Source organism: Ambystoma mexicanum, chromosome 11, assembly GCF_040938575.1.
Source record: "Ambystoma mexicanum isolate Mex_15411 chromosome 11, UKY_AmexF1_1, whole genome shotgun sequence".
NCBI lineage: Eukaryota > Metazoa > Chordata > Amphibia > Caudata > Ambystomatidae > Ambystoma > Ambystoma mexicanum.
This window is the reverse complement of record NC_090934.1, coordinates 1,238,502,433-1,238,574,521: the sequence shown is the minus strand read 5'-3', so window position 1 is coordinate 1,238,574,521 and position 72,089 is coordinate 1,238,502,433.

Below are 72,089 nucleotides of genomic sequence, written 5' to 3'. Positions count from 1 at the left end.
CTGAAATTCCGGTCTGAAAACAGACTTGGGGTTACTTGTGTTTTAATCTTTCCCCTTGGCGGCCAAGTATGTACACCCACACATGTGAGGTACCGTTTTCATCGGGACACCTGTGGGAACGTGGGACGGTAGTCCATGTGTTGCTGGGGGCGTGTTTCGATGGGTGAGCCGAGCAAAATGTGCGGAAAATGCATTTCTTTCCCACATTTCGGAATTTGCGGGGGTATCTGGGTAATATATTCTGGGGCGATTTGGGCAAATCATACCTCTGTGGATTCCCACGGGTTTCCTCTTTTCGGAAATGCATGGGGTTCCCTGTTTTCCTTGGTGGTTTGGACACCCGAGGCCCATATCTGTATGTTGTACCGGTCGGCAGAGCGTCTGAAATTCCGGTCTGAAAACAGACTTGGGGTTACTTGTGTTTTAGGCTTTCCCCTTGGTGCCCAGGTAGATGCACCCACACATGTGAGGTACCGTTTTCATCGGGACTCCTGTGGGAACGCGGGACGGTAGGCCATGTGTTGTTTGGGGGCTGTTTGCAATGGGTGAGCCAAGCGAAATGTGCGGAAAATGCATTTTTTTCCCACATTTTGGAATTTGCGGGGGTTTCTGGGTAATAAATTCTGGGGCGATTTGGGCAAATCATACCTCTGTGGATTCCCACATGTGTCCTCTTTTCGGAAATGCATGGGGTTCCCTGTTTTCCTTGGTGGCTTGGACACCGGAGGCCCATATCTGTATGTTGTGCCGGTCGGCAGAGCGTCTTGAAATTCCGGTCTGAATACAGACTTGGGGTTACTTGTGTTTTAGGCTTTCCCCTTGGCGGCCAGGTAGGTGCACCCACACATGTGAGGTACTGATTTCATCGGGACACCTGTGGTTACGCGGGACGGTTGGCCATGTGTTGTTGGGGCGTATTTCGATGGGTGAGCCAAGCGAAATTTGCGGAAAATGCATTTATTTCCCACTTTTCGGAATTTGCGGGGGTGTCTGGGTAAGAAATTCTGGGGCGATTTGGGCAAATCATACCTCTGCGGATTCCCACGGGTGTCCTCTTTTCGGAAATGCATGGGGTTCCCTGTTTTCGTTGGTGGCTTGGACACGCGGGGCCCATATCTGTATGTTGTGCCGGTCGGCAGAGCGTCTTGAAATTCCGGTCTGAAAACAGACTTGGGGTTACTTGTGTTTTAGGCTTTACCCTTGACGCCCAGGTAGGTGCACCCACACATGTGAGGTACCGTTTTCATCGGGACACCTGTGGGAACGTGGGTCAGTAGGCCATGTGTTGTTGGGGGCGTGTTTCGATGGGTGAGCCGGGGGAAATGTGCGGAAAATGCATTTTTTTCCCACATTTCGGACTTTGCGGGGGTGTCTGGTTAACACATTCTGGGGCGATTTGCCCAAATCGTACCTCTGCAGATTCCCACAGGTGTCCTCTTTTCGGAAATGCATGGGTTTCCTTGTTTTCCTTGGTGGCTTGGACACCCGAGGCCCATATCTGTATGTTGTGCCGGTCGGCAGAGCGTCTTGAAATTCCGGGCTGCAAACAGACTTGGGGTTACTTGTGTTTTAGGCTTTCCCCTTGGTGCCCAGGTAGATGCACCCACACATGTGAGGTACCATTTTCATCGGGATACCTGTGGGAACGCGGGACGGTAGGCCATGCGTTGTTTGGGGGGTGTTTCTATGGGTGAGCCAAGCGAAATGTGCGGAAAAAGCATTTTTTTCCCACATTTTCGACTTTGCAGGGGTGTCTGGGTAATACATTCTGGGGCGATTTGGGCAAATCATACCTCTGCGGATTTCTACGGTTGTCCTCTTTTCGGAAATGCATGGGGTTCCCTGTTTTCCTTGGTGGCTTGGACACCCAAGGGCCATATCTTTATGTTGTGCCGGTCGGCAGAGCGTCTGAAATTCCGGTCTGAAAACAGACTTGGGGTTACTTGTGTTTTAGTCTTTCCCCTTGGCGGCCAGGTAGGTGCACCCACACATGTGAAGTACCGTTTTCATCGGGACACCTGTGGGAACGTGGGCTGTAGGCCATGTGTTGTTGGGGGCGTGTTTCGATGGGTGAGCCGAGGGAAATGTGCGGAAAATGCGTTTTTTTCCCACATTTTGGACTTTGTGGGGGAGTCTGGTTAACACATTCTAGGGCGATTTGCCCAAATCGTACCTCTGCAGATTCCCACGGGTGTCCTCTTTTCGGAAATGCATGGGTTTCCCTGTTTTCCTTGGTGGCTTGGACACCCGAGGCCCATATCTGTATGTTGTGCCGGTTGGCAGAGCGTCTTGAAATTCCGGTCTGAAAACAGACTTGGGGTTACTAGTGTTTTAGGCTTTCCCCTTGGTGCCCAGGTAGATGCACCCACACATGTGAGGTACAATTTTCATCGGGACACCTGTCGGAACGCGGGACGTTAGGCCATGTGTTGTTTGGGAGGTGTTACGATGGGTGAGCCAAGCGAAATGTGTGGAAAATGCATTTTTTTCCCACATTTCGGACTTTGCGAGGGTGTCTGGGTAATACATTCTGGGGCGATTTGGGCAAATCATACCTCTGCAGATTCCCACGGGTTCCTCTTTTCGGAAATGCATGGGGTTCCCTGTTTTCCTTGGTGGCTTGGACACCCAAGACCCATATCTTTATGTTGTGCCGGTCGGCAGAGCGTCTGAAATTCCGGTCTGAAAACAGACTTGGGGTTACTTGTGTTTTAATCTTTCCCCTTGGCGGCCAGGTAGGTGCACCCACACATGTGAGGTACCGTTTTCATCGGGACACCTGTCGGAACGTGGGACGGTAGTCCATGTGTTGCTGGGGGCGTGTTTCGATGGGTGAGCCGAGCAAAATGTGCGGAAAATGCATTTTTTTCCCACATTTTGGAATTTGCGGGGGTATCTCAGTAATAAATTCTGGGGCGATTTAGGCAACTCATACCTCTGTGGATTCCCACGGGTTTCCTCTTTTCGGAAATGCATGGGGTTCCTTGTTTTCCTTGGTGGTTTGGACACCCGAGGCCCATATCTGTATGTTGTGCCGGTCGGCAGAGCGTCTGTAATTCCGGTCTCAAAACAGACTTGGGGTTACTTGTGTTTTAGGCTTTCCCCTTGGCAGCCAGGTAGGTGCACCCACACATGTGAGGTACCGTTTTCATCGGGACACCTGTGGGAACACGGGACGGTAGGCCAGGTGTTGTTAGGGGTGTGTTTCTATGGGTGAGCCGAGCGAAATGTGCGGAAAATGCATTTCTTTCCCACATTTCGGAATTTGCGGGGGTATCTGGGTAATAAATTCAGGGGCGATTTGGGCAAATCATAACTCTGTGGATTCCCAAGGGTTTCCTCTTTTCGGAAATGCATGGGGTTCCCTGTTTTCCTTGGTGGTTTGGACACCCGAGGCCCATATCTGTATGTTGTGCCGGTCGGCAGAGCGTCTGTAATTCCGGTCTGAAAACAGACTTGGGGTTACTTGTGTTTTAGGCTTTCCCCTTGGCAGCCAGGTAGGTGCACCCACACATGTGAGGTACCGTTTTCATCGGGACACCTGTGGGAACGTGGGACGGTAGGCCATGTGTTGTTAGGGGTGTGTTTCTATGGGTGAGCCGAGCGAAATGTGCGGAAAATGCATTTTTTTCCCACAAATTTCGGAATTTGCGAGGTGTCTGGGTAATAAATTCTTGGGCGATTTGCGCAAATCATACCTCTGTGGATTCCCACGGGTATCCTCTTTTCGGAAATGCATGGGGTTCCCTGTTTTCCTTAGTGGCTTGGACACCCAAGGCCCATATCTGTATGTTGTGCCGGTCGGCAGAGCGTCTTGAAATTCCGGTCTGAAAACAGACTTGGGGTTACTTGTGTTTTAGGCTTTCGCCTTGGTGCCCAGGTAGGTGCACCCACACATGTGAGGTACCGTTTTCATCGGGACACCATGGGAATGTGGGACGGTAGGCCATGTGTTGTTTGGGGGTTGTTTTCGATGGGTGAGCCAAGCGAAATGTGCGGAAAATGCATTTTTTTCCCACATTTCGGAATTTGCGGGGGTGTCTGGGTAATAAATTCTGGGGCGATTTGGGCAAATCATACCTCTGCGGATTCCCACGGGTGTCCTCTTTTTGGAAATGCATGGGGTTCCCTGTTTTCCTTGGTGGCTTGGACACCGGAGTCCCATATCTGTATGTTGTGTCGGTCGGCAGAGCGTCTGAAATTCCGGTCTGAAAACAGACTTGGGGTTACTTGTGTTTTAGGCTTTCCCCTTGGCAGCCAGGTAGGTGCACCCACACATGTGAGGTACCATTTTCATCGGGACACCTGTGGGAACGCGAGACGGTAGGCCATGTGTTGTTAGGGGTGTGTTTCTATGGGTGAGCTGAGCAAAATGTTCGGAAAATGCGTTTTTTTCCCACATTTCAGATTTTGCGGGGGTGTCTCGGTAACACATTCTGGGGAGATTTGCCCAAATCGTACCTCTGCAGATTCCCACAGGTGTCCTCTTTTCGGAAATGCATGGGGTTCCCTGTTTTTCTTGGTGGCTTGGACACCTGAGGCCCATATCTGTATGTTGTGCCGGTCGGCAGAGCGTCTTGAAATTCCGGTCTGAATACAGACTTGGGGTTACTTGTGTTTTAGGCTTTCCCCGGGACGCCCAGGTAGTTGCACCCACACATGTGAGGTACCGTTTTCATCGGGACACCTGTGGGAACGTGGACCGGTAGGCCATGTGTTGTTGGGGGCGTGTTTCGATGGGTGAGCCGAGCGAAATGTGCGGAAAATGCATTTTTTTCCCAACATTTCGGACTTTGCGGGGGTGTGTGGGTAATAAATTCTGGGGCGATTTGCCCAAATCGTACCTCTGCTGATTCCCACAGGTGTCCTCTTTTCGGAAATGCATGGGGTTCCCTGTTTTCCTTGGTGGCTTGGACACCCGAGGCCCATATCTGTATGTTGTGCCGATCGGCAGAGCGTCTTGAAATTCCGGTCTGAAAACAGACTTGGGGTTATTTGTGTTTTAGGCTTTCCCCTTGGCGCCCAGGTAGGTGCACCCACACATGTGAGGTACCATTTTCATCGGGACACCTGTCGGAACGCGGGACGATAGGCCATGTGTTGTTGGGGGCGTGTTTCGATGGGTGAGCCGAGCGAAATATGCGGAAAATGCATTTTTTTCCCCACATTTCGGACTTTGCGGGGGTGTCTGGGTAATACATTCTGGGGCGATTTGGGCAAATCATACCGCTGCGGATTCCCACGGGTGTCCCCTTTTTGGAAATGCATGGGGTTCCCTGTTTTCCTTGGTGGCTTGGACACCCAAGGCCCATATCTGTATGTTGTGCCGGTCAGCAGAGCGTCTGAAATTCCGGTCTGAAAACAGACTTGGGGTTACTTGTGTTTTAGGCTTTCCCCTTGGCGCCCAGGTAGGTGCACCCACACATGTGAGGTACCGTTTTCATCGGGACTCCTCTGGGAACGCGGGACGGTAGGCCATGTGTTGTTGGGGCGTGTTTCGATGGGTGAGCCGAGCGAAATGTGTGGAAAATGTGTTTTTTTCCCCACATTTCGGACTTTGCGGGGGTGTCTGGGTAATACATTCTGGGGCGATTTGGGCAAATCATACCTCTGCGGATTCCCACGGGTGTCCTCTTTTCGGAAATGCATGGGGTTCCCTTTTTTCCTTGGTGGCTTGGACACCCGAGGCCCATATCTGTATGTTGTGCCGGTCGGCAGAGCGTCTGAAATTCCGGTCTGAAAACAGACTTGGGGTTACTTGTGTTTTAGGCTTTCCTCTTGGCAGCCAGGTAGGTGCACCCACACATGTGAGGTACCGTTTTCATCGGGACACTTGTGTGAAAGCGGGACGGTAGTCCATGTGTTGTTGGGGGCGTGTTTTGATGGGTGAGCCGAACAAAATGTGCAGAAAATCCGTTTTTTTCCCCACATTTCGGACTTTGCGGGGGTGTCTGGCTAATAAATTCTGGGGCGATTTGGGCAAATTATATCTCTGCAGATTCCCACGGGTGTCCTCTTTTCGGAAATGCATGGGGTTTCCTTTTTTCCTTGGTGGCTTGGACACCCAAGGCCCATATCTGTATGTTGTGCCGGTCGGCAGAGCGTCTGAAATTCCGGTCTGAAAACAGACTTGGGGTTACTTGTGTTTTAGGCTTTCCTCTTGGCGGCCAGGTAGGTGCACTCACACATGTGAGGTACCGTTTTCATCGGGACACCTGTGGGAAGGCGAGACGGTAGGCCATGTTTTTTTGGGGGCGTGTTTCGATGGGTGAGCTGAGCCAAATATGCGGAAAATGCGTTTTTTTCCCCACATTTCAGACTTTGCGGGGGTGTCTGGGTAATACATTCTGGGGCGATTTGGGCAAATCATACCTCTGTGGATTCCCGCGGGTGTCCTCTTTTCGGAAATGCATGGGGTTCCCTTTTTTCCTTGGTGGCTTGGACACCCGAGGCCCATATCTGTATGTTGTGCCGGTCGGCAGAGCGTCTGAAATTCCGGTCTGAAAACAGACTTGGGGTTACTTGTGTTTTAGGCTTTCCTCTTGGCGGCCAGGTAGGTGCACCCACACATGTGAGGTACCGTTTTCATCGGGACACTTGTGTGAACGCGGGACGGTAGCCCATGTGTTGTTGGGGGCGTGTTTTGATGGGTGAGCCGAACGAAATGTGCAGAAAATCCGTTTTTTTCCCCACATTTCAGACTTTGCGGGGGTGTCTGGCTAATAAATTCTGGGGCGATTTGGGCAAATTATACCTCTGCGGATTCCCACGGGTGTCCTCTTTTCGGAAATGCATGGGGTTCCCTTTTTTCCTTGGTGGCTTGGACACCCGAGGCCCATATCTGTATGTTGTGCCGGTCGGCAGAGCGTCTGAAATTCCAGTCTGAAAACAGACTTGGGGTTACTTGTGTTTTAGGCTTTCCTCTTGGCGGCCAGGTAGGTGCACTCACACATGTGAGGTACCGTTTTCATCGGGACACCTGTGGGAACGCGAGACGGTAGGCCATGTTTTTTTGGGGGCGTGTTTCGATGGGTGAGCCGAGCAAAATGTGCGGAAAATGCATTTTTTTCCCCACCTTTCAGACTTTGCAGGGGTGTCTGGGTAATAAATTCTGGGGCGATTAGGGCAAATCATACCTCTGCGGATTGCCACGGGTGTCCTCTTTTCGGAAATGCATGGGGTTCCCTGTTTTCCTTGGTGGTTTGGACACCCGTGGCCCATATCTGTATGGTGTGCCGGTCGGCAGAGCGTCTGAAATTCCGGTCTGAAAACAGACTTGGGGTTACTTGTGTTTTAGGCTTCCCCTTGGCGCCCAGGTAGGTGTACCCACACATGTGAGGTACCCTTTTCATCGGGACACCTGTGGGAACGCGGGACGGTAGGCCATGTGTTATGTTTGTGTGGTTTTCATAACGTTTTGACCCATTTGCTGGTGCCCTTTGTCACACAACCCTTTCATTTCCCAAATGTGACCTACATTTAGTCGCTGCTTTAGGCACCATACACTTTTGTAACCTGCACAAAGTCACCTACCCTTGAAAAGGTCTGCCCGTGCTCTTTCAAAAAATGTATGCTTGCCGTTCCTCACCACAATGGTTTTCTCGATTTACACATGCTAAGTGCGTCTGTTCAGGCCATGAGCGTAAAACTCCTGTGTACCATGGCTCAGTGTTTGGCTTGTGGTATTGCTTGTTTTGTAAAACACTACAAAAAATGTGTGCTCTCCTAACTGCAAGAGTCGGGGGAATGTAGCGGAGCATTGCTTTTCTCAAAATTCGTAGAAGCCATTGCCGTACCAAGCCAACCATGTCCAACACATACCTTTTTTTCGGTCATTTTCCCGCTTTTCCACCAATCTATGGCAGTTTCCCCTACCTAGTTGTTGCCTGACCTATGCAAATCACCCCTTCCTAAACTTGGAATTTTGTCTACTTTTCAGAAATATATTCCTTTCCGTCCTCCAAATCGGCTTTCCTACCCTTTTCTTCCATTCCGTCCATGCATGTCCAATTGGCAAAAATTGCCAAAATCGCCTACCTCTCACAAAACGGTTGATAACTACATCAAAATAATTTTTTTCCGTTTCCACTCAACCTGTTCTTGAAAGCCAGGAAATTGGGGAATTCAGCACAGCAAACCATTTGTTCCTAGCTCTTACAAGGAAAAAAACACAGGCTGCTTTGTACATCAGTTTATTGGCATTTTTTGAAAAAAACCAAAATTTTCCCACTTTCTGGTTATTTTCTCTCACCCCCCTAGAGCAACCTAGTATTCCTAGGTGGCGTTACGACCGCCTACATGTGGGGAAAAAAAGGATCCAAATTTGGCCAACATATCTCATGTAAGAAAAAAGTTACAAGCCATTGAATGGCCACATACTGAAATCACCAAAAAAGGCCCTGGCACTGGGAAGAAATACCCATGGCACTTAAAGGATTAAGGGGTTCTCTTTATATGTACCATGGTGTCTGTTCCATTTCACTGTTTTCATCCATATTAAAACAAGTACAGTGTTACAGGGGATGCTGGTACTTTGACAACAATTATATCACCCTTTGGAGCTGGTCCAGAGTATGAAGTATGCGTACTGACAGTTCCCTTGAATGAAAGAAAGTAAATCCTACATAGGATACTATTAGACAGTGATATTCTTATAAACGTGCAGTGTTTCAAACCTTTATCATTTCAGTTCTAATGTTACAATTTCTCCCTAATGCAGAATACATTGCAAAATGTTTGAGGGTAACATTACAATCAGTATGCTTTGCTCGGTGATCTCTGATTGAGTACTCTTGCCATCAATCAGGTGAAATTCGAAATGTATATTTTTACTAAATGGCGTACACTGTTTACAAGGGTATGTATGTAAGCGATGTGTGCGATTAAAGATTTTAATTTCCAAAATGTTTGACTTTTTTTTTAATCAATGTTCTATTCAAGGAATGTATACAAGGTCGGGAATTACTTGGATCAGAAGTGGTGGACCAGCTTGCTCGTGCGGTCGTTACAGAGAAGACCATGGTTTCACAGAAAATCAAGAAAACAAGGGTAAATACATTTTTTTTTCGTTTTCTAGAAGTGTTTTGGGCTGGTGTTTTCTTCATAAATTGTTTTTTTATTTAAAGTGCTATCTACTGTATGTGTGATTTACATTGAATATGTTTTTACAACCCATCTCCTAGAGGCCCAGAAGGAAAAGAAGTATAAAGACACAGACAACAAATGAAACCAAAGATGCTGCTTGCCAAACATATTTCACCACGGAGCAACTACTATTTGAGGCGCAGCATGGTCCAGTCAATAAGCAGACTTGAGATGCTCATGTCCAATGGCCAGAAAATGAATTGAATGTGATTGGCGAAGCAGCAAAGTGTTGTTGGACCATTGCTACAATGTGAGAACTTGACAAGATGAAAATGGAACTGAATATAATGAAGATGCTTTTGAATTCCTCGCTGACTTTACACAATTTACACCTGCAAAAAAAGGTCCACCCAATAAACAATCAACTTTGATGGTGATGGTTTCTCCAATTTGTGTGCAAATAACACAAGCTGAACTAACAGAGACTGAAGCTTCTACGCAATTGACCGAGGAACTTGCCAAAGAGCTTGACTATAGTTTGTCAAGTTTGGGCGATTTGTCCGATTTGCACTTTTCCCCTCCCCTCTTCCATGCACTTGCGCGTTCTCAATGTCACTGGGCCTAGTAAGATCGCTGTTTTGTTCTCCCCTGTTCCCCTCCCTTGCCTTGTCGCGCTCTGAAACACTTGTGTACGAGCGCGATAGAAATAAAATATCAATCAATCAATCAATCAACACAGTTGAGTCACAAACCAACCACAATCATGCAGGACGATTGGCTAATAAAGGAGCAGAAATACATTTTATTCGACAGCTGCCTGGTAGAAATTATACTGATGCTGAAATGTGTCCATCCAGTGAGTGGGAAAATATGGGGGAGCCATTGGTGAACGTAACTCGTGTATTACAAGGCACTAACCTGAAAATCCAAGCCACCTGTGCCCACCTCCATGATACATTTTCATGGTCCACTCAACCGATGCTGGCAAAGTGCAAGCTGGAAATCTACTGTGTTCAACAGCTTTACTTTTCAGTGGCTCGACTTTTAGTAAGTTGTCCAGTTTCTTTCAATTTGTGAGACTTCAGTTCCTTGCTAAATCGCAGTACTACAAATATCAAAGAGAATGTTTGTTATCGGCTGTTAGTCAAGCCTGGAAAATTGAACAAATGTCAATTGAAAGGACATTCTCTGGCAAACGCTTCAGGCTAGCTGGCGATGGACAGTGTGACAGCCTGGGATTTTCAGCAAAGTACTGTACATACCACTTTCAGGACATGGAAACAAAATAAATTGTAAATTCGGAGGTTGTGCAGGTGTCCGAATGTAAATCCTCAGTGGCCTTAGAGAAGAACAAGATACTTACCAACTGTAATGTTCTTTCGACTGGATGTTCCTCCCACGTATTCCTTATCTTTGATAAATCCACATTTTTTCACAGTAGAGTCGGTGTCCCTCAAAGGCCTCCGTATCGGCGCCGACGTCACCATAGGTATAACTAGTCTTGCGCAGCGTCCGTTGCTCAGTTCCGTTTTCAGGTGCTGTTTTTGCCCTGTATGATATGGTTAATAACCTTGAAGGAGCGTAGGCTGCAACTACAAGGGAAGCTTTACTGTGGGGAAGGCTGGGAGGGGCGATAAGGAATACGTGGGAGGAACATCCAGTTGAAAGAACGTTATAGTTGGTAAGTAAATTGTTCTCCGAATGGATTATGTCCTCCCATGTATTCCTTATCTTTGATAGACTCCCAAAGCAGTAATGTGTAGAGGAGGCAGGGGTAAAATGAAATGTTTCCCTTTAAAGATGCACAGAGTGCAACACAGCTTTTCCAAATCTTGTCTCCTGGCTAGAGGAGGAATCAAGATTGTAGAATTTAGTGAAAGTATGTGCGGACGACCATGTGGCCGCCGCACATATGTCTTTAATTGGAACTCCTCTTTTGGAGAGCTGAAGAGGCTGCAATACCCCAGGTTGAATGAGCCCTGAGGTGTTGAGGGGGCTATTTTCATGCCAATTTATAGCACTCTATAATAGTTAATATAATTCATCTTGAGATGTTCTGTTTTGTAATAGGTAAACCTAACTTGTGCCCTGCATACCCCACAAACAATTGGTCTGCTTGCCTGATCCTCGCAAGTCTGCTAATGTAAAAACTCAAGGCACACCTTGGATCTAGCCTGTGCAATCTCTCTTCCTCTTTCCCTGGAAAGGGAGGAGGGTAAGACGAAGGTAAGGTTATTTTTTGTGTGATGTGGAATTCTGAGACCACCTTTGGGAGAAAATTCAGCTTCACTTGGAGAACTACTTTATCTTTGTGAAAGATTGTATGTGGAGGTTTGCAAGACAAAGCTTGTAATTCACTCACTCTTCTGGCAGAAGTTAAAGCTACTAGAAAGACTGTTTTAAGAGTGAGAAACCTTAATGAACAGGAATGAAGGGGTTTGAATGGAGTACCCATTAGAAATTTCAAGACTAGGTTTAGGTCCCACAGTGGAACTTGAAAAGGAGTTGGCGGAAACACATTAGTTAACCCTTTCAGAAATTGAATCACGATGGTTAATTTGAAGTATGAAGGCTCCTCCGCAGTGCGCTTGAAGATTGACAGCGCTGCGAGGTAACCCTTGATTATGCCAACTTGAAGACCTGAATTTTCCAAATATAGCAAAAAAGATAACACCATTGGTGTACTACATGAAAAGGGTTCAATATTCTTTTCTCTATCCCAGCTGCAAGATTTGTTCCAACGGCAGCGGTATAAAGATTTCATTGCTGGCCTTCTGGCTGAAAGCAACACCTCTATTACATCATCCGGGAGGTCCCAATCCTTGTATCTCAACCTTTCAGAAACCAGGCGTGAAGGTTGAGGGTCCTGATATACGGATGGAGAACCCGACCTCTCTTCTGCGAGAGAAGATCCTCTCTTTGTGGAAGACGAATCGGAGGACAGATGGACATGTCTAGAAGATCCGGGTACCATGTTCTCCTGGCCCAATCCGGGCAATTAGGATCATGGGTTTCCCGAATCTCCTCAACCTCCTAATCACTTGTGGAATGACGGGGACTGGAGGAAACACGTACAGAAGTAGAAACTCCCAGTCCACCACAAACGCGTCCCCTAGAGCTCCTCTCGGAGGAAATTTCCTTGAGCAATACTGATCGCACTTTCAGTTGATACTGGTGGTGAACAGATCCACTTTTGACGGGTTCCCCAAAGGGCAAAGATCTCTTGTAGGACTTCCTGAGCTAGTTCCCACTCATGGGAGAGACTGTGTTCTGCCTGCTCAGAGCATCCGCCATCGAGTTCTTCTCTCCCGCTAGGTGAACTGCTGATAGACAGATTCCTTCTTAATTTGCCAAGAACCAGAGCTGCATCGCCTCTCTGCACAGTGGCAGTGCCCCTATGCCTCCTCTTTTGTTGAGGTAATGCATGGCCATTGTGTTGTCCGTCATTATCAGGACATTCTTTCCTGTACTGATTGGCAGGAAAGCCTCCAGCGCTAGTCTGATCGCTCTCAGCTCTAATATGTTGATGTGTAGTCTGGACTCCGATGGAGACCAACGACCGCTGATGGTCAAGTGGTTGGCATGGGTTCCCCACCCCGTGAGTGAAGGGTCCATAACTACTCTTATCTCCGGCCATGGTTGCCAAAACTGTTCTCCTTTAAAGATGTTCTCCCGGCAGGCCCACCACTGAAGGTCTCAAGCCACTCTGTCCAGGATTAATAGGAGATCTGACATCTTTCCTGAGTATTGTGACCACTGGGTCCTTACAGCCCACTGGAGAGATCTCATTCTCGGGTGAGCCTAGGGCACTAGAAAAATGCAGGATGCCATGAGGCAGAGCAACCTCAAAAAATCAAAGGCTGGTAGACACTGGGCATTTTGAAACTTGATGACCATCTGTAGAATATCTTGAGCCCTCACCTCTGGTGGCAAAGCTTTTCCCAGGAATGTGTCCAGGACTGCTCCAATGGACTGGAGTCTCTATGATGGAATCATCTGTGACTTCTTTAAGTTGAGGGAGAAGCCCAGCTTGTGGAGGAAGTGGCAAACATAATCTACTTGGATCTGAGCTTGTTCCGGGGACGCTGCTCTGATCAACCAGTCATCCAGGTAGGGGTAGACATGAATCCCTTCCCTCCTTAGACTTGCAGCCACAACCGCCATTAGCTTGGTGAAGACTCTCGGGCGGAGGTCAGCCCAAATGGCAGAACTCAGAATTGATCATGGGAATTGCCAATGGCAAACCTCAGGTACTTCCTGTGCTTGTGGTGGATTGGCACATGAAAGTAAGCATCCTGAAGGTCTAGAGATACCAAACAGTCCTGAAGCTGGAGGGCCTGAAGGATCTGAGAAAGGGTTACCATCTTGAACTTGTCTTTCCTGCGGAATTTGTTTAATTCTCGCAAGTCCAAGATGGGTCTCAATCCTTTGTTCTTCTTCGGTATTAGAAAATAGGGGGAATACCAACCCTTGTTCCTCTCCACTACAGGTACCGGTTCTCTGGCACATTTCTCTAGCAGGTCTGAAATCTCCTGCACAAGGAGCAGGTCTGGAAGCTTCAAAAAGTTGTTCCCTGGTGGATGACTCTGAGGAGTGTGTAGGAAAGGCAGGCAGTAACCTTGGGCAACTGTTTCCAATGCCCAAGCATCTGACGTAATAGCCTGCCATTCTGTCAGATGTTGAGTTAACATGCCTCCTACTGGTGTTTTGTGTGGGGAGACCTCAGAGGGACTTGGAAGTGGCTGACACAGATGCTGAGGGTAAAGCAGCACCTACTGATGCGGGTTTGGTACCTTTGACCCATCCACCATGGGTGAATCGTCTCTGACCCCTTTGAGCTTGCTGCCCTCTGCCTTTTCTGAATGCGGAGTAAAAACGAAAGTGCTTCTCCCTGCAGCACGTACGTGTGGGGTGATTTGGAGTTTGACGGATTGCAGCCCAAGTGATTTTGCTGCCGACTTTGAGGTTTGCAATTTCTCCAGGCTGTCATTAGCTTTTTTGCCAAATAGAGAGGTGCCGTCAAAGGACATATTCAGAAGCCTGGCTTGCACATCAGGAGCAAAACCAGACTTCCGCAACCACGCAAACCTGTGGATTGTGGTACTCGCCGCCATGGCTCTGCTGATGCTGTCAGCAGAGTCGATACCTATTTGGAGAGACTCACACATCGCATCCTTCCCATCCTTGATGATGTTCAAGAATGCTGACTGTCTCTTCCCCTTCTGGGAGTCAGTCAGCCGCTGATGAAGCACACTCCCAAAGGAAGTGGCTGAATCTAGCTAGCGTTCAAGTGGCGTTAAGACTTAAGTGCCATACTGCATGCTGAAAAGACTTTTTTATATACATTGCATCAAATCTTTTGTCGTCTCTGTCTTGTGGTATAGTGGGGTATGCTGACTTACTATTTGATGAAGTCGCTGCCTGCACTACTAAACTCTCTGGAGTTGGGTGCTTACTTAAATATTTAGGGTCTGAGGCGGACACTCTGTACTTCGCAGAGAGCTTTAAATTTACTGCAGGGATAACTTCAGGTGTCTCCCAATTTGCAGCTATTTTTTCTCTGCAATGCAGCATGAAAAGGGAATATAGGGGCTTCTTGAGGCCCTTTATCTATGATGTCAGTAAGAACATCTGGCTGGAAAGAGTGTGCAGGTGGTGTCCACCCCATAAATTGCATAATTCTTGCCATAAGGGCTCTGTAAGGCATTTCTGCATGTTCTCCAGGTTCTGGTCTGGCAAATTCTGCCTCTGGAGAGGTATCTATGCCACTGGCATCTTGTAAAGATTCTTGTAGATCTCTCAATCTATTCTCCGCAGAAATGAGTTCCTCTGGAATGGGTACTCTTGTTGTTTGTAACCCAAAGGGTCTCTCATTGTCAGAATCCTTCCCTTCCTCATATATAGGGGATAAAGCTCTGAAATAGTCAGATGTTGGATAAGGGGTAAAACCCATTTCCAGAGAAGAAGGAGCCAAAATGGTGGATACTGCTTGGGAAAAAGTTGTGGTTGTCGATGCAGACGTTATAGGTCTCGACAAACCCGCAAATGGCGTTGAAAAACTCAAAAAGGGCCTTGATGTATTCAAAAGAACCGGAATCCTACTCGGTGTCATCAATATTGTCGACGCCACTTTCGACGCCTTGGGCGGGACCTTCGACACCTCTGGTGCCGGTGGCGCATTTGAGGTCTGAGGCTTCGAGGACCTATCCTTCATCGGGGTCGACGATGGCGTCGATGACAGCGTCGATGACACAGATTTGTGCGTCGAAGGTACCTTTGACGATGGCGTCGATGACGCAGCTTTATTCGATTAATTTTTGTCTTTACTCGAGGGTTCATGACGCTCTCAAGGGTTTTTGTTCACCGGGTTTGACGACTCATGGTGTTTTTTGTTTTTCAGGTTTTTTTACGGGTCTTTCACTCGGGGTATCACCTCTAGGCATCTCCGAGGGGGTCAAGGCTGTGTTCTTGAAGACCCTAAGCGATACGGAGGCCTTCCAGGGACACCGACTCGAGGGACGTCGACGCGCAGCTCCCTCTACTGTGATAAAATGTTCCGAGGCCAGCAAGCTGGAAGTGGATTTACCAAAGATAAGGAATACGTGGGAGGACACAATCCATTCGAAACATGGTTTCATAAAATCCCTCGAACATCTTCAATCGAGGGGAATGCAAATAGACCTCATAGCCACTGAAAGACATGTTTCAATAGCCAAGGCCATGCAAGAGCAGTTTCCAAACATTTGCCATCAATTTGATGTATGGCACATTGCCAAATCAATCAATAAAAAAAATCACAGCTGCAGGTAAAAAAAAGGGTTCAGAAAATATGTTACAGTGGTTCCAGTCTTTTAGCAACCATCTTTGGTGGAGCTCCAAAACTTGTGATGGGTCTGTGGAAATTCTACTTGAAAAATGGCACTCATTGATGCACCACTGTTCCAACGTTCACTCATGGACAGAAAGCCAACATTTTCACCAATGTGCACATGGACCTTTATTGGAGGAACAGGAACGCAAGAAGAAGTGATTGCTTCCATCTTCACCTCCACACAAAGCTCATGGTAAGATCATGTTTGATAAAACTCTTTCAAGAGTCCTGAAGGGACTCACGGAATTCTGTCACACCAGTGATTTGGAGGTGTTCCACAACATATGCCTAAAGTACAGGCCCAAGAGGTTGCATTTCGGCATAGACGGTATGCAATATCGAACATTATTAGCCGTATTAGCGCATAACAAGAATCTAAGCAGAGAACAATCGAGAACTGCAGCAAACTTTGGAATGCTTCGTTACACAATGGCCTTTGCAAAACGAAGCAGAAAAATGGGTTGGCAAGCCGATATACCAGGAAACGGAATTTGATTTTGTGAAAGATCTCATTTTGACTGTGTTGGCCATGCATACTCATGGAATTGATCTTGATTTTGTTCCTAGGACACATACATTGCCACAAAACATTGCAAACAAGCCCTATCCACCAAAAGAGAACCTCGTTCAACAGTTGATTTCCCGGTATAAATGATTAGCAGCGGTGTGTATGTTCCACAATGTTTGAACATTGTACATGACCAATGGAAATCTATTTAACTTGAATTTCATAGCTATTAAAATTATTAAGAAGTATTAAGCGTCCAAATTGTCTTTTCCAATGTAACCTCTTTATCAATTTTATTTTGCAAGAAGTGCCTGTTGGAGGATGACATACGTATGCCATACAGTGTAACTCTGTGTTTGCCCCCTTCCTGCTTCCGGCCAGCTCGTGTGAGTCCTTCACTGATCAGGGCATGGGAGGGTCAGATGGATATCAGCATGAAAGCAACTGCGGGGTCTGCAGTTGCCTTAGTATGCACGTGTCCAAATAGACAGAATAAATACGCGTCCCACTAAGGAATGAGACCTAAGCTAAATAACAAACTTGGCATTCAAGAACTAATGACCGTGAGCAAATCACTGCATGAAAGGGGGCTGTTGGTGTGAAATAGGTGCATTCTTACCTATATTTTTATGGGGGCATGTGTTAGGGGTCGTTCCTTTCGGATGCCTTATCGGAAGGGCTGATCTTTGATTTGCGGCCTTTGGAGTCTTACAATGTCAAACCCAGTGGGGATAGGTGTTAGTGTTACCAAAATATATGACCACTCTAAATTAAGTACATGGTAGGTGAATTGGAGGTAGTGCGGGGGTAGGGTCTGGTCACCAGATGCGTTCCAAGTGAATAGGGGGCATGGGTTCAGTGGACTGCGGCCTAGCAGGGAGAGGTTGGAGATGGCATGAGTCGGTCAGCACAGATGGATGGGGCACTAAGGTTGGAGCAGGCCTTAGTCTCACATTTTTGGATGAGCACATTTTGTCAGGGCTCGATACTCGCTACTTGCAAAAATGAATAGCTGCATTTCTGTGAGAACAGGAGACACGCTGAGCTGACAGAGGACAGAGGTGGTGGGGGTTGCCTGTGTGCGGCACTGGGAGAGGGAGAATGAACACTTCGCCAGAGGGGTAGAGGGCCTAGAAAAAGATGGCATTTAGAAGGACACACAATGAAGTTCAAAGTATACACATTAGCACAGCGTTAATACACGTATATGAAAGATGGGTGATGCAAATAGGTACAGGATGGGTGGAGATATCTCCCTCCTTAGCTTATATGTCATTTGCCCGGTACGAGAATGGTGCAGGGGGGAGGGATATACCGCCTCTCCTCCAACATTTGTTAGTGCACGGGAAGTTCAGTGGAGATGGAAGGGCACTTGGATTTATGACTTGTCAGTGTCTCACGTTATCCGCAGAGCACATTCCTCTGCGAAAACAGGGCGCACGCGGATGTGACAATGGGGAGGACTCTAACTGGAACTGCTGCCCTAAAATAACGAAATCACTATCAATATAGATGAGTAAAAAAGTATTCACGATAGCACAGCATTGGTGGATGCCAGCAAACAATTTGTTTATTTTTTTAACATATTTTGAATGCCGAGTTGGAAGGCCGGGCTAATCGCTCCTATGGACTGAAGGTCTGTGCGTTTGATGTTGCTTGTGTGCTGTTCACACCGACACATCCCGTACAGTATGTTTTTGATTTGTGGCTTTACTTCACGAAAAGGTAATTTAAAAGGTTCAATTGTTGCTCGTCCTTGGAAGAAAGGGAGGATTCGCTATGGATTGAATGGCAGGAGGTGTGTAATAACCGCAAAAATGATAAGGTTCACCATTTCAAAACTGGACAAAGGTACATGTAATTTCATTTTATGAAAACCGTTGATCTGAGCGGAAACTCTGCGTTACACCAAGAGAATGGAAATACCAAATATAATGTAAGCTTTACTGTAGACGAGTTTATAGACGAACAAGTCAAGATTTAATTTTCTGACCGGTATTGCTGGCTTACATTGTGATGGGTTGTTCATTGGGGCATATTGTAACGACACGCAAACACAACCTGTATGTATTTGTCTTTGTCCCGGGCACATGGGCAGTCCAGCACTGAAATGCATGGAGTCCACGTCTGGGTTCCCCCAGGTTCCACCAACGCCAAGTTCGTTGCTAAAATTCCGTCATAATGCCATCTATGTGTTTGAATTCTTCTATCAGCTTCGGCATCCGCATCCCATTGTGAGCTAAACATACTCCACAGCACTAACCTCTCAAGCACATCATAGACTCCAACTTTCCACAATGTTTTTTCTGTGTTTCCATTGTTTCTGGTTTGTGTTCATTATTAGGTTTCACCTGGTGCAGAATTAAAGGGTAAATGGATAAATTAGAATAAAGAACGGCTACTGAGATATATTTCTGTTATGTTTTCTACACAGCTACCGCCTTCCTTTCTGCGAATGTCATCGATTCCAGATACCCAGTGACGGGTTCCTCAGCAGGCAGTGGCAGATACAACTAAATGGCTGGCTTACAATTACGCTGATGTGGGACGAACGCCCTGGACCGATATGCCCTTTCACGGTACCAGCGACAAGGAGCAACCCGACATCTTTTAAGGTGGTCTAGCAAAACACTGATGCCGATGCCTTGCGATTCAAGGTGCGTCCAATGCCCTTCTTCTACCGAAAGGAACACTGTGTGCCTCATGATAAAGATTTGATGTTCAAAAACAAAGAAATTTAAAATGTTGTTGAATATGGAAATTGGCGAATGTTCTCAGAGATTTTATTGTGAAATAAAAGCACATTATAAATTGCAGAGTATTTATTTAATTATTCAGATTTGTAAAGTGCACAACAGCCCATGAGCATCATGGCGCTTGTTACATAGATAGCTTAGTTACAAATACATGAAAATGCATACGGTCACAGGTAATGTGATATTTTACAAATTTACATGTGATATTTTACATATTTACAGAGACGGTTGCATTTTACTGCGCAAAGAGTTGGGTCTTGAGTTTCCTACGAAATGCAGGGAGTGAGTTTTCTGCTCTGATGTAGGTAGTGCGTTCCAGAGTTTGGCAGCAATATATGGGAAGTCTAAACCACCGGCTTTGGCTCTGTTGATACGTGGGATGTGGAGTTGGTTAGTGTATTGTGTCCTGCTGGGACATGTGGAGGAGGATTTGGAGATAGTCTCAGATAGGTATGAGGGTGCAGATAGAGTGAGGCATTTATGTGTGAGGGTGAGGATTTTGAAAGTGATGCGTTTTGACTGGGAGCCAATGAGCTGATTGTCTAGCCTGGGAGATGTGTTCCCTTCTTGGGATGCTTAGGGCAGCACAGAGAGCATTGTTCTGCATGACTTGAAGCCTGTTTAGGTTTTTATCGGATGTGCCTGCCTGAAGGGCATTACAATAGTCTAGTTTTGCACCAATGGTTGCTCTGGCTATTGATAGGCAATTGGGTTTGGATATGTAAGGTTTTATGGCGTTTATTAGTTTGGTGTTGTGTGCATAGGAGGAGGTGATGGTGCTAACCTGTCTGGTCATGGTTAGTGAGGAGTCTAAGTATACTACCAGCGTCTTGACTGCTGTAGATACAGGGATAGTGGAGTTGTCAATGGTAAGGTTGGCATATAATTTGTCAAGCTTGGTTAGGGTATTCTTTTGGCCTAGTATCATGATTTTCGTCTTTTCCCCATTGAGGCAGAGGCCATTTACCGCCATCCAAGCCTGGATGGTGGAGTAGATCGTGTGGAGTGCCTTGGCATCTTTGTAGTATGATCCTGAGAGGGGTAGAGTACTTATGTATCATCAGCGTAATTCGTATATGCAATACCAAGTGAGTCAAGCTTGTCAAAGAGGGTCTTTGTGAATAAGTTATATAATGTGGGTGCCGTACAAGATCCCTGAGGGACTCCGCAGTGGATTGTGGTAGGTTTAGCATTTGCTATATCCGAGAAGACCTTCATGGCTCTTCCTTCGAGTAAGGAGGTGACCCAGAGAGCTGCTTCTTTGGAGAAGTTAGCTGAATGTGTGAGGTATGATGTGAGAGTCTTATGGTCAACCAGATCAAAAGCGGCTGAGAGATCTGGAAGCAGCAGCAAGGTTGGCTTGCCTTTGTCCATGATTTGGGTGATCTGATTCTTTAGATCCACCAGAGCTGTTTCAGTGCTGTGTCCTTTCCGGAAACCAGATTGTCTGGTCCCTAGGATGGAGTGGGTTTCCAGAAAGTGTTGGATTTGGCAATGGGCAGCTTTGTCCAGTAATTTCAGGAGGAATGGCACTGTGGTTATTGGTCTGTAGTTGTTAGGTTATAGAGGGTCGAGAGTCGGTTTTTAAAGGAGTGGGCGGACCCAGGCCTCTTTGAGACTGGCTGGGATGATGCCTGTTTTGAAAGACGCATTGATGAAGGTCATGAAGAGTGGAGCGAGGCGGTCTGCGCAAGCCTTGATGAGCTTAGGAGGGCATATGTCCCCTTTACAGGGAGAGGGTTTGAGGTTTTTGAGGTGGTCTAAAACTTCTTGTTCAGTGATTTCCCTGAATGAGAATACAGGTCTAGTGGAGTTTGTTGAGTCAGGAGCTGAGTTGGTTGATTTTGTCCCTATTTACGGTGGTAGGGCTTTGCAGTGGTCTTTAATTTTCTTTTGAAGGAGGTCTATTTTGTGTAACATGGCCAATTGGATGCTTGCACACCATGCTTCATCTTTGACTATTTCATCGGGTGTGTTGGCAGGGGAGATAAGCCCATTGAAGATGGAGAAGATCTCTCTACGGTATGATTTAGCATTGGCTGAGGTGATGGCTGCTTTGTATTGGTGGGAGATTAAATTGAACTCGTTTTTGGTGTTGACACTAGGATTGGTTTGCCAGTTTTTCAGTACCACTGTTTTGCATGTGCGCAGTGACTGAAATTCTTTAGTGAACCATGAATTTGTATGCAACGATTTCTCATCTTTTTTTTTGCTTTGAGAGATGCTATCTTGTTAATTGCTTTAGTGATAATATCCTTGTAGATGTTAGCTAGGGTATTGGGGTCTTTGGCGAAGGAGGGTGCTAGTTCAGGGATGTTGAGGTAAGGGCGCAGGTTGTCCTCAGTGAGCTTTTTGGAGCTTCTCACTTGCGCTGCGGTATCAGGGATGAGGGTTTTAGTGCTTTTGGTGATGGGTATAGTGAATTTGATACAGTTGTGATCGGTCCATGGCAGTGTGGTGTTAGCGGTGATGGTTGAGAGGCAGTTATGGTCCGCAATCCAGTCTAAGGTGCAGCTTTTTTTATTAGTGTTTCCTTTAAAAATAGTGTTTTCTATTCCGATTGAGACACGCTGTGCTGTGAGAGGATGTGAGTGTTGATATTCTGGGTTCTGCGTCAACTAACGTTAAGATATAGGTGATGACTGGGTGCGTTTGACTGCGCTGCCCACCAACGTCATGAAAATAGGTGAAGAATATTACTAGGAATAGTGATGACAGCTTCAGGAGTTGCCGTTATGATTTAGTGCTGCAAGGGCAGTTCAATTTAGGGCAATGCAGCAACGGATAAGATCAGCACAAGATGGCCATACCCCAATGCTTGATTTCACATGTGTAAAAGTGAGGAAAACTATGGTAAGGTGCATAGGAAATGTTTTTATGATCTATCACAGATTGCTTTAAACCACATGCCTGAACGCTCGGGACAATAACATTTTTGAGCGCACTATTCCTTTAATACCAACTTTACAATCCAGGATGAGGACTGTAATGTCACGGGTGCAATAGAGCTTTGGGATGAGAGTGGATTTGCTTGTGTAATAGACAAGACCAATACGCAACACTGCACTTGAGAGTTCTCAATATCACTGGCCTAGGAAGATTGTTGTTTTATCCTCCCTTGTTCCCCTCCCTTGCCTCGTCGCACTCTGAAACACTTTTGTATGAGCGTGATACATAAAAATGTATCATATCATAACAAACTAGTGGATCAAGGAGAAAAGCTAACGTGGACCCAATAGCTAGGTTTATAGTGGACAATGCCTCTGGCAAGGAAGGAGGGAAAAGTTATCTCCTCCTGGTCCAATGTTCTACTCAATCGGGTGGCATGGGCTGTCAGACGAGTAGTATAATTGAAGTGCACCCCCATGCAGCACCCCGTAAAAGCTCTGTTAACTTCGTCCACAACTCTGCCCAGAATTCTGAGTGGGTCCGTATGCCCCTTCTCGTACTAGGGGCAGCAATGGAAGCTGACATTAGTTTAAACAAGGGTCAGATAGATATGGATCCCCCCAGCATTCCAACGATTGCCCCTTAAGTCATCCTCCACAATAGATTCTCGGCCCTGGAGGTTGAAACCTTGCAGTTTGAAACTCTGTAGCGGTGTGTAAATCTAAGTAGAGCACTTGTTGTGATGAGAGGGGGTTCACACTCCAATGTTCTAGAGGGGAGTGAAAGGCTGAGCCAATTGGAAGGGCACCCTAAGTATAGTGTGGATGCCCTAAAAGTGCACAAGAGAATAGTTGCAACCACAAATCCAATTCCATCGGACAAACCTCTGTGTGTTGAGTGTAAATGCGATTATATAAACACTCTTAGCAAACTAACGATGGAGGTTGGCAAACTTAAGGAACTGGTCACCAGTTTAACCAAACCTGTTGCAGACCAGGGGAAGCAGCTCCTACAAGCCCAGAAACGGTCCTTCCAAGCTCCATCTAACCTTCAGACTGACCGCAGTACATTTGCCACCACAAATGAAAGTCGAGGGGCCTCTGGGTCGCATCTCCAGGCCGGGGATGGCAGCCTTAATGAAAGGGGGGATCCCTCATTAACTTAAAAAAACTAGAACTACAAAGGATCCCCAGCGGGTTAAACCCATAACCAATATCATCAGTAAGCATGTGGTGACCCACCCCCCACTAACAAAACGCCTCAGTGGTGTGAGAAACCAGAAGGTGTTGCACTCGCTAGTTCCCGGGGATATGTTATCCAGGTGGCCAGGACATGGCCATCGCCATTGGATCAAGTTCCTGGGGTTGGACCAGTGCAGGAGAATCACCTTGATGGGAGGACTTCAGGGAGTGGAAGAGGGATAACGACGGGTGAGACACAGTACCCCCTTCCATATAACCCCTTTTCCCCATCCTCCTAGGTAGTATACATAGGAACTTAACCCCCCCACTTTCCCAATACAAACACGTCCTCATGGACAGCTCACTATGAGAGAAAATGGACTAAGACCCGAGCTGTATACTTGACATATCCCAATATAATGGTCAGGCAGGGTCAGGCAATTACTGACCATTACACACACCTGACTTCCATTACACTTCCCCACACAGATAAAAGGTTGAGCACGAGAGCACACTCTGAGCAAGGCAAAGCACATGAGGAAGCAGCAGTTCCAAGATGGCAGTTTAATACAAGGTGAAAGACATCAACACCGAAGACGATTCCCTGGAGGGAAGTGCACTTGATCTTTTCAATGCAAGACCGTTACTTTCATGAACCTTTGAGAATAGGAAACGTAAGACCAGGAATCAAAGCTGAAGAATCCTGCATTGTGTGTCAGAGGTACCCGGGCTTCTCCCGCATCGATAGTCAAGGCGGAGAGAATAATTTGCCGCTGTGTTACTGTCCTTGGCTCCTACAGTGCCAGTGAAGTCAGCACAGCTGATGAGTTGGGGAGACTGATACCAGACCAGTCTGTGTTGAAGCCAAGTTTGCAAGTGGCAACATTTAATAGTGGAAGCTGAAGAGAACAATATATGAAGCGTATGTGGCAAACAACGCAAACAAAACAGATGAGTGATTGAACTTTAAAGCCAAGATACAATACCTTAGGCAGAGTGGTCCGGCACCACATGCTCATTCGAAAGTCTCTATTAGGTATCCAGCTGAAAGGTGGCAAATGTGAAGAGTGATAAAGAATTGTGAAATCAAAGTGGTTTTAGTTAAAGCAAGTTTGTGTTAAAAGTTATATTAGAAATTGGAATTAGTCCAAGCCAAGCAGAGGGAGACTAATTAAACATTGTGTTAAAAGGTTCTGAGTCCGGCTGAGGGGGATCCGGGATCTGAGCCCGGCTAAGGGGGTTCCAGGATGAACCGTGAGTCACCCAAGAAAGAATATCCTACGAGAAATTGGATGCATAAATAATCTACGAACATTGTGTTGAGAGGATCTGAGCCCGGCTGAGGGGGATACGAGGTGAATAGTGAATCGCCTGAGAAATTGAGTACTTGTGAAAATCTGAAAGAGGAAAGGAACTTATTGTTTATTTGTCGCAGCAGGCCCTCTGAATGAAGAGACTTTGAAAGGCAAAGAGACTTGGGCACGGAAGGCACTGATGCTAATGATTGAACTGTATCCTCGTACTGGAGAAGCCAAAGACTGCGCTAAGCTCAAGTGTACTGCTTTGTCCCGTACTGAAAATGTGGGGAAGGGAGGCCAACAGTCTGAACATCCTCTCATATAATTTTATGAATATTTCTTTCTTTTTCATAACACTATTTCCCACACTATTTGAATTTAGAAGTAAGGATTGCCAATAGGTTTATTAGTATAGGCCCTTTTATTTTTACAAGACACCAGTAGGACTACAATATTATTATTTGATGGTCGTAGCTTGCTCCCATCTTTAGATTTAGGTATAGATAAGCATTTTTCAAACCCTTTTTGAAGTTCAATAAACACCCTTGAACTGGGGTCACATGTGTCTGTCTTACTGTTGATACCATACCTTCCTTACATGTGTCTGGCCAACTTCACATTATTGTTGGAGGAGATTTTAATCTCCAGTTTGAGCCCCTCCGAGAATTGGAGGGACTATGGGAGGACGTGGATGTGGCTTGGGAGATCCCCTCTCTGGAGACCAGTTTCCCTGTTTGGCACATAGCTATGCCATGGAGTCAGCAGAGATATTGTACGGCCTAAACATAAGGGCATGCAATTGAATGTGCATTGAAGATAGGCACCTTTTTTGGGTTTGAATGTTCCTCCAGGACAGATTACATTCTGGTTGTGATTGGTGACTGGGGTGAAGTGGAAGTGTTCTCCATTTCTGATCATATGGATAGCGATCGCAAACCCCTCTGTGTAAAACTAAGGTGGTAGGGCAAGTTGGATGCTGGTAGCGTGGCTACTGTGCCGATCGAGATATCTGGGAACACCAGACAGATAATCAAATGGGACAACATCTTGATGGAAGGGTTAAAACACTCCATTTATCACTCAATCCCCCCTTCTATTGAACATCTATGTGACCACAGCTACGGGGATGATGAGGTGCTGACTGAATATGATAATTCGATCTCTGAGCTTGGTCCCTGGTTTATCAGTGCAATAACCCTTCCCAATCAGAAAAGTGGGCAGAACCCTGCGTGGTTCGATAATGATTGCAGGCAGGCTAAGAAGGACCTCATGCTCGACCTTGCAACTGATGCAAAGGTGATTAAGGAGATGTTGCACTCTAAGAGGAGCAACTATAAAACCACAGTGAAGACCAGGAAAATTGAATTCCTTAAATCCCAGTGGGAATCCCTTAGTGAAGCTGCCCTTAACTAGTATAGCAAGGCTTTCTGGTCTCTTGTAGTCGACCCGTAAGGACCTCAATGACAACAGGCTGCACTGCATGATCACTGAAGTAGAATGGTTTTCCCACTTCTGTGGTTTATACAAAGATAAGGATTTCCCTGAAGGTTTTGATCCAGTGGGATCAGCCAAGCTAGGACCAATGCTTATTGATTGTACCAGTCTGCCCATTATTATCACAATGGCCTCTGTAAAAAGAGCCTAATCGAACACCAAAGGGCAGAATTCTGGTGGACCTCTTGAAGGGCTAGCCTGATATTTGGGTGCCGTTATTAGTAAGGCTATTCCAAGTAGCGGTTAGCCACAATGTGGTCCCGGAATCATGGCGCTGCACGGAGATAGTCCCCATACACAAACAGGGATGGGGTGAAAACCCAGGCAATTATAGGCCCATCTCACTACTTGATGCCGCTGGGAAACTATTTGCTAAGGTGGTCCTTCAACAACTGCAGGATTGGGTGACAAAAATTTACTCATTTCTCACCTGCAGGCTGGGTTACAGCAATGGCTGAGCACAGTAGACCAGTGCTTCCGCTTGTCTACTATCTTGCATAAATGTACTGTGTTACAACGTATGCAGGTCTATGCAATGTTCATCGATTTACAGACCCCTATTGACAGGGTACCCAGGACCTGGCTATGGCAGGTCCTTTTGAGGCACGGGGTCCCGGTACAACTGGTGTCTGTAATTGCTGAGCTCTATTCCAGTAACACGGCGGTAGTGAGGTGGGGCCTGGGTGGGTAATCCACTGAACAGTTCCCAGTTGACAGAGGTGTGTGGCAAGGCTGTGTCCTTGCCCTGCTCCTATTATGTCTCCATATTAATGTCTCTAGATTAATGAGATTATTCTGGACCTGGTGGCAGAATAATCTAGGGGAGAGCTGGACCCTCCAAAACTGGGTGCCGGTATCTACCCAGCACTATTTATTGCTGATGACTCTGTTTTGCTGGCTACATGGCGATCAGGTGCAGTTTGGAGCGCTTTGTTGACAAGTGTTTGCAACTAGGGTTGGCTCTCAACAGGAGCAAGACTGACTAAGGTGCTAGTGTTCAGACCAAGGAGATCCAAGCTTGTCGTACTCCATATGGAGGTCAACAGTACTGCCCTGGAACAGGTTGTTTACTTTGACTATCTGGGAGTGAGGTCTATTGATACAGGCTCATAGGTAGCTCAGTCCAGTAGGTCTCAGACATCTGGAAAGAAATAGCGGGTGCCTGAAGGCATTTTTCATTTCTCATGGAGAGCAAGCAGTGTCCCCCGCTATTAACATCTACTGCATTCAGACCACTTGGGCTGTACTCTATGGAGCTGAGATATGGGGCCATACCAACTGCCAGAATCTGTGAGTAGTGGAGAACACATTTCTGAAAAAGCTACTTAGACTACTGTGTAGTTTCCCAAGTGCTCCACTATTAATGGAATGTGGGCTTGATCCCATCACTTACCAGTTGGCTTGGAAACCTGTTTTTACTGGATCAGGCTTTCGGGGTCCCCTAATCTCATAAGGTACCAGCAAGCATAGTTAGATCTATTGAACCACCCCGGAGGACGTTTCCTGCAATGTTCGGCTCACGTTAGGCAACAACTCAAACAGGCAGTCTTGGACGAAACATGGCAGAATCTGCGTGACCTGCCAAGCAACTTAAAAAGAGACGTTAAACTGATTGCCAAACGTGAAACTCAAGAACGCCTTATAACCACATGCTTAAACTTGAAAATGGGACTGGCTCACCTATCCTCGAAACCAGTAATAGGTGGAGAGAGATATCTGCATCTAATAACTCCGGCCCAGGCGCGAACCCTATATTTGGAGTTCAAGATTGGCACCCTGAAGGTCGCGACATTTACTTGCAGCTTGAGGGGTGGCAATTCCGAAACATGCCCAATGTGTGGTCTGGATCCTGAGTCTGTTATCCATCTTCTGCTCTTTTGTGTATGTTATAGTGACCTGAGAAAAATATACTTGATGCCACTGTTTAGAAAAGCATGTGTTAAAATTACCATAGAAGGCATCAACTTATGCAAATCTACCGTTGTAGTGAATGACGTATACTTTGATGCCAAATGTATTCACCGTGCCTGTCTTCATATGACGCTACCTCCAATTATTTGATCTCTCTCTCTTGGCTTTATTCCATTATTTAGCAGGTTTTTACTGGTGCAACTGTATGAATTGTATATTTTACAATTAAGATCTATTTATCCTCTGTATGCAGTTGATGTATTTAATAATGTTGTACATGAAGGTGTGTGCTTAAGGTACATTTGCTGACTAAAGCTTTACTGACGGACTGTAAATATCATCAGAGTCGGATGCTGACAGATATGCATTTGTTATCGAAAGGTGGAGTGGCAAATAAGGTCAAAAGCCATGGTGAATCTTGTACACATGGTTTTTATTCTTGGTTTACTGCTCTGGGAGATTGGAAAATGATCCCCTAAATCTGGCCCGTTGTTAGGTAAGATATTGTTCTTGGGACTCCCAATTTTTGCAAATAAGGCACAATGAGATTAAATGATTTGCCCAGAGTCACACGCTTTGCTTAAGTGCTGAATCTGGATTCAGGGCTAGTCAGCAATTCAAGCACTTGGCCATATATCTATATATGATATAAGTATTTGTTAAGGTTTGGGTTTGAAAAGATAAAATTATAGTTTTACAGCAATGCATTAAAAGTACCAATTTCTATACAGCACTAATCTTAAATTATATAATTTGTTTTAGAACCTGTCAAGCCCTGGGGATCCCTCCTGTGCCTCCTTCTCACCTGGATCTTCCACGGAGCTGTTGTGTGCTTCTGATTCCTTCTTTCTACGCGACTTCTTTGTTTCTTTGGGTTTCTTTTCTTTCTTTTGGTGAAGATAAGGACAAGCTCCCTCGGAGGCCACACTGACCTGTATGTAAACCAAGTCTCGGGGAACTCCGAGGAGCAAGACCCTCTAGATCAGGGGAAAAGCCTTGGTTGGCACAAAAAACCCTGGAGGATATATAGTCTTGGTTCCAGTAGAAAGTAAAGTCAATACGAGAAAGTTCAGTGGAAAATTTGGTAAACAAATCCCAATAGCACAACTGATTGGCAAGAAAAGTTCCTTGGTAAGTAAACTGCGACTTCTTGAGGGCAGCATCAGTTGATGGACTGATACAGCAATCCAGTCCGTTTCCAAAGATACTGCAGGTAACAGGAAGTCGAAGCAAAGGCTGGCAACAAGGCGTCCGTACAGAGACGGAAGAAAAGAATAGGAATGAATAGCAGCCAAAAACGAGAGCAAAGAAAACCCTTCATCAAAGCTGCAGATGAGAAAACGATAGAGGAAAGCTGAATGGCTAAGACACCTGCACAGCAAGTAAGATTAGACTGATCTAGAATAGCCATGGAGGACGAGAGGGAGTTGCCGAATAGGACGTGGCAGAAACGAGAAAAAAGATCCCTAAAGAAAGAGGTCCCTACAGATCACAGAAAAGCCAGAACCCGCCAGAACAAAGGTGGCAGCAGAAGGTTTTAGAAAGGCAGAAGTCTAATAACAGAAAACAAGAGGCAGGGTATGGCACCCGCATAGAGGCAGAAGAGAGAGAGAGGAAGAACCCGGAACACAAACCACAGACAGCGAAGCGGACAAAAAAGCACTGGCTAGGGGGGCAAAGGCATTCGGGAGTAATACAAGAGATGAGGAAAGGCTAATATCCAAATGTAGTAAACCAGAAGGGGCGAATCTCCAAAGAAAGATACAATGTAAGGAAGGCTAGTCCCCGCCTACCTAAATACTGGCAGTAGCCATCTTGGAGGGGGGCTAGACAGTGCACAGCCTTAATGAATTTCCACCTCTGCCAGCACTTCCAGGTGCAGTGCATGACAGAAACATGTCAGTACGAAAATAGGATTCTAGCTTTATTTTACCCATCCTATCTAGAAAACTAGTAAAAACCTACAAAAGGGTATGAGTTTTAAAAACCGTTTTCACAGTGAAAGAAATAGGTTTTAAAACTAGTTTCACATTGAAAGAAAATGCAACACAATGTAATGTCACCTGCTACTTCAATTCACACAGCATACAATGTTATGCCTGCCTGGGTGATCAACCTCTAATCTCCCTTATTGTAATAATTTGTTGACACAAACCGAAACTTCAGGGGTAGCAGCTGTGCCTTCCTACCCTTTGATGTTTCACAGGACAAACTGTGAACACCAACTAAACATAGGATGAGTTGTATTTTTATTGAGTACCGGTACTCTCCACAAGCTTGGAGAAGTCCTGGCCCTCAATATGGCCAATAATAAGAAGTGCAGGTGATGATTTCCGGTCAGCGGTGGCCCATTTAAAGCACTGGCCAAATCTATAACGCAGTTTAGTTTAATCCAAAGTGTGAGCTTTCTGAACATGCTTCTACATTGCGTCCGTGTGACTCCTGTGTAACTCACCCAATCAAAGCCATAGCAGCGGCAGCCTGACATCCAATTTAAACACTACTGTGGAAATGGCTGCTTCTGTGTCCTTTTCATTTGCATTGTAGTACATTACTTTCAATTTCCTCACTGTATACAATGATTTGCACAACTTAATTTTCCAAAGTATTGGGCGACTTATTTTTCGCAAATGCTTTTTTCTCTGTGTCCCCTGCACTGTGTGGGTTGGGATTTGGGGACTCAAGCCATGATCCCACCAAAGAACAAGTTATATCTGTTGCTCAGCTGCAGCCTGGAACCCCTTTCAACTCTTCCTCCCACTCCCCCCATCCTATAATTAATCTCCTCTTTGTCTTGGTACGAAGCCTCTCAGTACCCTGCAAAACCAGTTCCACTTGTTGTGTCCATCATGGGTGGGGGTGGGGGGCTCTGAAAAGCAACCTGTCCACACAATGTAGTTATCCAGAGTCACCAAGCTAGCCCCTGTTCTGGGAACCCCCTAGTCCAACAAGTAACCTCCCCTTTGGGCCCAACTGCCCATCACTGTATCCTACAGTTAACTTCCACACCTCTTGTAACGCTCACCTGATTCCCGTAGAGGCGCCGGTCTTGACTGGGCGTATACCGTATCTTCAAAGGTGATGTGTAACACACGGCAGGCTCTTTGGGCTGGACCTCTGTGCACTGTATGTCTGACTCGAAGGGTAAAATGTCTGCAGATAGAAAATATGGGATTAAGGAACTGGGTTATTGAATTTCTCTCCCTTCTTCCCTTTCTCTTCTCCTGTAGAACCCCAAAGGTTAACGCTCTCACCTTAGGTAAGTGAACGCCGTGCTCTCCATCTGCCTCGGGGCAGGGTGCTGTAACCAGTTTCTTCACTGGATAAGGGGAGCAGGCCTCTTGACTTCAGAGGACTGCTGTCCGTCGTTTACTGCACGAACGGTAAGTTTCGAGTAATTCTAATGTCTTTAAAGTCTTTAGTAATGATGTTTCTTGTTTTGCAGGGTTCCGGCGATGGCGGATGACGGGCTGAAGTGAGTTGAAGATGGAGCCCGTGTGATGAATAGAAGCGCCTGGAAGCACGTAAGTAAGCGCTTGTTGCCTGCTTCACGATGCGCTCTAACTGTCTTTTTATTTTGCAGGTACAAGTTCGGAGCGGCTGCAGGGTGCCGGAATACCCACTGGGTTAGATGTGGAAAGGAGTAATGGCACGTGAGTATTAAAGTTCCCCAATGTCTTTAAACGCACCTTGTTTTGTCTTTCAGATGCGGGATGCAGCGCCGAAGGCCTCCGGAGCGTGCGAAGAGTTGGTAAGCTTTTGTCTTTCAGATGCCGGAATGCAGTGTGAAGACCTCCGGAGCGCACGAAGAGTAGGTAAGCCTTTGTCTTTCAGATGCCGGAATGCAGCGCGAGGCGTTGGTGACAGCCGATGGACCAGGTAAGTGAAGAGCTGTCACTGAAGACCGTAATGCTAACCTGTTCTTTCTTGTCTTTATAGGTGTTGCTGAAGACTGGATTCAGGATGGTAAGCCTTTTTCCTTAGGCCCAGGATCAGATGCAGAAGACACGATGAGCGTTCTGCTGCAGAGGATGCAGAATAACGCAAAGCAAGATTCATCCATCAGGTGTGGTTTAAATAGCCTCCTGTAGTGCTTAGGTGTCTCCTTCCACAGCCACGCCTAGGTAAGAAAAGAGTTCCTGCTTTCCAGAAGAGTTCCAGTGTTCTGAATCTAGGGAGTGGCTCCTGCCCCACCCAACAGAAAAAGTAGTTCCAAACAGAAGAGGATCAGATGCTCAACTGGCAGGCAAGTAAGCAGCATGGTCTGCTGCAGGTAAGTCCACCCAAGCATTATGAGCCCGGCGCTTCCAGCGCTGGGACTGGGCATATTTATGAGCCTGGTGCCACTGGCGCCAGGACTGGGTCCAAAAGGTCCCAATTGGGACTGGTTGGCACTCGGAACCTGGGTTATGGATCTGCTTCCAAGGGAGTTGGGAAAACCCTGACCTTTTGGAAGCAGAGATCATGACAGCACCCCCCCTCAAGGCCCCTCCCAAACCGGGCTTCTCCGGGGGTTTTGGCTTGTCAGGAAATGTTCGGTGAAATCTTTTGATTAGGCGAGGAGCGTGGACATATTCAGCAGGTTCCCAGGATCTCTCTTGGGGGCCGTAGCCTTTCCAGTCAATTAGGTAAAATAGTTTAGATTTGGAGATCTTGGAGTCCAGAATGCTTTTGACTTCAAACTCGAGTTCTCCATCAACTAGGATAGGTTTTGGAGATTTAGTTAGTCGGGTTTGAGGTTGCACGGGTTTTAATAGAGAGACGTGGAAGACCGGATGTATCTTCATGTGCGGGGGCAAGTCCAACTTGACCGCTACTGGGTTTACTATGGTAGTGATGGAATAGGGACCAAGGTATCTTGGGTTGAATGTGCGTGGCCCTTTTAGAGGTAGATATTTGGTGGATAACCAGACTTGATCCCCTACTTGATATTGAGGGGCTTCCTTCCGATGTTGATCTGCTCCTTTCTTGTATTGTTCTTTAGCCCTTTGAAGGTGAGAAACAGCTTCCTTAAAGGCTTGGGTGATTGTAGAATGCAGGTAGTCTACTGCTGGTGTTTCGAGATCTTGGAGGGGATCCAACTCCGAGGTTCGAGGGTGACTGCCGTACAAAAGAAAAAACGGGGTTTTCCCAGTTCCCGAATGGACAGAGTTATTGTAGGCATATTCGGCTATCCAAAGGATGTCTTTCCAAGTTTTTTCAGTTTGTTGCAGCATGCAGCGTAAATACTGTTCCAGAGTTTGATTGGTCCTCTCGGTTTGTCCGTCGGTCTGAGGGTGGTGACTGGTCGATAGTCTCACATCAATTTGAGCCGACCGACAGCAACTTCGCCAAAAATGAGAAATAAATTGACTACCTCGATCCGAAATTAGAACCGAAGGAAAACCGTGCAGTCGGACGATGTTTTCGAGAAATTCTCGGGCCAGAGTTGCTGCTGTTGGCAAGCCTTTGAGCGGAATGAAATGCGCCATCTTGGAGAATAAGTCCACGATTACTAGAATCGTATTGTATCCGGAGCATGGAGGTAGATTGGTGATGAAGTCCATAGAAAGCGTATGCCAAGGGCGAGGTGGGATGTCAATAGGGCGTAAGAGGCCTGCTGGTCTTTCCTTTTGACTCTTGTTTTGGGCGCATACTCCACAGGACATTATAAAGTCTCTGATATCTTTTTTCCAAGACGGCCACCAGAAGTAGCGCTTGATCTTTTCTGAGGTCTTGGCCATACCGGGATGTCCTTCCATTAAAGAATCGTGATAACAAGAGATTACTTTTTTCTGTAAATCTGTGCTGGGTAGGTATAATCGTTCTTGGAAATACAATAAGTTGTCCTTTACTGCAAAGTCCTTTCCCTGCAGATGCCAATTCTGTATGTCTGCTGGAGTTACAAGTTGCCTGGCTTTATCCTTAACTTCCTCTATGGATTCTGTGGCGATTACACCCAGAATTCTTTGTTCGGGAATGATTGGTACAGGTTTAGGGTTGATCAAGTGTTCTTCCACTCCCATCCGAGAAAGGGCATCAGCTTTACCGTTCTTTGTACCAGGTCGATAGGTAATTATGAAGTCAAACTCGGCAAAGAATAATGCCCAACGGAGTTGTCTAGAGGATTGGGCTTTTGCGGTTTTCAAATATTGCAGGTTTCGGTGATCCGTAATCACAGTAACGGTGTGTCGGGCCCCCAGCAGATAATGCTGCCAAGCCTTAAAGGCAGACTTGATAGCCAGAAGTTCCTTGTCAGTAATCGTGTAATTGATTTCAGGAGGCGAGAATTTGCGGGACCAAAATGCCACGGGATGCAACTGATTGGTTACCGGGTCCTTTTGTGATAGAACTGCCCCCATGGCAAGGCTTGAAGCATCAGTTTCCACGATGTAGGGGAGTTCGGGGCGAGGGTGTTTTAAGATTGGTGCAGAGATAAATTTAGTCTTCAAATCCTGGAAAGCTTGTTCCGCCTCGGTAGACCATTCAAAACGTTTGTTTTTCTTTAACAAGGCAGTGATGGGCTGGACTATTCGAGAGAATTCGGGGATAAACCTGCGGTAAAAGTTAGCGAAGCCTAACATGCTTTGCACACCTTTTACGGAGGATGGTGATGGCCATTTGAGAACTGCATCGACCTTCTTTGAATCCATACGCACTCCGCCAGGTGATAATATGAATCCCAAGAATTCAACTTCAGTCACGTTGAAAACACATTTTTCCAACTTAGCGAAAAGTTTGTGTTGACGCAATCTTTCGAGGACCATTTTCACGTGTTTCCGATGTTCAGATTCCGATGAAGAATAAACGAGGATGTCGTCAATGTAAACAACAATACACACATCTATGAGCTCTCTGAGGACATCGTTCATAAAATATTGAAAGGCGGCCGGGGCATTGCAAAGTCCGAAGGGCATGACCTGATATTCAAATAGCCCATACTTGGTGCGGAAGGCCGTCTTCCATTCATCGCCCTGTTTTACTCGTACCAAGTGGTAAGCTCCTCTAAGATCCAGCTTTGTATATATGCATGCTTTTCTGACTTGGTCCAGGAGTTCAGGGATCAAAGGTAACGGATATCTATTCTTAACGGTGATCTGGTTCAGGGAGCGATAATCTATACAAGTTCTAAGGTCTCCTTCCTTTTTTGGAACGAAGAACAAAGCTGAAGAAGCAGGGGACTTGGAAGGACGAATAAACTCATTTGCCAGGTATTGATCCAGGTATTGTCGAAGGTGAAGGTTCTCAGGCTCGGTGAGGGCATAAATTCTACTACAAGGAGGAGTAGATCCAGGTATCAGGTCTATCTGGCAGTCATAAGACCTATGAGGAGGTAGAGAGTTAGCCTGATCCTTCCGGAAAACATCTTGGTATTCTAGGTATTCAGGAGGTAACTGGGGAGTCTCTGAAGAAATTGCTGCCAGTGCAACACCAGGTGGAGGGTGACAAGTAGAGACACATTCTGGACACTGGACCGTTCTTGCTCGCCAATCGATCAAGGATTGTGTTTCTTTAACCAAGGTATTCCTAGAATAATCTGAAACTGAGGGGCCTTGATCACATCGAACACGATCTTCTCATGGTGTCCATCTTGACTTACTAGCGTCACCTCTTGAGTGGTATGCGTTACTGGCCCGGAGGCTATCTCCGTACCATCCACCGTAGTAATGACGTCCTTTACAGCCTTGGGACAAAGAGTTAGATTCATCCTCAAAACCATTTCATGATCCACATAATTGCTGATGGCACCGCTGTCGACGTAAGCTTCAATTGCATGTAATCGATCCGGATTATCAGGGCTAATGAGGACCATAGGTATCACGAAATGCGAGGTCACGGAACTGGTTTTCACGCTCGGCAAGAGGACCTCTATTCTTGTCGGGCGAGGTCGTTTCCCTGCTCAGAGTTTGTAACTTTGGTAACTGCAGCTCCTACTCCCTTCTTGGCAGGTTTCACCGGACAGTCTCGAAGAAAGTGCCCTGAGTTTCCGCAATAGAGGCATAATTGCAACTGTTTTCTCCTTTCCCGCTCCTTTTGTGTTAGAGGACCTTTCAGACCCCCTATTTGCATGGGTTCCCCGGAGTCTACTCCTTTGGAAGGAGTTGGCGGTTTGGAAAATACTCGAGCATCAAACTTGGAACGATCGGCCTTCCTGTTCTGCAGTCTGTGATCTATTTGAACGACTAAGTCTATATAGTCCGAACAATCTTGCGGGGGATTCACTACTTGGGCTAACACATCTTTGAGCTCTCCACGTAGACCTCTATAAAACAGCGTAATCCTTTTGTCCTCAGGCCATTGAGTTTCCACTATCAGTCTGTTGAAAGACGCAATATAAGCCAAAATGTCTTGATTACCTTGTCGCAACGAAAGAAGCTCATTGTCCAAGGCCTGCCCCTGTGAATGTCTTGCGAACAGTTTTTCCATACTGAGCTGAAAAGCTTGAAAATCATGGAGGACCGGATCATCTTGATTTACTAGAGGGATCGACCAGTCTGCCGCATTGCCACTAAGATACGAAAGCACGAAAGCTACTTTAGCTTGATCAGTAGGAAAGGCTGCTGGCCGGCATAAGAAATGCAACCGGCACTGATTGATAAATACTGCAAACCTCTTTGGGTCACCAGAAAATCGTTCAGGCGGAGCCAGAGGTACATTCCCAGGTAGGTTGATCTGCACTGGATTCATAGAGGATGTAGAAGGAAGATTTCCCCCAGATGCGGGTAACGGGGTCTGTCCGGCTTGTGACTGTAGCAATTGTCTAGCGAGATCATCTGTTCGCTCCTTGGAAATAATCAGTTCCCTTCTTAGAGCGTTCGTTTCCTGACGGGTTGCATGCACTTCTGCCCTTAGTTCCCCAAGTAACTGGGCTAGCTGGTCGGTATCCGAGGTTTCCATAGCGCCTGGACGGGAGTTTTGTGGTAGGCTTTGCGTTCTGTAACGCTCACCTGATTCCCGTAGAGGCGCCGGTCTTGACTGGGCGTATACCGTATCTTCAAAGGTGATGTGTAACACACGGCTGGCTCTTTGGGCTGGACCTCTGTGCACTGTATGTCTGACTCGAAGGGTAAGATGTCTGCAGATAGAAAATATGGGATTAAGGAACTGGGTTATTGAATGTCTCTCTCTTCTTCCCTTTCTCTTCTCCTGTAGAACCCCAAAGGTTAACGCTCTCACCTTAGGTAAGTGAACGCCGTGCTCTCCATCTGCCTCGGGGCAGGGTGCTGTAACCAGTTTCTTCACTGGATAAGGGGAGCAGGCCTCTTGACTTCAGAGGACTGCTGTCCGTCGTTTACTGCACGAACGGTAAGTTTCGAGTAATTCTAATGTCTTTAAAGTCTTTAGTAATGATGTTTCTTGTTTTGCAGGGTGCCGGCGATGGCGGATGAGGGCTGAAGTGAGTTGAAGATGGAGCCCGTGTGATGAATAGAAGCGCCTGGAAGCACGTAAGTAAGCGCTTGTTGCCTGCTTCACGATGCGCTCTAACTGTCTTTTTATTTTGCAGGTACAAGTTCGGAGCGGCTGCAGGGTGCCGGAATACCCACTGGGTTAGATGTGGAAAGGAGTAATGGCACGTGAGTATTAAAGTTCCCCAATGTCTTTAAACGCACCTTGTTTTGTCTTTCAGATGCGGGATGCAGCGCCGAAGGCCTCCGGAGCGTGCGAAGAGTTGGTAAGCTTTTGTCTTTCAGATGCCGGAATGCAGTGTGAAGACCTCTGGAGCGCACGAAGAGTAGGTAAGCCTTTGTCTTTCAGATGCCGGAATGCAGCTCGAGGCGTTGGTGACAGCCGATGGACCAGGTAAGTGAAGAGCTGTCACTGAAGACCGTAATGCTAACCTGTTCTTTCTTGTCTTTATAGGTGTTGCTGAAGACTGGATTCCGGATGGTAAGCCTTTTTCCTTAGGCCCAGGATCAGATGCAGAAGACACGATGAGCGTTCTGCTGCAGAGGATGCAGAATAACGCAAAGCAAGATTCATCCATCGGGTGTGGTTTAAATAGCCTCCTGTAGTGCTTAAGTGTCTCCTTCCACAGCCACGCCTAGGTAAGAAAAGAGTTCCTGCTTTCCAGAAGAGTTCCAGTGTTCTGAATCTAGGGAGTGGCTCCTGCCCCACCCAACAGGAAAAGTAGTTCCAAACAGAAGAGGATCAGAGGCTCAACTGGCAGGCAAGTAAGCAGCATGGTCTGCTGCAGGTAAGTCCACCCAAGCATTATGAGCCCGGCGCTTCCAGCGCTGGGACTGGGCATATTTATGAGCCTGGTGCCACTGGCGCCAGGACTGGGTCCAAAAGGTCCCAATTGGGACTGGTTGGCACTCGGAACCTGGGTTATGGATCTGCTTCCAAGGGAGTTGGGAAAACCCTGACCTTTTGGAAGCAGAGATCATGACACCTCTGGGCTTAACTCCCCTGACCTGGGAATCACACAACATGGCCTGGCAACTGCCAAACAAACCAGTTGCCTGGTCTTCCTTCCACTGGAGACCATACAAACGACCCTGTCAACACTTGCCCAAACAACCACTTGCCTGTAGGAAGTGGCTAACCCTGGAGGGGGGTGGAGGGATACTACGTGTCCTGGCAACAGCCAAACAAAGACTCCTTGGTGGGGAGGTGGCTAACCCTGGAGGTGAGTGAAGTGACACTACATGTCCTGGCAACGGCTAAACAAACCAGTTGCCTGTCTCCCCACCCCTGACAACCACATGTTGTGGCCCTAGAATGGGTGGAGCAACAGCCTTATCTATGCCTGTGGAGAAAGAATGGGAGTCTTTTTCTTCTTGGCTGCTGGTGGTGTGGTGTGCTGACATGGGTTACGGGCAGGGGCTGCAAAGGCCCTTCTGGCAGTTACCCTTTCCCTATCTGGCCTCATCCTTCTCCCCTAGTTCCCTTCCTCCCCAGCCCTGCTCTATTATTCTACCAGTTGGTCTGTGGGCCTCTGTGTCTCTTCTACCCCAGCTTCTCCGTTTCAGCCTCTCAGCCTCTGCTCCCTCCTGCCTGCCCCTCTGTGTCTCCCTGTCCCTCTTTACTTCTCTGCCCCCCCTTGTGTCTCTGTGTCTGTCTCATTGTGTCTCTGTGCTTGCTCCTGTATCTGTCCCCCTGTGTCTGTGCCTCTGTGCCTGTCTCCCTGTGTCTCTGCGCCTGCCCCTCTCTCTCTTTTCCCCATCACCATCCCTACCAGCCGCCTTCTCTAACCCTTCCCTTTCTCCCTTGCTCTCCTTCCTTCCCCCTTACATACAAGGTTACTCCATAGGCTCTGGGTTCCCTGTCAGTGGGTGTGCCTAGCTAGTCCAGTGTGTCTAATTTATCCTGCTGGCAATGAGTTTACTCCTCTTCCTGTAATAAATATGTTTCTTTTTACTACAAAGATTTTGGTGCCTTCATTGTATTCCCACTTTTCCATGTTGCCTGCCTATTATTACCAGAGGTGGGACACAGTCCGTCTGCGTCTGTTGACTCCCTGGCTGGGGTCTCTCACACAGTCTCCCCCATTTTGGCCTGTCTCCCACTTCCACAGTTTTCTGGGGCTGTGACATGGACTCAGAACCAGGTCCATGATCACTTGAATAGCACCTTAATGTCTGCACCTTCTCTGAGTAAACTCAGCCCTGTTCTGCAGCCTGCATTCCTCAAATCTGTCCATTTTCCCTCTGTCCATTTCCCCTCTTTTACATTCTACAGACCAGTCCCAGAGAAAAGGTGAACCTGCCCTCCATGCTGCCTGCTGTACCAGTGTCTAGCTGCCTGTCTGCTGGATCCAATAGTAAGGTAAGAAATTAAGTATCAGTCACGCGCACTGACAGGGCCAGGTTGTAGCTTGAGGGGAGGGCTCTCAGTCTCTGAGGGGGGTTGTAACATTGAGGGTAGGTCAGTGTACCCATCCAGTAAACCCAGGTCCCACTCCCAGAGTGTCAAGGCGCTGGCACGTTGCCACTGTCAGAGGAGGACCTGCACACCCACACAACACAATTGTACTGGCAAATTATAGGGTGTCCCTTTTCGGATAATCTAGCCAACTAGTTATAGCATCCAAATCTCAACCCCTAATTTTATCCAGTGTTCGGTTTTAACCCTGCGAGTTCATCGTGTGAGGAGAGTCACCTACCCCATAACAAATCACCTTCTAGGCCCATACTGGAGGGTGAACAAGTGTAGCTGTGGCTCATTGCTCACCTTAGGGACCGGCCCACCAAGAGCCTTGTTTTAGAGCGCACTACATGACGCTTAATTCAGTTTACTAGTGTGCCTGAATCTGGGTACAAAGAGTGGTGAGGTGGCATCTTAAAAGTAAGTCCTTCTGTATATACCTTTGTGGCGTGTGCACTGATATCCTTCTTGCTTGTCTGGTTGGCTGGCGTGAGGGGGCATCTTTATGGTAAGTCCACCCTTAGATACCTCCCTGGAGTACATACTTGCCACTCTTCATTTTGCTTGTCTGGGCGGCTGGAGCCCTCACCCCACCAAAGCGCCTAGTTCAGTTTACTAGTACCAGAGCCACCTAGTCTGTACCAAACCCATCTCCTAGACACTCACTAGGAGTGAACAAGGCTAGTAGAGGGCCCAACCTCACCCATTTTTATTGTGTCCATAACCTGGTCATGAGAGCCAAGTATGTCTTTAGGACCACTGGAGTGGGCCTCGATAGATTGTTTTTGCCTGGAACTCTTTTGTGCGGAGTGGCAGACCTGCCTGCCTGAATTTGAGTAGTTTTCCAGAGACGCCTGTGAATTGTATTTAACACTCCTTTTGGAAGTGGACCAGTAGCTTGGCTTTACTGTGCCCCCTGTCCTGCAACAGTTTATCATCCAACCCCTTCCCTCGTTGAGCACTTGTGAGTGTGCATCTATGAGTGCCTGTGAGCGATTGTGAGTGCACTAGAGTAACGCTGGATGACAGACTTGGATGGTAGGGAATCAGTGGTGCTGACCTACACCCGTAGTGATTTTTGGGCTTTCAGAATGGGAAATTCTACAAGCAAGGGAGTGAGCCTTTTCCATGATTCTCCTGTGGCCCTCATGGCTACAGTGCATGGCCCAGATATTGTCAGATAGATGCTAGTATGGCATAAACAGACCAAGCGTCAGAACCTACTGGTCTGTCCCCTAAAAGGCTCCTTTGATGAGACTCACTTAGCTGTGGTGCGTGAGGTTCTTAAAAGAAAGAAAGGGAACTCAGTTAGGCAGTGGGAGTCCTACACGTTATGGTGCCTGCAGAGTGTGTCTGTCACAAGGAAGAAGTGACTGGAACAACAAGTGACTCTAGAGAGGAAGCCTAATCTAGAGAAAATGAGAAATGACTGCAGTTATGGGTGTGACTCCCACCTGTTCCCAGTTTTGCCCCCAGTCACCATTTCTGCCCCAGAGGATGTCCTAGATGTTTCTGTCCCTGCTCCCACACCCAGCTATTCTGCTCCCTTCCCAGTTCCTGCCCCTTGGATACACTCCCCTGCTGCATCAGCCCCTGTACTGTCACCCTATGGGGGCCAGTGTGGGGCTTCTTGAGGACAGCACACATTTAGTGGGGGAGGAAGAAGGGGAATCATTCACCACTCCCAGATGCCCTCTCAAAAACTGCAGCACTGGGGCTATCTGTTACACTCACCTGGTTCCAAGGGGGAGCCACCCAGCAATCAGTGTCCAGGTATCCCTCCCTGCGATGCCCAGTAGTGACCAGCGGAAGAATCCCGCCAGAAATACAGGTAAACAATGTTTAGGACCGGGTAACTGGGATTAACAGCCTCCCACCACCCGGTATGTCTGCGGTCCCTCTGGGCTTCCTCTCACCTTGTTCTTGATGTTGGCGGGTTCTCCGTCCTGCTGTCTCGGCAGGGGCGCGTGGTGCTTTGCAGGCAATGGCGGTTGAGTTACTTCACTTATGCCGGCCTGACGTGAGTCTTTCAGGTAGGTCTTATTGCTATGATGTTTTGCTGTCCTAGCATGCCTTTCTGGAATTAACAATGTCTTTTTTCTCTTCCCTAGGTACGTGGAAGTCCAATTCGTGGCGAAGATTGGATTCGGGGTTCGCTGGTAAGTATTAGCGTTTTTGGAGCGGAGGGGAAGGGAAAGGTAGGGTTAGTGGGGAGCAGTAGGGAGGGAGAGTCAGGGAGGGGGAGTGGAGAAGAAGGGCTTTCATGGAGGAGGAGGAGGAGGAGGAAGGGATGGGTAGGGTTAGGGGGAGCAGTAGGGAAGGAGAGTCGGGGGGAGTGGAGAAGAAGGGTTTTCAGGGAGGAGCGAAAAGGTGGGTAGGAGGGAGAGGAGTGGATAGAGAGGGGTAGGGAGTTCCAGTGGAGGGGGGCCAAGAGCATTTAGCAAGAACAATGCCTCTGTAAACAGGTTGCTTTTGGCACTGACTGATGATTCTGGCATATTTCAAACACCTTACTTCAGTCATGAGACAGATCTACTGCCAGGTCAGCGAGGCACAGCCTTTGCAAAGGCAGCCAAGATTACATTTAATGCAGGAGGGAGAGTTAGGACACTGCACCCCAGAGCATGGACTATTTCCCCAAAGTCTTTTGTCAAACCACGCTCAGCAACCTTGTGGACATGGGAACAGTCTTTCAGATATTTTCTTGGACCGTGGTCCCTTGTAATTGTGATTTAATTGGACCTTAATATTTGGACAGTGAACATTTAGTATTTGTTTATGTTTTTAAATACATTTTGGCATTTATTTCAATTTTAATATTTAATATTTTGATTTTGTTATAGAATTTTAAGTTGCAATATTTTATGTTTTCATCTTTTAATTTTGGATTTTGTTCTTGAATTGGAATTCAAAATTTCAATTTTAGCATTTTCTATTTTAATATTTTCAAGATTTTAAAAATAATTGTACATTTTCATATTTTATATGATAACAAATTTGAATCTTTCTTTTACTTTTGGATTTAGTTTCAAGCTTTCTCTCTTTTGAAAGCAAATATTTTTCGATTTTTTTTTTATTTATTTTTTATTTATTTTTTGGTTTTGCATTTGTAAGTTGCGATATTTGGAGTATTATATGTTTGGAGTTCAACCTGCATTTAAGGAGTAATATTTCCGCTTTTTAATGTTACCTAGTATCGCAATGTGAGCATAATATGTCTGCAGTGTACCAACCATACTTTGTTATAAGTTTATTTTATTTTAAATTTGCTGTTCCCACATAACAGCCTTGACTTTTATCTTTCATTTTTGCACTATGCCATCGTCCTATCTTTATGTACCAGCTTTGATTTTTTCATCTGCTTCCCAAAGGACTTGGAGGACTCAGAGACTCTGACTCATCTGCATACGCTCTGCTCAACTGGGTGTTCTTGCTCCCCAGGGGTCCCCAAAGCCAATCCGTAATGTCTGCCATCAGCCAGTTCATCACACTTGCTGTGCTCCCTCTGCTCTTCCCTCCTGCATTAACAGACTACCTCTATATTTGCCATTTGGCGGCCCTCAAACTAGTGGATCTGTGCCCATATGCCTCCCAATCAGAGTGCAGAATTCCTGCTCCAAGCCATACGTGCCAGTATCTCTGAACTATTCCTCCGCCATCCCGGGAAGCCCAGTACACACCTGGTTCTAACTGTACGGTACAAGGACACCTCCCCTGTGTGCTTCAGGTGGGAAAGAGAAGAAGGGGCAGAAAATGTGGGCACCACCACCAGACGCCAGTCCATGTTGCTCCGGTTGCACGAGTCACCCTAGCTATTCAGCAAACTGGACCTCCTCTCCCTGTGAGACCGCCTTCTATCTTACATTGCCTGCCTGGAATGTAAGATACCCTTGCCTGAGTGCCAGCCGACAGACACCTGGTTGGCACCTGAAGAACTCTTCTAGATCTGTGGTATCAAGACCTACAAGCAGCTGGCTAATGTTTGGAGCGGCAGTTGTACCCAGGGCCACGCTGCCATCAGGGTCACCAAAGAAAGACTTCCTGGAAAGATCCAACATGCCTTTCACCTACAACAAGCCTAATGAACGTCTATACTCCTCTGACGGATGCACAGCTGTATGGCACCGCATTAATACCCCAGATGGGTCTCATGAGAGTAGGTTGGGATAAATATTGGTTGCAAGAAATTCTGGAAGGGGTGGCAAATGTAACTGCTGTCTCACTGTGAACATTGGCCGATGAGCAGAGGGTGTTGAGAAAACTGTCTCTCAAATAAAAAAACACAACATGATATTGGCTTCGCATTGCGGAGTGGGTGCACTTATTGGATTAGAGCAGTGTGTATGTGTTGCAGACTCCTCTGATTAAATCTTTCACTATGCCGCTCACATCGCTTCCTTGGGGCCACCCCAAGGATACAGCCAAAGTGTTTCTGAATGGAATAAAAGACTGGTTCAGCTCCTTCTAGGAAAAATCACTTTCACATATCCTGTATGCTGTTGGGGGGTTGCTTGCACTAATTGCCATCTGCAAAATACTCCGGTGCTTCATATCAAACTGTTGGCAACTGTATCCTACAATTAACTTCCACACCTCTGGGCTCAAATACCCTGACCTGGGAATCACACAACATGTCCTGGCAACAGCCAAACAAACTAGTTTCCTGGTCTCCCCTCCCCTGTCGACCACACAAACGACCTTGTCAACAGTTGCCCAAACAAACACGTGCCTGTGGGAGGTTGCTAACCCTGGAGGGGGTGGAGCGACACTACGTGTCCTGGCGAAAGCCAACCAAACCAGTTGCTTGGTCTCCCCTCCCCTGGCAACCACATGTTATGGCCATAGAATGGGTGGAGCAACAGCCTTACATAAGCCTGTGGAGTAAGGACTGGAGTCTTATTTTTCTTGGCTGGTGGCAGCGTGGTGTGCTGTCGTGGGTTGGAGGCAGAGGCTGCAGAGGACCTTCTGGCAGGAACCCTTCCCCTGTCTGGCCTTATCCTTCTCCCCTGGTCCCCTTCCTCCCCAACCCTGCTCTAATTTTCCAGCAGTGGGTCTGCTGGCCTCTGTCTATTCTTCCCCTGCTTCTCTCTCCTGGCATCTCAGCCTCTGCCCTCTCCTGCCTGCCTCTCTGTGACTCCCTGTCCCTCTCTGCTTCTCTGTCCCCCTTGTGACTTTGTGACTGTCTCCTTGTGTCTCTGTATCTGTCTCCTTGTGTCTCTATGCCTGCTCCTGTGTCTGTCCCCCTGTGTCTCTGTGCCCTGTGTCTCTGTGCATGTGCCCCAGTGTCTCTGTTTCTGTGCCCCAGTGTCTCTGCGTTTGTGTCCCTGTGTCTCTGAATCTGTGCACCTGTGTCTCTGTGCCTGTCTCTGTGTGTCTCTTCGCCTTCCCCTCTCTCTCTTTTCCCCCTCACCATCTCTACCGGCCCCCTTCTTCACCCCTTCCCTTTTTCCCTCTGTGTCCTTCCCCCCCCTTGTATCCAGGGGTACTCCACAGGCTCCAGGTTCCATGTCAGTGGGTGTGCCTAGCTAGTCCAGTGTGTCTAATTTATCCTGCTGGCAATGAGTTTACTCCCATTTCTGTAATACTTGTTCCTGGTGTCTACAAATATTTTGGTGCCTTCATTGTGTTCCCACCTTTCCATGTAACCTGCCTGTTATTACCAGAGGGGGGACTCAGTCTGTCTGCATACACAACACCCCCCCACCGGGTATGTTGACTCCCTGGTCCAAAACTGTGGCTTTGACTGGGGTATCCCACATGGTCTCCCCCATTTTGGCCTGCCTCCCACTTCCACACTACTTTATTTGCTAACTTACCTCAAATACCTCTGGATCACACTAGTCATGCTTGTGTCTCCCCCTTGCCCAATATCAGCAAAGGACAGGTGAAGGCAAGAACCTCACCTGTTTGCGATTGTTCAGGCCTGATAGGGCCAAGGGCCAGAACTGCTATCCTGCATTTCACCTGCAAAGTAGTCTCTACAAAATTACTCACCAAAATATATCATTATGTTTCTCCTCCCTCCGCAGCTCATCCCTATCCTCGCTATGGTTCGAACAACCAAGGGCCCTGGGCAGCCCCAGCAAGCTACACTAGTGAACCTCATCAATATTGCTTTTGCCCCCATCCAACACCCAGGGACCACACACATACGCTCCCTTATGCTGATCATTGCTCGCTGTGAGGGGTTGAGAAATGTGAGGCAGACAACTCATAAGATGCCATTTTATTAAATTAAAAGGGTTTGATAAATGCCTCACTATCCCTAAAGAGAATTTCCTTGCCTATCAAAATAAACTAAAGGAAACACTGCAACAAAAGGAATCTGTCCCTCACACTTATACATACAATAAACACATGAAGGAAATATATAGCAATTCAAATAAAAACAATCACAGTTACTTCAAACATATACTCAGTAACTGTTTCTCCTCCTGGCCTGTGTAATGTTCCCTTTCCCAGATAGATTTAAAGCAGGAATTTGTAGCAACAGTTACATTTAGGGAAGTTCCAGTATATAACAAAGTTTTGGTAATAAGTTCCTTCTTGCTCCAACAAGTCAATAGGACTTTCCAACAGTTCCAACAAGGAAATAACAAATCTTGGTTTCTCCACTTGACTTGTAACACAAAGTTCAACACAACTTCTTCTTAGGAACCAAAACCACTTTCATAGTTCCTTGATAGCAACAGAAATAGTTTGTCAGGATGATTTCACAAAATCATGCCTGTGTACTGTTACCATGTAAGTTCATGTTTCCTGTGTTCATGTTGGCGTCCAGATGACTGCGGGCTTCAAGCACGGTACAAACAAATAAATAAAATAAAATAAATAAATAAAAATCATGTAGTGGCTTGACCATTTTGTGTTCTGCGCAGTCTTTAACCACACCACAGTACTTCAATATATTTTACCTGGTTCACTGACCTGCCAGTTCTACTACTTCAAGGTCCCTTGCCCTGGTGTACTCGCTTGCCAGGACTTAAAGCTTCTAAGTCTACTGAAAGTACTTGTGTGGTAAAGTTTGTTTCAAACAACTTGGTAAAGTCTTTTGACTTTCAGCAACTTCAGTAATGAACACTTCTTCTATAAAGACATGAACCACATTGGTGCTGTTTATGCCACATGAAATGCAGATTATGCTACTCTCCTCCTGAAGGTTGGCTGTCAGGCGAGCAGCTCTTCTGCCACAACAAAGCCTTTTGATTTTCAACAATATCAGTTTAAACACAATAATGTTTTCTGTTCCACCTTTGGGATTGACACCTGCGCTACAGATTATGCTCCTCCCCTCCTGGAGGTTGGCTATCAGGAGGGCAGGAGGGCAGCTTTCTGCCATACTTGTTTTCCATATCAACCAAATGCTGATAATGACTTTTTATCACACTTGCTCTTCCTTGGCTTAAACAATGCTTGTTTGCATCTATAATAACCATTGCCTCTTCTTCTCTGTGACAATAGGGTTTACAATTGTTCTGCTTCTTAATTGCCCTCTTCATGTTTTGGCAATATTAAAGCAATATGCCCCGAGTGGCGGGGGCATTACCGACTCAGGTAATGCCCGGGGGCCCATAGTTATAGGCCCGAGCGAAGCGAGGGCCTTAACGAAGGCCCTTGGGCATTACCAGAGTCGGTAATGCCCCGCCGTGAGGGGCATAGAGCTATTAGTACCCCGGCCCGGCGCGTTTCCAGCGCGTCTGCTCCCGGAAAAAAAATAAGGTAAGTGCGGTTGGGAGGGCAGAAGGGAGGGGAAGGGAAAAAAACGAAAATAAAAAAAACTTACCTGGGTCCCCAGCGGGGGTCGATGGAAGCCTCCAGCCGTGTGGAGGCTCGGAGCGGGGATGGCCCCGCTTCAGGCATCCTCATTGGCTGAGGGGCTGCCACGCCCCCTGCCGGGGACAAAGGCCGTGGAATCCCGACAGAGGGATTCCCGGCCTGGTAATGACTTGGCGAGGGCCAATCAGAATGGCTCTTTCATTCTGATTGCGCCCTCACTGGGTACTAATGGTTGTTACAGGCTTTTAAAACTGCCTTCTCTTGGCTTTGGCAATGGTATTTTCTGTTACCTTTGAAAGTATAATTGCCCCCAATGTTCTTATTCTGCCACTTTAACTGGTAAGCATCAGTTTGATATCCAAAGTTATTTTTAGTCTGCCAAGTCTGCTACTTTACATTAGTTTGTTATTCAAAAGTGTTAACACAGGCTAGCAGACGACTACAAGTGTTCTGGGGTCCTATACAACTAGTGAACTCACCAAGAGCTGCATTCATGTCTGCTCCCTACACTGCCTTCGTGTCTTCTGCTTCCTCTGCTTCCCTTTACAAGGTACGTTACAGCTTTCTGGTTCCCAAGGCCCACACCAGTCTGGAAAAGACCGTTCTTCCCTCCACAAGCACTCTGGTGCTCGCCTGTCACCAGAACACACATTTCTTGGGGGAAAGCTTTTCAAATAAACTCTTTCCGCCACGCAACCTCTGCATACAACTCAGTGGGAAATTTCTCCAGGAAACCGCTTCCCGCTGCACAACCTCTGCATACAACATCTCGAGACACTCTCAAAGCCGGCATCTGCTTCACATTCACGCACAGCAGTGGCCCCGGCGTCTCTACCTTCTTGCAATGCCAGTGCAACATGGAGTGCCGACCATTACTCCACCTTTTGCTTCTCCTACTGCTACTTCCTATGGCCTGCACCTCAGGGGATCTTTTATAACCACTAATCCCTCACAAGTGTGGGTCATTACAATCACTAGACTGCACCTTGCAGACTAGTGCTTCCAAATCCCTCTTCCTCATCCCAGTACTTTGGGCATTGTGGGACTTGAATTCCCCAATGTTACAATTCGTTTTTTCTCTCTGCACATTATGTTTAAATGGATCCCCTTCACTTTCATTAAAATCATGTTTTCAGGAGGAGATTTAAAAGGCGTCAATGATTGTTTTGAAATCAAAGCAGTACTAACTATATTAGAACTTAAGATGCATTATTCTGATGTCCACATTTAACTTCCCCTTGTTGACTACAAGAGTTTTTAGGTTTATCATCATAGATGTGGGCAACTATATGAGGGGGAGCTCTATGTCTGGCAAATTATTGATTAGGACCAGTTTTGCAATCCCCAGAATGAACATGTTTAGAACAGAAAATCTCACTTTGACAACAAACCATTTTATATTCTGGCATCACTGACATCTCGTCCTCTGAAAAAGACAAATACAGCGTCTCACCCAACAAAATACTCTCATTCCCCTCAGGCCCTTCTCCCAAGTGATCCTCCCAGCTAATACCACCCCCAGGTTATCAGGTAGTGACTGCCTTTCACAGGCCACCTGGGAGGAGACTTTAGGTAGGGTCTGTGTGCGGGTTCCACAAGATTCATCACATAGCAGTCACTAATGCCGCAGAGATTGCCGACCCCATCTCATACACCAACCTTGATGCTCTCTTCATAACCTAAATGTGGTTTATCTCATCCACCCCCCATGTTTTTGAATTCCTACTACCTCCAGCTATTACATTCAACATGTATTCATCCTGCCTGGATGAGGTATGTATGAGTGATGTCACTTTTGGAATGTTTGCTGTAAGCCTGGAATGTTTGGGTCTGAATACAGTTCCACCCGAGGGAGTTGAGTTATGTGAGGCTGGGTGGTGGGAGCCAGTGGTTTCCTCTTATAAGTACTTACTAATCTCCTGATGAACCTGACTACATCAGATGTTACTGCATTCAGACCCAAACATTCCAGACTTACAGCAAACATTCCACAAGTGACATCACTCATACATACCTCATTCAGGCAGTAGGAATACACAGGAAGAAAACCAAAACACCTCACACACACACTCACAGGTGCGCCTGCATCTCATTAGCTGTGTACGTTTTAACTGAAGTGTTGCTTCTGGGATCATCCTGGATCAGATTTTTGGATGGTTCTGGGAGTATGGCAACCCAACATCTTTATGGCTGTGTCCATCCGGTTTAGTTTAGTGTAGTTATTAAGGCTCGGGTGTCTGGCCAACACTTTGAGGCTGAGTTTTGGTGGTTGGGTTGACCAGTGTGCCAGCTGGTTGCCTATAGAGTAAGTGTTGGGAATGAGTGTTGGGAATGGGTCAGGTGAGTGTGTGTGTGAGGTGTTTTGGATGCATGCGCCTGATTCATTAGTTGCCTTGATGGTATGGTCTGGGTCAGTAAGTTAGACATGTTTCTTGTAGGTGTTGTAGTGGGCCTCGTGCCAGCCCATGTTGGTGAGGTGCTGTTACTGGATACTTAGTTAAGCCTGTTTGTCCAGCCGTCTTCTTTCTTGGTTATCTAGAGTGACCTTAGTGTCAGAGTTGTGCTAGTTCGGATGTGGTTTGTTGTCTGATTGTGTTGGGTGTATGTTTTTGTGGTGTAACGGATGGAGGTGTTCAGGTGCTTCATGAGGTGTGTCTGATGGGGATGTGTGATGCTTTTTGTATGCTGAGGTGTGCTTGTTATAGTAAGGGAAGGAGGTGTTGTGATTAGCCTTTCTTCCTGTGTATTCATCCTGCCTGGATGAGGTATGTATGAGTGATGTCACATGTGGAATGTTTGCTGTAAGCCTGGAATGTTTGGGTCTGAATACAGTTCGACCCGAGGGAGTTGAGTTATGTGAGCCTGGGTGGTGGGTGCCAGTGGGTTACTCTTATTTATGAGTACTTCCTAATCTCCTGATGAACCTGACTACATTGGATGTAACTGAAGAATCTGAATAAAGCAACTGAAGATGACCTGACAACTTGACAGTGTATCCTTTTAAGTATAAATGCCTGAGAACCTGTCATAACAAGGATGAGTGGCAATCATCTAAAGGAGTGATTGGACATGCTCCATCATCCCCTCTCCCAGAAAAAGCTTGTTCGAATCACTCGCCTGCCAGTGACCTTATGTCATAAGGAATACATCACCTTCCACCTCATTTACAGACCACCTCACAAGAGTGACTCATTGATGATATCTCCAACTTTCTCTCTGCTGCCAAAAAAGCACACACTAATAATGTCTTTCTTGGAGATTTTAACCTTTCTGTGTCTCACACCAACAACCACACACTTTCCACACTGATCGTATCCATGGACTTTAGGCAAATTGTGCTCTCGCCTGTGCACAGCAAAGGCAACATCCTAGACCTAGTCTTTGCATCACCCCCACTCATTACTTGCACTGACCCTATCCCACTCCAGTGGTCTGACCATGCTGCTGTCGATCACCCTCTCGACCTTCCCACAAAGGTCAGGCTAAATGCCCCCTCACTCAGAGCCACTCATTCAAAACTCCTGGGCATTGAACAAGAAGCAAACTTCGCAGACTTTGCTGCCACAGGGAATGCCTTGGTCCTCATAGAATTAATCAACAACTCTGTTATGAAACTGGTGGACACTCATGCCACACTAAAAACAGCCATTCTAGGTCTCACCTTCAACAAATGCTCAATCAGAGCACTAGAGAAATGGCTGTGCAAAAACCATAACACTGGAGATGTCACAAACCTCAAATGCCTCTGTGCCCGCTGTAGGATTCTGTTCACTGAGGCCAAAGTTGTTTACTACTCCACCATCATCGCAGCAGCCTCAGAGCAAAGCTGTCTTTGAAGTCGTAAAGTATTGTACCAAACACTCACCCATTACTGTGGTGCCAGCAACGGAAAAATAGACAAAATATAACAGATTATGGAATCATCCTTCCCCAGAATTAGCTCTGCCTCCAGCATGCACACTGCCCCACTGGACCTACTTCTCTCCCCCAGACCTTCGAAACAATCTAGCCTCCCTCAAAAGTATCTCCTACTATGACAATATCATCCCATTTTTCATCAATAAACTACTGATGGACAAAAGTCCTCAACTCACTCCTCTGCATTATTAATGCCTCCCTCACTGAAGGGTCATTCCTGAACACACTCAAGACTGGTCTCATACAACCTCTTTTAATAAAACTGACCCTAGAGCCAAATAACTTGCCCAACTACTGGTTCATTTAAACCTCCTATTTTTTGGCAAAATCTTGGAAATGTAGTCGCTACACAACTACTACTCAGACTCGAACAAATACACATCCTAAATGACCATCAGAGGGGGTTCCGCCCTGTTAAGTTATAGAAACACAGTCCGGAAACGTAAATTATGATGAACACGTTTATTATTCTAAGTAGGTTCATTCCCAGGAGAAACGGCCCCCAGCCTGGGACCACACAGCTGTCCTCTTCTCTCCTTCTCTCAACCACTCAGAACCTGGAACCCTCACTGAAGGAAAGCAGAGGGTTCCTTGGTAACTAAGATACATGATGCACTGGCAGTGCCTGGTGAGCGACAGCACATGGTGGATGGAAGTCCATGTGTGTGGCACCTAGCTCCTCCTAACACGCCCTAAGTGTGGCATCGGGACAGCCACCAACCAGGTAGTAGATGAGGACCTCCAAATAATGGATAAGGGCAACTCATGACCTCTCAGCTGCATTGAACACTGTTAACCACAGCATCCTCCTCTCACCTCTCGGGCAGACACCAAGTGGTCCAAATAAACACGTTGCACTCTAACCGACTCCCAGTCTTTTGTGGCATCCCTAAAGGCTTCATGCTCTAACCAATCCTTTTCAACCTTTACATGGAGTGTCTGGGCACACTCCTCAAAGGTCCCAATATAGCCATCAACCAATACTTGGACGATTCTCATTTGTACATGAGAGTAAAAAGCCCACAGTACATCAGCCTTCTCCACGATTGGCCATCGTCCAGTCCTGTCTGTCGAGTGCCTCCCTCAAACTTAGCCCTTCCAAGACCAAATTCGTCCTCATCTGATACCCCCTAAAGAACAACTTGCCCAACAATGGACCAATGATATACGCCTAGAAGGATTTTATTCGCATCGCTCAGATTCAGCAAAATCTTTAGGCTTCACCAGCGACAGCAGCCCGTCCTTCCAGAAACACATAGCCAAGAAGGCCCAAACGGCTTGGCTCCAAAACTCCCCCCTTTGCAAAATCAAAGCCTTCATCGTGTTGCAGGACTTCCAGATCATAGTGCAGCTCCTTGTGGTCTCACACATCGATGAAGGAAATGCCCCCCCTCACGGGGCTCTGATCTCCTCCCTTGGCTTCCCCTAACAGCACTCCACCATGCCAAGCATACCTTATTACAGGTGCATGGAGATTTGACTGAATCACACCCATCCTATGAGAACTAAATTGGCTTCCTCTCCAGGCCAGGATACTGTTCAAGACAGCATGTATCATCTATATAGCAGTTACGAATACCACACCAGTGTACCTGGTGGCTAAGCTCCACATGTCTAGTGGCAAACACTCCTGATGCAGCAAATCGACCAACCGGCTTGAATCACAACTTGTCCGCAAAGAGAGGACCTGCAATCAATCCTTCTCTTGTCAGCCACCACGCTATGGAACTGAATCCTGGTATCGGCTCAGAATGCCTGCAAAATTCTCCAACTTTGCAAATCTCACAAAACATCGCTTTTTTAACAACACCTGACCAAGGGCGAATAATTGAGCATTTTGCTCCACTTAAACCATTAAGTCCCAAAGAAATATCAAAGTCCTGGTATATCTCACACCTTCAGTTATTAAAAAGAGAAGTAAGAAAACTCAAAAAAGTGTGTTTCAAAGAAAAGTAGATTCCTTGGGGTGAATTTTAAGTTTGTTATGGATACTTCAGAATCAGTGACATCTCTGCTAGCTGCACTGAAACCCAGCCAACTTTGTATAGACATCTGCCCTGCATGTTTGGCAGGTCTCCAAAGTCTCCATACTGCAGGTCTCTCTAATTTTGTAAAAACCTTTTTTAAACTTTCTCTGAAGGAAGGGATTGTTCCAGAAATGCTAAAATCAGTTCTCATCTCCTCCCCAACACCACCCTCCCGTGTTGAAAAAAGCCAATCTCAATCATTCCCTCATGAATAAATACCATCCAACAGCCCAGAGACCATGGTTCACTAAGGTACAGGAAAAAGTTGTTATACGTAGGTTCAAGATTTCATCGAACATAATGATATTCTGGATGAACTACAATCTGGTTTACGTCCTAAGCACAGGACCGGGCCTACCCCCTGTAAGGGTTGCAGAAGTAAGACTCTGACATGGAGGGGTCATGGTGATTATTAGAAACTTTTATTTAAGTGCAAAAAGAAAAAGAAAACCCTATCTCGACCCCTAACCCTAAAAGTGGTTTCCCTGCCTCAACTGAAATAACCAGTGTCACAATGTCCAAAGCAAAAGTACCAATGTCCAATGTAAGAATCCTAACTCTGTTCCTAACACTCTAAGTTTAAAGCAAATGAAAAGCAGGTCTTTCTAGCCCAAAGGCAGTGGAACCCTTCCCCTGGACAAAAGACAGTTTTGGAATCTTCAAACCTTGAAGTATTGGGAGATATCGCCCTTTCCCAGCCCTGTTCAGGCTTCTTGTAAAGTTCACCAGTTGTTAGAGCAAGCTCCATTCCCTTGTTGGCCCTTCTCAGGCTTCTTTTCTGTCTTTGAGTGCCCGACCTTGATTGGCAGACCTGGTTCCTTTTCACCAGGCACCGTTGCAAAAACAAAAGGAGTTTGAATGCATTTACAAACTGGATTGGGCCTTTGACCCTGGTTGTCAGACCTGGTTTTTCCTCTACCAGGCACTGCAATGAAGACAAACAACCTGGACGCACTCCCCAAGCTCTGGTGGGCCTCTGGCCCTGGTTGACAGCCCTGGTTTCCTCCCACCAGGTACTGCGACAAAGAAAAACAGCCTGGATGCATTCTCCGACTGTGGCAGTCCCGAGTTCCTCCTTGGGGCAGGCTATATGAGGGAGGATCACATGAGAGGAGGCAGCCTCCGGGGAGATGTCATGACTACATTGGATGAGACATGGTATCCCTCCATTTGCCCATCAAGAAAATCCCTTGATACCCAAAACCAATTGCCATACATCAACACCCCTCTTTAGGAAAAATAGAGAAACCTTTTCTCTAAATCCTATTGGCCGAACTTCCATCCCTGGTTTAAAATGTAACAACTCCAAAACTAGCTTTTCCAGTTCTAATTGTCCACCTTATAGAACTGGCTCATTCAGAACTGTTGAAAGTGATTTTTCAAGTAACTTGTAACAATCGGCATCAATGGACTACTTTTCCCACAATCACCTGTGCGTGGAACATTTGAAGCTCGAAAGCAAACTCTTGAGAGAGGCTGCTGCTGCTGTTTCAGAGAAGTCATCGTACCTCTCTGCGAGGCTTGTGGAGCTTGGAAGCATGAACCGGTGTAGAGGAGCCGAGCGGCTCACCAAAGAGGAAGCAGAGGAACGCTGCAGAAGAAGGGTTGCGCTGTAGACACGCCTGGAGCCAGCAGAAGACTCTGGGCATTCAGCGACCGACAAAGGCAGCATTTCACCCACCGGGACCTGGATGGAAGTGGGCATGCAGAAGGAAAGCCAGGAGAGAGCCTGGAGTGCCTCAAGAGCAGTCTAGAGTGGAAAGCGTTTGGCAGACCATTCCAGCGAAAGGGCAAATGGAACCGAGAAAGCCAAGCAAAGCTGGTGAGTCAGCCCAGGCATAGTGGGGACCCCAGGGAATTTCGGTAACCGTGCCAAGTACAAACCACAATCAGTAAGGCCAGAGAAACAGAGACAATAAAGAAACTGATTAAAAGCCAAGAAAGCATATTGCAAATAAGGACCCCAGCCATATATGAATGTAAGTTATGAAAAATGGGGAGAACTCAAATCGAATGATGAAACAAAGCGATGTGAGATACCAAGAGGGGTTTATGCAACTGTGGAAGTAAGAGAGGAATCATGTGTAAATATAAGTAGTCCTGGCAGCCGAGTAAACTAGGCAGTTACAAGTGTGTGTGAATATCAGAAGCCGTGGCAGGAGAGTATACCAGGCAATCATAAGTGTGAATACAAGAAGCCCTGGCAGGATAGTAGACCAGAGGAGTATACCCAGCAACTACAAATCTACAGACGTACCTAGAAAGATATAGAACTGTGTTTGTTAAACAGGGAATCACTTTTGAAAGAGGTGGAAACCATAAGGCTACGAAGCATTGTGAATAACAGTAGTACTGTGGACCAGGAAATACACAAATGTGGAAATGTGGAAATAGCAGTCTCAGCGGGTGGATGCCTATGTTGTTTCGGATATATGTTAGATGTTGCATTTTAATGTATCGCATGACTTTTAATTTCCAGAAATGTTTTTCAATTGCTGCATTTCAATGTATCCAATGTTTCCCACCCCAGACACAGTTAACAAAGGCCAGTTTTAAGACCAGTGAATCACCTCTTCCTGAAGAACTCTCCCCCTCCCCACTCCCTGCATGTGTACCCAGCTGTCCCAATCCTGTGACCTCCTCCTCCCCTTTCTGTCACGTGGACTTTCCTGCTCCACCAAGGGGGCCTGCCTTGTGACAGGATAGTCACTTTCACTGTCTTCGTCAGTGAATTCAGAAATGTTTTCCTCTTCCTCACCTGAATCGCTGGAGAGTCGTCTGGAATCTTTGGTCCTTCATCTGCGCGGAAACCACTTCTTTCTGAAGAGGTATGGTCTCCCTCGGAGGGAAGCCACTATGCCTACCTGGATGGATAGGGCGGGCAAGTGGCCCCTTCCCCGAGGAAGCCAACAAGAGGAAAACGCTTGGTCTGGCTGAAAAAACCTCTTGAGAGCAGGGATACCATTGTCTGTAGAGTAGTAACCTTGCCAGCTAGCAGTGTGCAGCAGGTAGTCCGTGAGGAGGGTAGTTCCAGATAGGATGGAGGGAGACTTCCAGGTGGTGTGTCCAGATGAGCAAAATAGGAAGAAGAGAAATGACCCTGTATTGCAAGGCAAGGAGCGAGGGTCTGGCCGAGGAAGGTAGATGACCACAAGTGAGCAAGGTAAGGAGTAGGGAAAACCCCCAGCGATCAGGAAGCAGCCAGGGGCTAGGAGAGAGAAGGAGAGAGCGGGAGAAGAGGAGCGGAGAGCTCCATGAGAGCAGAGGAAAGTGCCATGCCGGAACGGCAGGGAAAGAGAAAGACAGAGCGAAGCAGAAAGTCACAGCGCTCAGAAGGACAGAGAGCGCAAGAAAAGAAAAGTAGCATTTGACCCAAATCCAGGGGTTACAACGCACTGCCTGCCGGGTGCCGACTGGCTAAGGCAGCCCCGCGGTGGCGGTCTTGGAAATGACTAGAGCGCTAACAGGAGAACGGCTTTGAACGTGGTAACAATGTTCAATGGCGCCACAGCTTCCATCTGCCCCACAAGCGCCACCCTAGCGGGCGCATGACAGTATTCCAAACCAGCCCCCACCCAGTTTACCCGGATGCTTGCGATGAAAGCAGCAAAGCAATTTAGGGGCATGTATGTGGGACAGTGGCTCCCAGGAATCCTCAATGTGGTTATATCCCTTCCAATGCATGAGATATTCCAGACTTCCTCTTCGATAGCACAAGTCTTGGATGTTAGCGACTTCATACTCCTCTGGGACGTCTGTCTCAGGTATGCGTGGAGCACAGAGGGTTCTTCTGTAGGGGTCATCTGAGTATTCCTGCAGGAGCAAAGAGTGAAACACCGGATAAAAGCGCTGTAAACGCTTGGGAAGTTGGAGTCTGTATGCCACTGGATTGATCTTTCAAAGGATGGGATATGGACCCAAAAACGCAGGGACAACTTGGAAGGATGAACCCAACGAGGTAGGTATTTTTTGGACAGCCAGACTTTGGTCCCTGCTTTCCAATCAGGATTGTTACCCCGGTGTCTGTTGGCTTGGATGCTGTTGCAGACCTTACTTTCACGCAAGCATTGGATGCTGTCTTGTGGGCCTCAGTAATGTTGGAGAAGATAGCGTCCACAGTGGGAATATCTGAAGGTCTGGGCAGATTCAAAGGGAGATGAATGGGGTGTTGGCCGTACATAGAATAGAATCGACTGACACCAGTGGCGGAATGTGCAGAGTTATTATAAGCAAATTCTGCAGTAGGTAACAGAGACACCCAATTGTCCTGTTGAGAGTTGGTGAAACTGCAAAGGTATTGTTCCAGGGTCGCGTTAAGCCGTTCGGTTTGTCCGTTGGACTGGGGATGAAAACCTGAAGAAAGGGCTCTTTCAATCCAAAGAGCCTTCCAGAACCGAGAGGTATATTGGCTACCTTGATCAGATATGATCTTAACCGGTAGACCGTGTAAGCGGAAGATGTCTTTGGAAAAGGTTGCAGCCATGTCTTCAGCTGAAGGAATTCCAGGTAGGGAAGAGAAATCAGCCATTTTACTAAAGGAATCCACCGTAATCGTTACTCAGGTGCAACCATCCGAAGGAGGAAGTTCGATGATAAAATCTGTTGAGATGTGACTTCAGGGCTTGCGAGGAACCGGCTCTTATTCTAATAGTCCTACTGGTTTCTGGGTGCAATGTTTACTCCGATTACAGGATGGACAGGTCTGTACGTAAGTCATGACATCCATGGAAAGGCCTGGCCAAGTGGTGTGTCCAGATGAGCAAAATAGGAAGAGAAATGACCCTGTATTGCAAGGCAAGGAGCGAGGGTCTGGCCGAGGAAGGTAGATGACCACAAGTGAGCAAGGTAAGGAGTAGGGAAAACCCCCAGCGATCAGGAAGCAGCCAGGGGCTAGGAGAGAGAAGGAGAGAGCGGGAGAAGAGGAGCGGAGAGCTCCATGAGAGCAGAGGAAAGTGCCATGCCGGAACGGCAGGGAAAGAGAAAGACAGAGCGAAGCAGAAAGTCACAGCGCTCAGAAGGACAGAGAGCGCAAGAAAAGAAAAGTAGCATCTGACCCAAATCCAGGGGTTACAACGCACTGCCTGCCGGGTGCCGACTGGCTAAGGCAGCCCCGCGGTGGCGGTCTTGGAAATGACTAGAGCGCTAACAGGAGAACGGCTTTGAACGTGGTAACAATGTTCAATGGCGCCACAGCTTCCATCTGCCCCACAAGCGCCACCCTAGCGGGCGCATGACAGTATTCCAAACCAGCCCCCACCCAGTTTACCCGGATGCTTGCGATGAAAGCAGCAAAGCAATTTAGGGGCATGTATGTGGGACAGTGGCTCCCAGGAATCCTCAATGTGGTTATATCCCTTCCAATGCATGAGATATTCCAGACTTCCTCTTCGATAGCACGAGTCTTGGATGTTAGCGACTTCATACTCCTCTGGGACGTCTGTCTCAGGTATGCGTGGAGCACAGAGGGTTCTTCTGTAGGGGTCATCTGAGTATTCCTGCAGGAGCGAAGAGTGAAACACCGGATAAAAGCGCTGTAAACGCTTGGGAAGTTGGAGTCTGTATGCCACTGGATTGATCTTTCCAAGGATGGGATATGGACCCAAAAAACGCAGGGACAACTTGGAAGGATGAACCCAACGAGGTAGGTATTTTGTGGACAGCCAGACTTTGGTCCCTGCTTTCCAATCAGGATTGTTACCCCGGTGTCTGTTGGCTTGGATGCTGTTGCGGACCTTACTTTCACGCAAGCATTGGATGCTGTCTTGTGGGCCTCAGTAATGTTGGAGAAGATAGCGTCCACAGTGGGAATATCTGAAGGTCTGGGCAGATTCAAAGGGAGATGAATGGGGTGTTGGCCGTACATAGAATAGAATCGACTGACACCAGTGGCGGAATGTGCAGAGTTATTATAAGCAAATTCTGCAGTAGGTAACAGAGACACCCAATTGTCCTGTTGAGAGTTGGTGAAACTGCAAAGGTATTGTTCCAGGGTCGCGTTAAGCCGTTCGGTTTGTCCGTTGGACTGGGGATGAAAACCTGAAGAAAGGGCTCTTTCAATCCCCAGGCGGTCACAAAGAGCCTTCCAGAACCGAGAGGTATATTGGCTACCTTGATCAGATATGATCTTAACCGGTAGACCGTGTAAGCGGAAGATGTCTTTGGCAAAGGTTGCAGCCATGTCTTCAGCCGAAGGAATTCCAGGTAGGGAAGAGAAATCAGCCATTTTACTAAAGGAATCCACCGTAATCGTTACTCAGGTGCAACCATCCGAAGGAGGAAGTTCGATGATAAAATCTGTTGAGATGTGACTCCAGGGCTTGCGAGGAACCGGCTCTTATTCTAATAGTCCTACTGGTTTCTGGGTGCAATGTTTACTTCGATTACAGGATGGACAGGTCTGTACGTAAGTCATGACATCCATGGAAAGGCCTGGCCACCAGAAACTGTGATGGATGAGAATGAGGGTACTGGATCTTCCTCGATGGCCTGCCAGAGTGCTATCGTGACACCAAGATAAAACCTTGCGGCGTGACTCCATGTCGGGAACGTACAACCTTTGAGTTGGGAGGTCAAATGAAAAGGATAAGGATAAAATCAAGGTTCTGTAAATTCTCTATACTCCCTCTGATAAAATTCTAAGTGGGCAAGGTGGTCCCAAACATCCTATTTGGACTGGACACAAATCCGGTCTCGATGGACGTGAATTGGGATATAATATAATAGAGTCCAAGCGTTGGAAAAAAACTCTAATTTTACCTAATTGTGTTCCTATTGCATGCCTTCTTTATGAATTGGGCCTTTCTTCCTTGAGATCATGGATAGAGTGGAAGTGGATTTCGTGATACAGGCTGCTCTTGGTTCCTCCAAAGTGCTCCCTGTACAAGGACCTGTCTATATTAGTGCAAGAAGGTGATAATCGATTCCTCAAAATGTTAAAATCTAAATGTTACGAGTTATTGATTAGTGCTGACTGTACATTAGATCTTCTTATCCAAAACCCAACTAAAGTAAAAGAACGGTTAAAATGCTGGGATTGGATAGTAACTGGTGAGAAAATGAGGAATGCTAAGCTGTCAGTATCACTTTCTGCGATGGATAAACAAAGGTCCATACTACATTCCTATCTGCATACATTACCAGATTCCTGCGCAAGGGCACTGTTTCTAAGATTCAGATTAAATTTACTCCCCACCCTGGAAATCTTATCTACGAGAGATAAAGGAGTTACTAAGGTCCTTTGTGATAAGTGCAATGATAAAGAATGCCAGGCTATCAAATATCTGTTATCTAGATGCTCTGGAACTCATGACATGAGGACTATGAGATTGAAAAGATTTGTACATAATGTTTATTGGCTGGACACTGAAGAGTTTTGGGAAAGGTTATCATCCGAACAAAAAGATTTCTGACTACCGAGGTGGTCAGGATTCTAAAAGACTTACATCTGGATGAGTAATGAGAAATGCGAAAATTGAATATGTGTAAATGATTATGTAAAATGTATGTTTAGAATTGTTTTAACTGTGTTAAAAGTCAGTGTTTTGACTAATGCACAATAATAATAATTAAAAAAAAAGTTAACTGGTCTCAGAAGGAGGTCTTGGGTGGAACAACAGCCGGGTTGGTAGCCTCTCGGATCATTTGAAGGAATGTGGAGACCTGGAATAGAAATCTGTTGTGGGGGAGGAAACTTTCTGGGGTGTGTTGCAGGTTGATTCCAGGTATTGGTATGCGTGATAACGCATCGGCCAGGTTGTTCTTGCTCCCAGGTCGATAAGTGATTTCTAAATCGTATTGTGCAAAGTAATGCGCCCATAAGGCTTGAAGGGAATTGGTACACTCCATCTGCTGGAGAACCCTTAAGTTCTTGTGGTCTGTGCGTAGCAAGAACGGATAACTTCCACCTAGGAGAAGATGCAGCCATTCTTCACAAGCGATCTTCATCGCTAGGAGTTCCTTCTCGATGACCGAGTAGTTGATTTGGCAGGGCGTAAGAGTCTTCGAGAGGTAGGCGACTGGGTGTACTTTACCATCGATCTCTTGTAACAAAGCAGTGCCTACTGCCTCTGCCGAAGCGTCCGCTTCTACGATAAACTGACGGGACTGATCCGGTTGTCAAAGGACCGGGGCTGAACAGAAGCGGTTCTTGGGAAGAAGGAAGGCCTCTTCGGCGGTGTCTGTCCACTGCAATGGTCTGTTGGTTTTCTTTAGTAAGTGGGTAATGGAAAGCACCACTTGTGAGAACTCAGGAATTAATTTTCTACAGAAATTTGCCAACCCTAGAAATCTTTGGACTTCTTTGACCATATAGGGGGCAGGCAAGTCAAGGATGGCTGTGACTTTAGCGGGGTCCATCTTGATCCCTTGTTCCAACAGGATGAATCCCAAGTAAGGAACGGTCTTCACATGTAACAAGCACTTGTCGGGCTTAGCCAAGAGTTGATGCTCTTTCAATCTTTGGAGAACCTCCTGTAGATGACTTTGAGGCTAATTGATGGATGATGAAAAAACCAGGATGTCATCTAAGTAAATAATGGTGGTGTGAAAAAGCAGGTCAGAGAAGAGACGGTCCATAAACCGTTGGAATACGGCAGGGGCATTGACCAACCCAAAGGGCATCACTTTATACTCAAAGTGCCCGAATGGGATCCGGAAGGCGGTTTTCCATTCGTCCCCTGCTCGTATTCTCAACAGGTAATATGCTCGTCTGAGGTCCAGTTTGGAAAAAAACAGCTCCCTGTACTGCCTCCAGAATGTGCTTTATTAAAGGGATTGGGTACCGATCCCTGATGGTGACCCAGTTGAGACCCCTGTAGTCTATGCAAGGCCAGAATTCGTCAGAGTCTCATTTGGGGATAAAGAACAGAGATGCCCCAGCCGGGGATCCAGAGGGTTGTATGAGACCGTTATGGATATTAGCATCCAAGTATTCTCAGAGGGCCCTGGGAACGAGATCAATGCCACAATCATCCGGTCTGAGAGGTGGAAGATCCTGAGGGTTCTTGTCCAGAAAAACTTCCTCAAACTGGAGAACCTCAGTAGGAAGACAATGAACTCCCTTGGAATCCGAGGATGAGGTGGCTACAGCCTTGACTGTCTCGTACGCTACCTCCGATAAGCAGGATTTACGGCACAGAGCAGATGTGAACTGGAGTTGATTCTTTGTCCAGTCAGTTCAGGTATTAGGTTTCCGTAACCATGAGACGCCTAAGATTAATGAAAAATGGACCGCTCTGATGATATCAAAATGAATGGTCTCCTTGTGTTGCAGAATCACCATGGAGATGTCTTCGGTGGTATGAGTTATTGGCCCAGAACTGAGTGATTTGCAATTAACTCCTTCCACCTTCTGTCTTCTTCCTTTTCCACTCTGCGGATCCCCATCTTGTCAGCCCAGATAACGTCCACAAAGATTACCCGCAGCTCCAGAGTTGATTAAGGCTTGAGAATCCACCTTGCGGTGCGGGAGTAGGAGTTGTATCGCCACCACCATGTGTCGATTGTCTTCAGAAGTGTGAGAAGATGGCACAGACATGGTGACAAAGGGACGCGGATGTTCTCCTCGGAAGGCCGTCCAACCTAATTCCGAGGACTCCCGTTTCCCGGGCGCCGAGGGGGTACTTTGGAACAATCCCGAAGTAAATGCGATTCTGAACCGCAGTACATACAGAGACCTTTGTCTCTGCGTCTCTTGCTTTTCTCAGCAGTCAACGGGACACGAGTCGCCCCCATCTGCATATGCTCCTCCGTGACTAGTCGAGCAGGAGAGGCGGAAGATGGTGGGTAATCAGGTGCAAAAGTCGAGGCCTTGCTCTTCTTCTTCTCAGTTCTCTTCTCTGAGAGCATGTAGTCTGTCTGAAGAACCGTGGATAACAGATTTGTGAAGGAAGCGGGATGAGCTGTCCTTGCCAGTTCATCCTTTATGTCTTCTCTCAATCGCAGCCAGAAAATAGTATACTGTGCAGCTTCAGGCTAGCCAGTTTCTGTCGCTAGCCTCTTAAAATGGGTAATGTAGGTAAGTAGATTGGCGGGGCCTTGTTTGATGTCCAAAAGCTCTTCACAAGCCACATAAGTAGTTTCTGGCCTTTCGAAGGTTTGTTTCAAGAGGGTCAGGAAAGCTCCAAAGTCCTGAAGCACTGGGCTAGCACTGATGACTAAAGGCGTAGCCCAGGCCAGTGCATTGCCGGTCATATATGAGATCATGTACCCTACCCGGGCATGCTCCGAAGCATAGGTGTGAGCTCAAAGCGCAAAATGCACCATACAGGCGTCAACAAACTCCTTCAGACGTTTCGGTGATCCATCATGCTTTCAATTACTCCAGTGCTATAGAAGGCAGCTCTGAAGGATGCTGGTCTCTGCCAGAGACGATTTGCCGCAAAATAGTGTTTTCTGTTTTGAGGGCTTGTACTTCTTGTGACAACCCTTGTACCGCAGTACATAGCTCCTGAAATTGCTCAGCTATCGCCATTGGAGTGGTTTGTGGGTTTAGCACACTGACAGGATAGTCACTTACACTGGCTTCGTCACACTTAATTCAGAAAGGCTTTCCTCTTCCTCACCTGAATCGCTGGAGAGTCGTCTGGAATCTTTGTCCCTTCGCCTGCGCAATAAATGCTTCTTTCTGAAGAGGTATGATCTCCCTCAGAGGGAAGCCACTATGCCTGCTTAGATGGACAGGGCGGGCAAGTGGCCCCTTACCCGAGGAAGCCAACAAGAGGAAAAGCTTGGTCCGGTGGAAACAAACTTCTTGAGAGCGAGAATACCGTTGTCTGTAGAGTGGTAACCTTGCCGGCTAGCAGTGTGCAGCAGGTAGTCCGTGCGGAGGGTAGTTCCAGACAGGATGGATGGAGACTTCGAGGTGGTGAGTCCAGATGAGCAAAATAGGAAGAAGGAAAACGATCCTGTATTGCAAGGCAAGGAGAGAGGAGCTGGCCGAGGAAGGTAGATGACCACAAGTGAGCAAGGTAAGGAGTAGGAAAAAACCCCAGCGAGCAGGAAGCAGCCCGGGGCTAGGAGAGAGAGGGAGAGAGCGGGGGAAGAGGAGCGCAGAGCTCCACGAGAGCAGAGGAAAGTGCTGTGCGGGACTGCAGGAAAAGAGAAAGACAGAGCGAAGCATAAAGTCACAGCGCTCAGAAGGGCAGAGAGCGCAAGAAAAGAAAACTAGCGTCTGACCCAAATCCAGGGGTTGAAACGCGCCATCCGCCGGGTGCCGACTGGCTAAGGCAGTCCAGCGGTGGCCATCTTGGAAATGACTACAGTGCTAACAGAAAAACGGCGTTGAACGTGGTGGCAACGTTCAATGGCGCTGCAGCTTCCATCGGCCCCACAAGCGCCACCCTCACGGGCGCGCAACACTTTGCTACACTCTTTGATTCCTGTACCTTCCTCCCTGGACTCATGAGAACAACTGTGGTCACAAAAGAGAAAGCAATCCGTGAGGGATAGCCGCGTCCCCTGCACACTGTCTAACAGGCCGAACGGCCTAATGGAGTTGATAATCCGAAGATTATTTTGAAAGTTTATGAATTTCTTTATATTCAAAATACAGAAGATTTAGGAAAAACACATTCAATAGACAATTAGTGATCATCAACAGTAAATTCTGTTATTTATTTGTGTTTCCAAGTGCCCAACGCGTTTCGAGTCGAAAAAACTCTTCATCAGGGGCAACATATTCATCAAACAATTTCTATAAAAGGAAAATTATATACAATATATTAGTGCTTTAGATAGACTTAATGGTGAACAAAATCTAACAACAAAATCACATTTGTTATGAAGACAGTAATTAGCTTAAACATTTTAGCTGTATTGGTGGGTAACACATTCTATTGAAAAAAAGCCCAACATTACCCTAGTCTTTCCACATTCACCAAGTTAGTGTGATTATGCCACATATGTGTCTATATAGAAAATAGGTAGCTGCCCCTATATTTTGCCTTTGGCGCAGTGAATTTTGGGGGGATAATTTATTACTAAGGAGTGCAAATTATTGTGCTGCATTGATGCAAAATGACCTCTTACCTTGAGTTATGCTAATAACCAGCAAGGACTCAGAGGGTAGACGATTGTGTATTGTCCACTAGGCTCACGGTAACTAGTTCTTTTAAATCTGTGACCAATGGGGACCGATGGCAGAAGCGAATCTCTCAAGCCTAGAGAGAAGGAAAGATATTTTATAACAATGTATGTGAAAAGCTTTCTAAAAGAAAAAAATAGGCTTAGAGCCCAAAGTTAAGTGCGTTTACTAAGTAGTTTTAAAGTCCGGTCTAAATACTCACTTCGATTCACACCAGCAATCTAGGAGGAGTTCAGGAGCCGTAGGAAACGGCAGTTGAATGAGCCTCTCTCACATTTTGCGTGTTTTTATATTGTTAAGTGTTATGACGTCACTCGCGCATGCGTTGGCGGCGTCACGCTTACGCATGACGTCACCCGCGCATGCGCGGAGTGATGTCAACAATCCCCCATGTTGTGTATGAATTAAAATGCAGCATTCTACCATAGGCGATCCATATGCGGAAGCAACGATATCGATTTTTAATTATATGGCGTTACTTAGTAAAAAGTGATGGCCGTAGATGTGTATTTCTAATCTAAAATTTGAAATAGCGGTAAACCGGAAAGTTATATCTAGTGTAAGGTTGACCTATGTGAGTGAGACTAAGATGGCTACCTCCCAGGGGTGTCATAGCGTCCAATTTGTTGATCCAGAAGAGTTCTCTTTGTGCAAGCTTTTTAGGAAGATTTCCACCTCTACTTGATGGTCGTAGGACAACAGATCTTTCCTAAAAAGCTTGCACAAAGAGAACTCTTCTGGATCAACAAATTGGACGCTATGACACCCCTGGGAATTAATGAGGACTATTTTCTAGGGCCATTCCTATGAACTCCCACTACAAGGAGGTAGCCATCTTAGTCTCACTCACATAGGTCAACCTTACACTAGATATAACTTTCCGAACCAATGACATGTCTTTTAGAAGCTATTTTCGGTTTAATTCTTTACATTCAAAACCTTATCCTTTTTTGGATTCTGCTATGTCATTGTGATTGAAATGTGTGTTTTCCTTATGCTCCACTGATTAACTAAGAAACGTTTATAAGGGTCTGAAAAATGCTAAATGTGTTAAACAAAGTTTCCACGACAGTATTGTTGATGATATATACACAAATTATAATTACATAACATCACAATTCAGAGAGCAACCTACTCTCTTCAGTTGCCCTAGTACAAAAGCCTAATCATTAGCCCGTTTGACCCACTTTTGCCCATATCGAGGTTCACGGATTACCGCTATTTCAAATTTTAGATTAGAAATACACATCTACGGCCATCACTTTTTACTAAGTAACGCCATATAATTAAAAATCGATATCGTTGCTTCCGCATATGGATCGCCTATGGTAGAATGCTGCATTTTAATTCATACACAACATGGGGGATTGTTGACATCACTCCGCGCATGCGCGGGTGACGTCATGCGTAAGCGTGACGCCGCCAACGCATGCGCGAGTGACGTCATAACACTTAACAATATAAAAACACGCAAAATGTGAGAGAGGCTCATTCAACTGCCGTTTCCTACGGCTCCTGAACTCCTCCTAGATTGCTGGTGTGAATCGAAGTGAGTATTTAGACCGGACTTTAAAACTACTTAGTAAACGCACTTAACTTTGGGCTCTAAGCCTATTTTTTTCTTTTAGAAAGCTTTTCACATACATTGTTATAAAATATCTTTCCTTCTCTCTAGGCTTGAGAGATTCGCTTCTGCCATCGGTCCCCATTGGTCACAGATTTAAAAGAACTAGTTACCGTGAGCCTAGTGGACAATACACAATCGTCTACCCTCTGAGTCCTTGCTGGTTATTAGCATAACTCAAGGTAAGAGGTCATTTTGCATCAATGCAGCACAATAATTTGCACTCCTTAGTAATAAATTATCCCCCCAAAATTCACTGCGCCAAAGGCAAAATATAGGGGCAGCTACCTATTTTCTATATAGACACATATGTGGCATAATCACACTAACTTGGTGAATGTGGAAAGACTAGGGTAATGTTGGGCTTTTTTTCAATAGAATGTGTTACCCACCAATACAGCTAAAATGTTTAAGCTAATTACTGTCTTCATAACAAATGTGATTTTGTTGTTAGATTTTGTTCACCATTAAGTCTATCTAAAGCACTAATATATTGTATATAATTTTCCTTTTATAGAAATTGTTTGATGAATATGTCGCCCCTGATGAAGAGTTTTTTCGACTCGAAACGCGTTGGGCACTTGGAAACACAAATAAATAACAGAATTTACTGTTGATGATCACTAATTGTCTATTGAATGTGTTTTTCCTAAATCTTCTGTATTTTGAATATAAAGAAATTCATAAACTTTCAAAATAATCTTCGGATTATCAACTCCATTAGGCCGTTCGGCCTGTTAGACAGTGTGCAGGGGACGCGGCTATCCCTCACGGATTGCTTTCTCTTTTTTGCATATGTTTCCAGCCTAGATACCAAGGCTGTGTATTTTCTCCCCTGCACCTTGAACTCTGTAATCATTATTTGGAACAGTCCTCATTTTACAAATTTGAATTGTTATTAATTTGGTGTGCAAGTGTATTTACCAGTTTGTGTTCAAACAGCTGTGGTCACCACAGGTCTAGGTGAGGGGAGCCCTTCCATCTCCTTCCTCTGCTGTAGTCCTGTAATGTTTGGCCACTTGTCATGTCCCTGCCCTCCCTTTTTCTTTGGTCCTTTCATCCCCCTTCCTAGGACAGCTGTGGAGGAGGGAGCTGTGCATCCACCATTGTGTCCATCCGAAGATGTTTGCCAACATGTTATGCCCCGGCCCCTTCCTCCTTGGTCCTACCCATCCCCTTCCTGGGACAACAGTGGAGGAGGGGTGCTGTGCCTGCATGTGCCAGCCTACCCTCATCCCTGTGAATCTCCACCTTTTCTCCTGTCACTTGGACCATGGGAAATATTTTGACCTCCTGAGGAACTCTTCTCCTCCCCTATGGAGGGGTAAAGTGACAGCTGTGAAGGGAGACCTGTGCCTGAATGTGTGATCCTACACCCTGTCATATTTTCCACCCCCTTCCTCCTTGAACCCTATGGGCAGGCTCTGCAGGGGTGGAACAACATCCTTATAAATGGTCAGAGAACCAGGGCTGGCTCTCTCTTGTTTGGATACATTGCTGGACGCGTGGGTAGAGTCAGGGGAGCTACAGACACCCAAGCAGGTACACTTCTCCCAATCTGGCTTACTCCCTTTTCATCCCCTTGTGCCCCTTAATGCCATGCCCCTGCCCTTCTGGCTCTTACTCTCTCTGTATATGCCCATCGCTCCCTCTCTGTGCCCCTCACTCTGTCTGTGTACCTCACTCTCTGTCACTCACTCTCTCTGTCTCCCTTGCCCTCACTCTCCCCTCACTCTCTCCATCTCCCTCACCCTCACTCTTTTTCTCTGTCTCCCTCGCCCTCACTCTCCCTTAGCCTCTCTCTGTCTCCATTACCCTCACTCTCCCTCTCTCTACCTGTCTCACTTGCCCCCAATCTCCTTCTGAGTGTGCCTAGCCAGTTCTCCTCTCATCAATGCCCCTCATTATGCCCACAAATCCGCGCCGGCCATCATCCATGTCTAGTGTGCCTAACTTACTCTGCTGGCAATGAGCCTACTTTCCTGTGTGTAATAAACGTGTTTCCTGATTTCTGCAAAGGCTTTGTTGCCTTCTTTTATGTTCTCACTTTCTTGCGTAGCCTGCCTGCTATTGCCAGAGGGGGACCCAGTCTGCATACACAACGCATACCTCACCGGGGTCTGTTAGTTCCCTAACCCAAAACTGTGGCTCTGCCCGGGGCTTCCCCTACACGGCCTTCCCCATTTTGGCCTGCCTTCCACTTCGACACAAAGAACTGTTAGATCAAGAATCATTTCTATCAAGGAAGAATCTAGGGGAAGTGAACCAACCTCTGGAACCAAGGATATTTTGCCTTGCAGAACTTTTGAGCTGGAGTTGTTTATTTTTTCTTTATGAACATTTTTTAAATCACCAAAGGTTAAAGACATTCCCCTTTTCACCTTATAGGTTTGGTTTATAGTGTGAGGGTCCAAACAGAATGTTTGGGCACAAGGACAGTTTTGATTTTGACATCCTGATACAGACAGATCCTTAGTTTTTGGCTTGAGGTAGAGAAACACCTCTTAGAGCAGGGTCACGGAGGCTTTTTCCCCGACCCTTTGGTTTTCAATAAAAGTCTTTATCCAAAATCATGGTAAACATGTGTCCGGCTTTCATTCCTGACTCTTCACAGGTCCCAGATCCATTCATGTGGCTCTATGGGCTTACTTGCCCCCTTGGACTGTCTCTGCCACTTCACAGAGCCCTGGGTACCTTCCGCTCTATCTGTGTACCTTGTTTTGTGGGCTGCAGTGTTCTTGGGATGACCTGTTCACTTGCCATCAGCGGTGGGGCTTCCCCTGCTTCCTTCTTCCCTTTTTGGAGGAAGGCGGCCTCGCATTCCTGTTTCACTCTTGTCGTCGTAGGACTGTTCATCCATGGCTGCTGACCTTTGGGGATGCCAGGAGCGTCTTCCCTGCTGTTCACTGTGCTGTCACAGCACACCAGACCAGCTTGGCAGCGACCTTCTCCTTGTTCGACTCCCTGGTCGGCCTTCCTTCTCCCCTGAGCATTCTCCGTCTTGCAGTTCCTCCAGGGCAGGCTTGACACTTCGTCAAATCCTTCTTTGCTTGTAACACGGCTTCATCCAATTGGCTGTCGAGAACCATTAGAATGGGTAAATTGGTTCTGGTAAGTATTCTGCACACTCCACGCCGCCTCCTCGTCTCAGTGCTGAGTGAGTTATGATGTTGAAACTCACTAGAGATCTTCCTCATCTCAGTACTCTCTACTTTTGCTGAACTACAAAAATACATTGGCCCTCATTCCGAGTAGGGCGGTAAGTATAGGCGATTACCAGCATGGTGTAAAGAGCGTTTCCGTGCTGGCACAAGACCGTAAAAATTGGCCTATTCCGACTCTGCGTGCACGCGCTTTGCGCCATGCCGGTATCGCACCTCAGCGCCATGCCGTAAAAGGTCCCCAAAAGCCCTTACTGGCACCAAGCGCACCGTACATAACACTACCGACATAGAGAAATTAGCAGTAACCGTAAATAGCGGTCCCCGCTATTTACGGTCACCGTTAAAAATCGGAACCGGAAAAAACGTCATCGCACAGGAACGGGAAGGAGCACGGTGGCCATCTTTAAAATCACAATCCATTGCCATCCTCTCCATACAGGACCCCTAGCCATACAGTGATCAGAGAAATAGGCATTGGAGACCAGCATCATGCCCAAAGCATTAAAAAAGGGTTCTGCACGCATAAGAAAGGAGCGCTTTACCCAGGATGAGCTCCAGGTACTGGTCGACACTCTGCACGAACATGCAGACACTGTATTCAGCAGTGATATGCGGAGGCCCACCGTCATCAGGAAGAAAAAGATCTGGGCCTTGGTGGCACAGAGGGTGAGTGCCATGGGAAACACAACCCGCACTACCAAGGACTGCAGGAAACGTTGGGATGACCTCCGTCTCAGGGTGCGGGCCATCCTCTCGGCAAACCGAAGTCAGGCCCTGGAGACAGGAGGAGGGCCAGGTTCCCCCATCAAAATGATGCCGTGGGAGGAAACGTGTGCGGCCATGATGGGCACAGAAGCCATAGAAGGTGTTGGAGAAATGGAGTGTGGTGCAGCGTCATCCGCTGATGGAGGTGAGTGTCATGAGTCAAGACAGAACATGCATTCCTAACGTAAGTCACTGTCAAGGGCTGGCCAAGGTGTCACGTCATGGTTGGGCAACCCCCCTCCCAACGAAATCATGCTGTGACAAGTGGGACCCAGGCTGATGTCAGGTGCAAGGCTGTAACCCATATGGCCCATACCACACAAAGAGGCCGAATCTGTGAGGCACACGGGGCAGTGATTGTAAACATTGTGAATGTGAGTCATCACAGTACTCCGCCAACATGAGTGACCCAGACATCTGCATGCATTGACATCCAAGCCCAGATCACTGTCCCACTCACCACCCAAATGTCAACAAACCGCTGCAATCCCATTGTGGTACCATAGGCATGTAGAAATGCTGACCCCCAAATCATTGCTCATGATGTCTCTCTCTTCCCCCCTTGCCCCCCCACAGGCAGCGAGCATGACAGCGAGGACCAGGAAAGCACCCGGGCCAGTACCTCCAGGGGCAGAGTCAGGGGCCGCCGGATACCTGCAAGCAGGAAGACAACACAGGCAACACCACCTGCTCCAGCAACCCCCATGGAGGGTGCACAACCCCCACCCGCACCCCTACCCATGCCTGCATTGCCGCTGGACACATGTCCCACGCTGCACTCTGAGTAGTCCAGTGTGGCTGGTGAGAATGCAGCCATGTGCCTTCTCAATGTGCCAGACAGCCCCCCATCAATATCGGGAGCCAACGTGGAGGACACCATTGACATTGGCCATA